Source organism: Salvelinus namaycush, chromosome 18 (genome assembly GCF_016432855.1).
Source record: "Salvelinus namaycush isolate Seneca chromosome 18, SaNama_1.0, whole genome shotgun sequence".
NCBI lineage: Eukaryota > Metazoa > Chordata > Actinopteri > Salmoniformes > Salmonidae > Salvelinus > Salvelinus namaycush.
The window spans coordinates 2,452,324-2,514,077 of record NC_052324.1 but is presented as its reverse complement, the minus strand read 5'-3'; the positions used below and the strand labels follow the sequence as shown (position 1 = coordinate 2,514,077).

Here is a 61,754-nt window from a genome sequence, read left to right as displayed (position 1 = left end):
TAATTTTGAAAAGAATAATGGGCAAATGTTGCACAATCCAGGTGTGGAAAGCTCTAAGAGACTTACCTAGAGAAACTCACAGCTGTAATGGCCGCCAAAGATGCTTCTACAAATATTGACTCACGGATGTGAATACTTATGTAAATGAGATATTTCTGTATTTCATTTTCAATAAATTTGCTAAAATGTCTAAAAACATGTTTTCACTTTGTCATTATGGGGTATTGTGTCACGCCCTGACCTTAGAGAGCCTTTTATGTCTCTATTTTGGTTTGGTCAGGGTGTGATTTGGGTGGGCATTCTATGTTCTTTATTTCTAGGTTTTGTATTTCTTTGTTTCTGGCCGAGATTGGTTCCCCCCAATCAGAGGCAGCTGTCTATCGTTGTCTCTGATTGGGGATCATACTTAGGCAGCCCTTTCCCTACTTCTGTGTGGGATCTTGTTCTTTGTTTGTGTGCAGATAATTTGCACATCGAAGCTGTTCGGTTGTTGTATTCTTTATTGTTTTGTCCTTTCAAAGTTTCACTTCGTTATTCAATTATGTGGAAATCAAAAAACGCTGCGCCTTGGTCTCTTCCTTCCAACGACACCCGTTACATATTGTGTGTAGATTGGCGAGGGAAAAAATATGTTTAATCAATTTTGAATTGAGGCAGTAACATAACAAGATGTGGAATAAGTCAAGGGGTATGAATACTTTCTGAAGGCACTGTATATCTCACTAACTTATGTTTGGTGCATTGATGATGTGTGTTACCTGTGGCAGGACCAGTGTCTGGTCCCAGTCCTGGGGCAAAGGGGCCCTGGCTGTGCCCAGCAGGGTGTGTATGCTGTGGGCCAGGAGGGACAGAGCCTTACTGGCCTCCTCTGCTGACACCACTCATCCTGCTGACAGGATGAGCATGGGCAGTCCTGCCGCCCGCCGGGTCATTGACGTACAGCGAGACTGCAGCACCTCTAGGCCTTGGAGAGAAAACCAGTTAGCAGTTTAGCACACACACGGTTTAACCATACTAGCTAAATAAGCACGCAACATGATTGTTGAAGGTAAAATTAGATATGAATTGGCAGAGAATGATGCTGTACATCCCCGGCCTGGACCTAAAACATACTCTACAGAAACCCCATGAGAGCCCTGTGTGAGGTGTAGGTGAGTCCCTGAGCAGTGTCTGGGTAAGATTATACCTGCTTTAACATGTGGGCTGGAATGTCCCTTAGCTCTGGGTCACTGCTACTCAGGAAGCAGGCACAGAACCTTGTGAAGCCCACACAGAGGCCCTCTACTGCCCACTGGGGGATAGAAACATGGATGCCAGGACTGAAGGTGAGACAAGAAACCAAGGGAGGCTTTGAGTTGTGGCCCATAGATGGATGTTGTATCCTTCTTACCCAGTGGCGACATTTGAGAAGAGAGGATTCTGTCTGCTTGGCCTAAGCAAGGATTCTCTCCACCAGGGAACCTAGAAAGATTCCCATTTCCTGAAATGCAAAACATTGCAATAGTTATTGAAGGCCAGAATGTATTTCTTAGTGGTGCTGAACATTTATTAGAATGTGCTGCCGGGTGGTCAGTGAGTGTAGATCGGTAAGATGTAGAGTACCTTGAGGTAGACCCAGCAGGATTAGACACTTGGTGGACAGGCACTTCAGATGATTGGGAAGAGTACTGCTCTAGCACCTGAGGGGTTAACAAAAAATGAATTAGAAAAATTTCCACAACTAAACATACACTTACATACTCAGAGGTTAAGATGACTTTGTATAATATACATGTATAATATAATAGTGAGCTCCAAGTATTGGGACAGTGACACATTTTTTGTTGTTTTGTCTCTGTACTCCAGCACTTTGGATTTTAAATGTTACAATGGCTATGAGGTGAGGGTATTATCATTTTTGCACATAGTCTTTTAGGGGACCAAAAGTATTGGAACAAATTCACTTATACAGTTGAAGTCTGAAGTTTACATACACTTAGGTTGGAGTCATTAAAACTAATTTTTCAACCACTCCACAAATTTCTTGTTAACAAACTATAGTTTTGGCAAGTCGGTTGGGACATCTACTTTGTGCATGACACAAGTAATTTTTCCAACAATTGTTTACAGACAGATTATTTCACTTATAATTCACTGTATCACACATCCAGTGGGTCAGAAGTTTACATACACTAAGTTGATGTAACGGTCCTGACCTGTTTTATGTTGTTTTTGTATGTGTTTATGGTCAGGGCGTGTGTTTTGGGTGGGCAGTCTATGTTATCTGTTTCTATGTTGGTTTTGGTTGCCTGGTATGGCTCTTAATTAGAGGCAGGTGTTTTGCGTTCTCCTCTAATTAAGAGTCATATTTAGGTAGGGTGTTCTCACTGTTTGTTTGTGGGTGATTGTCTCCTGTGTCGTCGAATGTATGTACCATACGGGACTGTTTGGCTGTTCGTTTATTTTGATGTCGTCTGTTTCCTGTCCGTGAGTTTACGTTTAGTTATGTAAGTTTATGTTCAGGTTTCGTCAACGTCGTTTTCTTGTTTTGTATATTTGAAAGTGTTTTGTTTTTTCGTGTTGCCATCGTCGTTATAAATAAAGAGATGGCTTATTTCCCAAATGCTGCGTTTTGGTCTACTGATCCTTCTCTCCTCTCCTCATCCGAGGAGGAGGAGAACGACAGCCCTTACAGAATCACCCACCCCGCTAGGACCAAGCGGCAAGGGAAAACTCAACGGAGTAAGGGACAGGAAAAGAAGGAGCAATGGACATGGGACGATATATTGGACGGAAAGGGTTGCTACACATGGGAGGAGATCCTGGCTGGTAGGGATCGCCTCCCATGGGAACAGCTGGAGGCACTGAGGAGAGCAGAGGCTACCGGAGATTATGAGGGAACGCGTCTGGCACGGAAGCCCAAAAAGCCCGTGAGTAACACCCAAACATTTCTTGGGGGGGGGCTAAGAGGTAGTGGGCCAAGGGCAGGTAGGAGACCTGCGCCCACTTCCCAGGCTTACCGTGGAGAGCGGGAGTACGGGCAGGCGCCGTGTTACGCAGTAGAGCGCACGGTGTCTCCTGTACGAGTGCATAGGTCAGTGCGGGTTATTCCACCTCCCCGCACTGGCAGGGCTAGATTGGGTATTGAGCCAGGTGTCATGAGGCCGGCTCAACGCGTCTGGTCTCCAGTGCGTCTCCTCGGGCCGGCATACATGGCACCTGCCTTACGCATGGTTTCCCCGGTTCGCCTACATAGGCCGGTGCGGGTTATTCCACCTCCCCGCACTGGTCGGGCGACCGGGAGTATTCAACCAGGTAAGGTTGGGCAGGCTCAATGCTCAAGAGTGCCAGTACGCCTCCACGGTCCGGTATTTCCGGCGCCACCTCCCCGCCCCAGCCTAGTACCTACAGTGCCTACACTACGCACTAGGCTACCAGTGCGTCTCCTGAGCCCTGTTCCTCCTCCACGCACTCTCCCTGTAGTGCGTGTATCCAGTTCGGTGCCTCCAGTTCCGGCACCACGCACTAAGCCTCCTGTGCGTCTCCAGAGCCCTGTACACACTGTATCTTCTCCCCCTACTAAGCCTGATGTGCTTGTCCTCAGCCCGGTGTCACCAGTGCCGGTACCTCGCATCAGTTATAGAGTGGGCTTTGAGAGTACAGTGTGCCCTGTCCCTGCTCCCCGCACTAGTAGGAGGGTGCTTATCCTTAGCCCGGTGCCTCCAGTTCCGGCACCACGCACCAGGTCTACAGTGCGCCTTATCCGGCCAGAGCCATCCGTCTCCTCAGCGTCATCTGAGCCATCCGTCTCCCCAGCGCCATCTGAGCCATCCGTCTCCCCAGCGCCATCTGAGCCATCCGTCTCCCCAGCGCCATCTGAGCCATCCGTCTCCCCAGCGCCATCTGAGCCATCCGTCTCCCCAGCGCCATCTGAGCCATCCGTCTCCCCAGCGCCGTCTGAGCCATCCGTCTGCCATGAGCCTGCAAAGCCGCCCGTCTGCCATGAGCCTGCAAAGCCGCCCGTCTGCCATGAGCCTACAGAGCCGTCCGCCAGACAGGAGCCGCTAGAGCCGCCCGCCAGACAGGAGCCGCTAGAGCCGCCCGCCAGACAGGATCTGCCAGAGCTGCCAACCAGACAGGATCTGCCAGAGCCGCCAACCAGACAGGATCTGCCAGAGCCGCCAACCAGACAGGATCTGCCAGAGCCGCCAACCAGACAGGATCTGCCAGAGCCGCCAACTAGACAGGATCTGCCAGAGCCGCCAACCAGACAGGATCTGCCAGAGCCGCCAACCAGACAGGATCTGCCAGAGCCGCCAACCAGACAGGATCTGCCAGAGCCGCCAACCAGACAGGATCTGCCAGAGCCGCCAGCGAGCCATGAGCAGCCAGAGCCGCCAGCGAGCCATGAGCGTCGAGAGCCGCCAGCGAGCCATGAGCGTCGAGAGCCGCCAGCCTGCCATGAGCGTCGAGAGCCGTCAGCCTGCCATGAGCGTCGAGAGCCGTCAGCCTGCCATGAGCGTCGAGAGCCGTCAGCCTGCCATGAGCGTCGAGAGCCGTCAGCCTGCCATGAGCGTCGAGAGCCGTCAGCCTGCCATGAGCGTCGAGAGCCGTCAGCCTGCCATGAGCGTCGAGAGCCGTCAGCCTGCCATGAGCGTCGAGAGCCGTCAGCCTGCCATGAGCGTCGAGAGCCGTCAGCCTGCCATGAGCGTCGAGAGCCGTCAGCCTGCCATGAGCGTCGAGAGCCGTCAGCCTGCCATGAGCGTCGAGAGCCGTCAGCCTGCCATGAGCGTCGAGAGCCGTCAGCCAGCCATGAGCGTCGAGAGCCGTCAGCCAGCCATGAGCGTCGAGAGCCGTCAGCCAGCCATGAGCGTCAAGAGCCGTTCAGTCAGGATCTGCCTGAGTATATCAGCCGGGACCTGCCCCTTGTCCCGGTGCTGCCCCTTGTCCCGGTGCTGCCCCCTGTCCCGGTGCTGCCCCTTGTCCCGGTGCTGCCCCTTGTCCCGGTGCTGCCCCTTGTCCCGGTGCTGCCCCTTATCCCGGTGCTGGTCCTTATCCCGGTGCTGGTCCTTATCCCGGTGCTGGTCCTTATCCTGGTGCTGCCCCTTATCCCGGTGCTGCCCCTTGTCCCGGTGCTGCCCCTTGTCCCGGTGCTGCCCCTTGTCCCGGTGCTGCCCCTTGTCCCGGTGCTGCCCCTTCTTCCGGTGCTGGCCGTTCTTTTAGGGGATGTTAGTTTTAGGGTGGTCATTGGGAGGGGAAGACAGAAGCGGGGAGTGACTATGGTGGTGTGGGGACAGCGTCCAGAGCCTGAACCACCACCGTGGTCAACTGCCCACCCAGACCCTCCCCTGGACTTTGTGCTGGTGCGCCCGGCGTTCGCACCTTGAGGGGGGGGTTCTGTAACGGTCCTGACCTGTTTTATGTTGTTTTTGTATGTGTTTATGGTCAGGGCGTGTGTTTTGGGTGGGCAGTCTATGTTATCTGTTTCTATGTTGGTTTTGGTTGCCTGGTATGGCTCTTAGAGGCAGGTGTTTTGCGTTCTCCTCTAATTAAGAGTCATATTTAGGTAGGGTGTTCTCACTGTTTGTTTGTGGGTGATTGTCTCCTGTGTCGTCGAATGTATGTACCATACGGGACTGTTTGGCTGTTCGTTTATTTTGATGTCGTCTGTTTCCTGTCCGTGAGTTTACGTTTAGTTATGTAAGTTTATGTTCAGGTTTCGTCAACGTCGTTTTCTTGTTTTGTATATTTGAAAGTGTTTTGTTTTTTCGTGTTGCCATCGTCGTTATAAATAAAGAGATGGCTTATTTCCCAAATGCTGCGTTTTGGTCTACTGATCCTTCTCTCCTCTCCTCATCCGAGGAGGAGGAGAACGACAGCCCTTACAGTTGACTGTGCCTTTAAACAGCTTGGAAAATTCCAGAAAATTATGTCATGGCTTTAGAAGCTTCTGATAGGCTAGTTGACATCATTTGAGTCAATTGGAGGTGTACCTGTGGATGTGTTTCAAGGCCTCCATCAGAATCAGTGCCTCTTTGCTTGACATCATGGGAAAATCAAAAGAATTCAGCTAAGACCACAGAAAAAAAATTGTAGACCTCCACAAGTCTGGTTCATCCTTGGGAGCAATTTCCAAACGCCTGAAGGTACCACGTTCATCTGTACAAACAATAGTACACAAGTATAAACACCATGGGACAACGCAGCCGTCATACCGCTCAGGAAGGAGACGGGTTCTGTCTCCTAGAGATTAACGTACTTTGCTGCGAAAAGTGCAAATCAATCCCAGAACAGCAAAGGACCTTGTAAAGATGCTGGGGGAAACAGGTACAAAAGTATCTATATCCACAGTAAAACGAGTCCTATATCAACATAACCTGAAAGGCCGCTCAGCAAGGAAGAAGCCACTGCTCCAAAACCACCATAAAAAAGCCAGACTACGGTTTGCAACTGCACATGGGGACAAAGGTCCTACTTTTTGGAGAAATGTCCTCTGGTCTGATGAAACAAAACATAGAACTGTTTGGCCATAATGACCATTGTTATGTTTGGAGGAAAAAGGGGGAAGCTTGCAAGCCGAAGAACACCATCCCAACCGTGAAGCACGGGGGTGGCAGCATCATGTTGTGGGGGTGCTTTGGTGCAGGAGGGACTGGTGCACTTCACAAAATAGATGGCATCATGAAAAACAAAAATGATGTGAATATATTCTAGATAATATATTGAATATATATATAATATATTGAAGCAACATCTCAAGACATCAGTCAGGAAGTTAAAGCTTGGTCGCAAATGGGTCTTCCAGATAGACAATGACCCCAAGCATACTTCCAAAGTTGTGGCAAAATGGCTATGTACATGTACAGTGGTCTGTGAGCTGCTCTTACAGCTGGTGCTTAAAGCTAGTCAGGGAGATATGAGTCTCCAGCTTCAGTGATTTTTTCAGTTCGTTCCAGTATTGCAGTACCACATACTGCCTGTGCCACAAAATCCCAGATCTTTTGGCAGAAGCAGTAGTAAATCATTCATATACAGGTGAGGCTACACATGCACTTCCCTACAACTGCCAGAGAAAACACATTAGGCACTTCCCAACCAGATTTACCTTGAGCACTCATCAAGGTTGTTTATGAAGAGCTTCAAAGTAGTGCTAATGTAACAGTATAGCTTCCGACCCTTTCCTCGCCCCAAGCTGGGCTCGAACCAGTGACCCTCTGCACACACCAACCACAGTCACTCACGAAGCATCGTTACCCATCGCGCCACAAAAGCCGCGCACCACCGCTAACTAGCTAGCCATTTCACATCGGCCACACTAACATCTGTGGGTATTTTATCCTCAGTGACCAGACAGTCTAGTACAGCTTTCATTTGATCTTCGACTGATCCAACAGGCACCATTGTTTTCTAATCCCTAAGGTTTTTGCCTTAAACTTATCCCTGGAAAAAAAGATGACATGCTTCCTTCCTCGTGTTTTTCCTTGTCATTTTAACTCTACTATTGGAGCTGAGTCGTTACAGAACCGTGTACGATGAATTGCCGCCAGTTAGTGTATAGGATTATACATTGGCTCAACAGATCATCTTTGCAAAATTATGCTTTTGTTTTCATGTCGTGTTGCAAATTAATTTGAATGCATGCAGAGATTATATATAATGTTAAATGTTGCAACATTGTTGGCTTCAAGAATTAACAGTTGCATGATTGTTTGTCTGGTTTTGTAGTACACACTCGGCTCCAAAAGCGTCGCTGTTGACTGTCTGAACAGTAGCATGTCCTCTATGGAGCACGAGAGAGCAAGTCATCGTATAAACTGTGATTGGTTGATATGTCGTTGCCATAGCTAGACATCTCAACAACACTTCGTAAAAATGGCGACTCCCTGGTGAACCGATATTTTCAGTGATGGCTAATATACTTTCTGCACGCGTTTTATGTCGATGTGCATACATTCTTCTGACTATTTTGATTACGGATGCAAAGAGCAATGTCGGTAAGTCATTCAACTCTCATACTTATTCCATGAATCAATCAACTAACATGATGTGTGGCCCTAAGGCTAGCTAACTTTAGCTAACGTTAGCTAGCTAACGTTACCTGGCTAACATCAAGCAATCCCTTTTCTAGTTTTTCAGCCGTCGTATCTCGTCACATCCGGACCTAGATTGTCTGCTTTCTTGCTTGGAAACACATCTGGCATATCCCTGACCCTAAGCTCTCTATCGCTCTCCAATCCCTCAGGTAAATAAGCTACTTGCATGGTGTTGTCAATATGCACTTGTCATTGTCCATGGCATGGGTTTTGTAAGCAATAACATGCATTTTGTCGTCGCCTTCCACCCCCATCATGCTCAGAAGATCTGACGCAGTGGGTTCTCACACAGGAGTTGGTGGGCAAGGTAAGTGTGTGACATACTGCTCTCACCAGGAGCTGTTTTTCAGCACGACAGAGTCCCTCCTGACCACTACTACCAAAAATGACTGCTACCTCTTCCTGGCCTTTTCATGGTTTAAGTAGACATAAAATATTTTGTTAGCAAACAAATAGTCTTGTCTACACACAAAGACACCAAACGATTGACACCATTCAGAACTTTCTTCATGGAAATTACTCTCGCCACTTAATTGTTGTCTCCCTGCAACCTCTCTCTTTCCCTGTGTGTCAGACTACAGTGCGAGTGCAGCTGAATCTGAACCGCAGCCTGCTCCTGTGTGGTAATAATAATGACACAGACTGCTGTCCTGAGCCACTGTGTGTGCTGGAGACTCTACATGTGTCTGCCTGTCTGGGGAACACACCTCAGGCCTCACTGCTAATCCAGGCTAGGATCTATGCCCAGGTGTTTCCCACTGAACCTGTGTCTGGTAAGTCTGGCTCTTTTTAAAGTAGGTATCTTTAAACAATCCAAGGGATATTTTGTTTGTCTGGTTTTCCCCCTTTTTAATAGTGCTTTTTCATTTTTGTCAGACAACAAAACAGTAATTCCCAACCAAGTGTACCGGCCCCTGGGCTCCTGTCCCTGCGACCTCACTGTGGGAGCCTGTGATGTGCGATGCTGCTGTGACAAGGTATTTACATCCATCGTTACACATACTAATCTGCTTGCTCTCTGGCTAGAGTAGACATTTTGATTCTGTCTATCTGTCCATCAGGTAATGGTGTTTCTGTCATGTGTCTCCCCCAGGACTGTTCCCCTGAAGCCCTGAAGCTGTTTCAGGGCCAGTGTCTTTCGGGGCCCTTTGGAGGGGAAATTTCTCCAGTTCCTGATTACCTGTGCATTGCACAGTCTGCTGAAAATGCCCCCGATTGGTTTCCATTTCTCTGTGTCATCTCCCTGCCTGAAAACAATCCCTTCCTTGGACTTTTTTATGAAGGGGACACAATGTGAGACACCGTCTATTTCCTCAAGACATTTTTGTCTCAAAATCCAGTTGTCATAAACATAGACTTCAATCTTAATTGATAGAGTTTTTATGTTTGCTATATCTCCTTTACTGCATCGACCTAATATGTGTTGTGCCTTCTATACATGCTCCAGCACACCAAAGCCCAGGCCATCTTTCCAAAGGCCAGTGCTGTCAGCTCCACTGCCCACCCATATCTACCAGCAGGGGGATCCCATTTTTACCATAAGTGATCACTATTTCACCATTCCTCAGGTTAGACTTGTGTGTCTGATTCTCTCTCTCTGTGTTTAAACTGTGTTTGTAAATGTACAGTCAGAAGTCTCTGTGGCTCAATGCAAAGTGTTTTGTCTTCTATGCCATCTGATATGTCTAATTTATGTCTTAATTCCTCAGAACTCCCTGGTTGGCCAGTGTGTAGATAATGCCCCTGTGGCATTTTTGAAAAACTTCCAAGCGCAGTGTGTGACCCGTCTCCTGTCCTGCCCAACTGGACCCCCCTTACAGACGACACCAACTGAGCTGAGGGTGCAAGTCAGGGATGGCCAAGGGGGTACGTCTCTCTCCCTATGATCAGAACAATTACTTACTTTTTCAACTTTTTCTGATTGATTTGATTTGCTTTGTGTGCTCATTGGGGAAACATTTCAGGTGTGGTCACAGTGGATGTCACAGATAAAATGGCTGTTGATCTGAGGCCCTTTGTCGCGAGTCCTGTGGCTGAAGATGGCATACTGCTGTGTGAAAATGTGACCTTGGCCTTAGATTACAAATTCTTCTGGAAAGGGAACGGTCTCACAAATATCACACTAACCCGCATACTTGGGAATGTCCTTTCTGCTAGTGGTAAGGGCCTCTTTGTTTTAGTTTTTACATGCTGAGCATTACTGGGTATTTGTAGTATCATTAATTATCCTTATCAACGCTGACGTTGTGTTTGTCAACGATTAACAGATAATTGTACTGCTTTTATGTGTTTGTATTTTCTCTTCCTCTCACAGTGGGTTTGACAGCCAGGTATTCAGTTGCGTTTCTGAATGGAGATGCTTTGGCTCAGCCCAACTCGGGGAACCCAGGTTTGTGCAACCTAATACACTTCTTCTAAGCGTTTCATAATGGGGATCTTAATGTGCAACATAAAAAGATGAGACTAGTTTCACTGATTTACAGACAAAGCCTTGTGTAATCTCTCAGGTTACCAGGTGGGCAGGCCTGTGATTGGTGGGATTGTGGACACCTTGGAGAATGGAACAGTCATACAGAGGACCCCAGTCAATCTTTGGAAGCCAGGTAACGGTCGTCTTTGTACCATGGATAGTGCACTGAAAAATCAACGGCTTTGAAAGGTCTCAATTATTTAACTCTACACATCAAAAATATATTACATCTTTTAGCTTAGGCACTTCGATTAGACTATTGTGAGAACCAGCAGTTACAGCTGTTGGATGGCTTGTGGCCTGTTAGTGTATGTGTATTCATGTTTTTCTATTTCTGTTTTCAGTAAGCAGTGGACTGTGTGCCTCTGAGGGGAAAATAGTTATATTTGGGGAGAACTCAACTGCAGGATGTCTGTTACCTGTGAGCCTACAGAACCTGACCCAATGTAGCCTGCTCAGGTGAGTCACTGGATACACAAAAAAACTATTTTCACGCCACTTCGATACTGAAGTGACTTTTTCATAGCAAGTTAGGAGAATTAACGTAGCAGGTTAGGAGACTGAGGTTAAGGTTAAGAAAAGGGTTAGGGTTAGCGAAAATGCTCTCCTAACCTGCTACGAAAATCTATTTGTATCGAAGTCGTGTAAAAAGAGTGTGTCTCGTAATGTTTTACACATACTGTATCCTGTGCATGTGACAATACAACTTAGAAACTTGAAACACACACACACAGATAAATAGCATTTCTGGAGTTGATCAAATTACAGCTGCATGTCTGCAAATGGAAAGGATCCATGTCTCCTGCAAAATGTTTGACCTCCTTTTTTTTACCTCTGCTAGTCAGAATGTGGCCTCTCTTCAGAGGGCACTGAGCACAGCAACACACATAGCGAGGAATGGAGACCCAGATGTTCTGAACCTGACTGACTGGTTGAACATTAGCTGTGAGTAGAAACCTTTCAAACTTTAACTGTTAAATTAATCTAAATATTAGCCAAAATATTCACCCTATTAATTCATTATTTTGGCTTTGTTGCTTGCTTCAATTCCACGTCTGTGTCCAACACACTGAATAACCAACAGTTGTAGAACTGAACTCCAACCAGCCTGTGGGTGGTGGTATTGGAATATGTTCTGGGATTCCCTCCCACCGGCACATCCACGTTAGGAGCATTGTGACAGAGGTGGTGGGGGGGTTGCCTCAGCGGGAGATACAAGCAGTGGAAGTCAGGTATGTGGTAACAGCCTACAACACTGTCCATTGCCATCACAAACATATTTCCTTTCTGTCTGTGCTGACCTTCTGTTCATACTCAGGAAGGGCCCATTACAATGCATTGATTGGATGTGTGATTGAATAAAGTCCTCCTTGTTTAATCCACTGTCTCTGATGTGAGTGTTGCCTCTCCACAGTGACCATGTGTCCACTTGGAAGTTTGAGTGTGGGGGGGGTGACCCCTGTCTGGAGCCGACTGGGATTCAGACTTTCCCTGTCACCTCCTCCATCACCTTCACTGATATCTCCATCAACACAGGACCACCCAAAACCAGGTGACCCCTGAAAGGCTAAAGCCCTGAGAATTTAAATATAGCCTCAGTATAAGGTTTCCTGACTATGTTGAACAGTTGGGAAGAGCAGTGAATAAAACTCTGATGTGGTTCTGCCCTGGTGTCCTTCAGGTTTCAGATTAACTTTACTGAGTATGACTGCGACAGGAACGATGTGTGCTGGCCCCAGCTTGCCTTCCCCCTCACCAGGTATTATACAGGTGAGACTCTCTGCTGTCCCAAAATGTGACTAATTAAATATGCTAAATGGATGATGACAGTAGGATTAACTCTTTCCCTCCACCCCTCTACCTCCAGGTGAGTCGTACTCTCTGTCTCTGGCCAAGGGCCTCATCTTGGTGTTTTTCTTCATCACTGCCTCCATTCTCGGGACTCCATGGAAACAGATCCGACAGGCATGGAGAAGTGCTTCTCTCTAAACCCATGAATTTGAGAAAAAGCGCAATAGTAGACATACTGACATGCCCTAGTTCTTGACGTGGGCTACCCACCTTGACCATGACTGTCTAATGGCTTAAATTTTCTTGATCCTGCTGAAAGATAATGGATGAACATATTGTTATTGAGCTAGTTATTAGCCAGTAAGTAAGTAATTTTCAGGTGGTAAGTTCGAACATGTTCAGCAGGTTTCTTTCATGGTTGGTAAGAATGTAAATGATCAAGTTGACTGTATTTTGATATTTTTGTTACCTTTTGGAAAATCATATTTGATTTAGGCTTGAAATGTGAATCTGGCCTGGGATAAATCAAATCACATTGTTATTTGTCACATGCGTCGACTACAATGGGTGTAGACTTTTCTGTGAAATGCTTGCTTACGAGCCCTTCCCAACGATGCAGAGTAAAAAATAAAATAATAGTTAAAAATGGTAACTCAGGGAGTAAAATACACAAGAATGGAGCGATATACAGGGAATACATGTACCAGATCAATGTGCAGGGGTATGAGGTACAGTATTTCAGGTAGATATGCAAATGAAGGCAGGGTAAAGTGACTAGGCATCAGGATAGATGATAAAGAGTAAAATAAAGACCAGAGTAGCAGCAGCATATGATGACTGCAGAAGTGTGTTTGTGTAGGTGCATATGTAGTGTACAGTGCATTTGGAAGTATTCAGACCCCTTCACTTTTTCCACATTTTGTTACAGCCTTATTCTAAAATTGATTAAATCGTTTTTTTCCTCCTCATCAATCTACACATAATACCTCAATGACAAAGCAAAAACAGGTTTTTGAAATATCAAATTTTCATAATTATTCAGACTCTTTTTACTCAGCACTTTGTTGAAGCACCTTTGGCAGCAATTACAGCCTCGAGTTTTCTTGGGTATGACGCTACAAGCTTGGCACACCTGTATTTGGGGAGTTTCTTCCATTCTTCTCTGCAGATCCTCTCAAGCTCTGTCAGGTTGGATGGTTGAGCGTCTTTGCACAGCTATTTTCAGGTCTCCAGAGATGTTCGATCGGGTTCAAGTCCAGACTCTGGCTGGGCCACTCAAGGACATTCAGAGACTTGTCCCGAAGCCACTCCTGTGTTGTCTTGGCTGTGTGCTTAGGGTCATTGTCCTGTTGGAAGATGAACCTTAGCCCCAGTCTGAGGTCCTGAGCGCTCTGCAGCAGGTTATCAAGGATCTCCCTGTACTTTGCTCCATTCACCTTTCCCTCGATCCTGACTAGTCTCCCAGTCCCTGCCACTGAAAAACATCCCCACAGTATGATGCTGCCACCATCATGCTTCACCGTAGGGATGGTTTTGGCCAGGTAATGAGCGGTGCCTGGTTTCCTCCAGATGTGACGCTTGGCATTCAGGCCAAAGTGTTCAATCTTGGTTTTCATGGTCTGAGAGTCCTTTAGGTGCCTTTTGGCAAACTCCAAGTGGGCTGTCATGTGCCTTTTACTGAGGAGTGGCTTCCGTCTGGCCACTCTACCATAAAGGCCTGATTGGTGGAATAAAGCAGAGATGGTTGTTCTTCTGGAAGGTTCTCCCATCTCCACAGAGGAACTCTGGAGCTCCGTCAGAGTGACCATCGGGTTCTTGGCCATCTCCCTGACCAAGGCCCTTCTCCCCCGATTGCTTGGTTTGGCCGGGCGGCCAGCTCTAGGAAAGGTCTTGGTGGTTCCAAATGTCTTCCATTTAAGAATGACGGAGGCCACTGTGTTCTTGGGGATCTTCAATGCTGCAGAAATGTTTTGGTACCCATCCCCAGATCTGTGCCTCGACACAATCCTGTCTCGGTGCTCTACGGACAATTCCTTCGACCTCATGGCTTGTTTTTTGCTCTGACATGCACTGTCAACTGTAGGACCTTATATAGACAGGTGTGTGCTTTTACAAATCATGTCCAATCAATTGAATTTACGACAGGTGGACTCCAAGTTGTAGAAACATCTCAAGGTTGATCAATGGAAACAGGATGCACCTGAGCTCAATTTTGATTCTCATAGCAAAGGTCTGAATACTTAGGTAAATATTTTTAATACATTTGCAAACATTTCTAAAAACCTGTTTTCACTTTGTCATTGTGGGTTATTGTGTGTAGATTGAGGAAATGTTTATTTAATACATTTTAGAATAAGGCTGTAATGTAATAAAATGTGGAAAAAGTGAAGGGGTGAGAATACTTTCCCGATTGCACTGTATGGGAATGTGTATAGGTTTTGTGTGAGAGTCAGAGGTGTGTATTTTTAAATAAACAAGCAAACACCCTCCAATAGAATTCATAGCAAGCAGTGCACTGGGTTAGTCAGATTTTATGAAATATATGATGATATTCCCTCTCACAGTGTAGATTGCCAAAAAGAACTAACTGAAAGCCACACCAGCAATAAGCCACGAATATGACAGCATTGAGGCAAATGTCCCTCCACAGCCTCATAGATGATCTAGACAACTATTCAAACCTTTCTGGATTATAACAAAATTCTGATAAGTGTACTATGTTACGTATTAGATCATAAAAAAATACAACTTTTACATTCCTGTGTAGTTTTAGTTTTCAAATAAAATGGTATGATGGTGAAGTGGACATACTCGGTATTCATATCCCGAAAGAAATGATCTCACTACAATACATTTTAATAGAAAGTTAACAAAAATAGATAAGCTCTTGCTACCACGGAAAGGAAAATATCTGTCTATTTGTGGAAAAATCACCCTGATTTAACATTTTAGTCCTATCCCAGTTTACCTATTTGCTTATGGCCTAGCTTACACCTAGCATCTTTTTTTATGTTATTATATGAGCAGCAAAAGATATTCAATTTGATTTGGAACGGCAAGCCACACAAAATGAAATGGGCCTATTTATATAATGATTATGAATTCGGAGGGCAGAAATGATTAAATATTAAAGCATTACATCTCTCACTAAAGGCTTTAGTCATACAAAAGTTATACTTAAATCTGAACTGGTTCTCTAGCAGATTAGTAAGAATTTCTCACCTCATGTTCAAGAATGGCCTTTTTCCCTTTCTTCAGATCACAACCTCTCACTTTTGGTTATTTGAAAATGAAATAATCTCCAGTCAAAAGTTTGGACACACCTACTCATTCAAGGGTTTTTCTTTATTTTTACTATTTTCTACATTGGAGAAGAATTATAAAAACATCAAAACTGTGAAACATCACATGGATTCATGTACTATACTTCATACTTCTTCAAAGTAGCCACCTTTTGCCTTGATGACAGCTTTGCACACTCTTGGCATTCTCTCAACCAGCTTCATGAGGTAGTCACCTCTGGAATGCATTTCAATTAACAGATGTGCCTTGTTAAATGTTAATTTGTGGAATTTCTTTCCTTCCTAATGCGTTTGAGCCAATAAGTTGTGTTGTGACAAGGTAGGGGTGGTATACAGAAGATAGCCCTATTTGGTAAAAGACCAAGTCCATATTATGGCAAGAACAGCTCAAATATAAGCAAGGAGAAATGACAGTCCATCATTACTTTAAGACATGAAGGTCAGTCAATCCAGAAACTTGAATGTTTCTTCAAGTGCAGTTGCAAAAACCATCAAGCGCTATGATGAAACTGGCTCTCATGAGGACCGCCACAGGAAAGGAAGACCCAGAGTTACCTCTGCTGCAGAGGATAAGTTCATTAGAGTCAACTGCACCTCAGATTGCAGCCCAAATAAATGCTTCACAGAGTTCTATTAACAGACACCTCTCAACATTAACTGTTCAGAGGAGACTGCGTGAATCAGGCTTTCGTGGTCAAATTGCTGCAAAGAAACCACTACTAAAGGACACCAATAAGAAGAGACTTGCTTGGGCCAAGAAACACAAGCAATGGACATTAGACCGGTGGAAATCTGTCCTTTGGTCTGATGAGTCCACATTTTTGGTTCTAACCGCCGTGTCTTTGTGAGACGCAGAGTAGGTGAACGGATGTTATCCGCATGTGTGGTTCCCACCGTGAAGCATGGAGGAGGAGGTGTTATGGTGTGAGGGTGCTTTGCTGGTGAGACTGTCAGTGATTTATTTAGAAGTCAAGGCACACTTAAACAGCATGGCTACCACAAGTTTGAGCTTAATAGACTATTGTTTTTCAACAGAAAAATTACCCAAAACACATCTCCAGGCTGTGTAAGGGCTATTTGACCAAGAAGGAGAGTGATGGAGTGCTGCATCAGATGACCTGGCCTCCACAATCACCCGACCTCAAACCAATTGAGATGGTTTGGGATGAGTTGGACCGCAGAGTGAAGGAAAAGCAGCCAACAAGTGCTCAGCATATGTGGGAACTCCTTCAGGACTGTTGGAAAAGCATTCCTCATGAAGCTGGTTGAGAGAATGCCAAGAGTGTGCAAGGCTGTCATCAAGGCAAAGGGTGGCTACTTTGAAGAATCTCATATATAAAATATTTTTATTTGTTTAGCACTTTGTTTACTACGTGATTCCACTTCAACTATGACAGACAAAATGAGAAAAAAAAATCCAGAAAATCACATTGTAGGATTTTTAATGAATTCCACCATAATTTGCAAATAAATTCATTAAAAATCCTACAATGTGATTTTCTGGATTTTTTTTTCTCGTTTTGTCTGTCATAGTTGAAGTGGTACCTATGATGAAAATTACAGGCCTCTGTCATCCTTTTAAGTGGGAGAACTTGCACAATTGGTGGCTGACTAAATACTTTTTTTGCCCCACTGTATATACTACCATTCAGAAGTTTGGGGTCACTTAGATATGTCCTTGTTTTTGAAAGAAAAGCTAATTTTTTTGTCCATTAAAATAACATCAAAGTTGATCAGAAATACAGTGTAGACATTGTTAATGTTGTAAATGACTATTGTAGCAGGAAACGGCTATTTAAAAATAAAAAATAAATAAAATGGCTGATCGGAATATCTACGGAATATCTACATAGGCGTACAGAGGCCCATTATCAGCAACCATCACTCCTGTGTTCTCTTTGGCATGTTGTGTTAGCTAATCCAAGTTTATCATTTAATAAGGCTAATTGATCATAAGAAAACCTTTTTGCAATTATGTTAGCACAGCTGAAAACTGTTGTCCTGATTAAAGAAGCAATAAAACTGGCCTTCTATAGACTAGTTGAGTATCTGGAGCATCAGCATTTGTGGGTTTGATTACAGGCTCAAAATGGCCAGAATCAATGAACTTTCTTCTGAAACTCATCAGTCTATTCTTGTTCTGAGAAATGAAGGCTATTCCATGCGAGAAATTGCCAAGAAACTGAAGATCTCATACAACGCTGTGTACTACTCCCTTCACAGAACAGCGCAAACTGGCTCTAACCAGAATAGAAAGAGGAGTGGGAGGCCCCGGTGCACAACTGAGCAAGAGGACAAGTACATTAGAGAGTCTAGTTTGAGAAACAGATGCCTCACAAGTCCTCAACTGGCAGCTTCATTAAAAAGTACCCGCAAAACACCAGTCTCAACGTCAACAGTGAAGCGGCGACTCCATGATGCTGGCCTTCTAGGCAGAGTTCCTCTGTCCAGTGTCTGTGTTATTTTGCCCTTTGCCTTTTATTTTTATTGGCCAGTCTGAGATATGGCTTTCTCTTTGCAACTCTGCCTAGAAAGCCAGCATCCCGGAGTTGCCTCTTCACTGTTGACGTTGAGACTGGTGTTTTGCAGGTGATGATCTCCATTTTAAAGTTCTAAACTCAGCAAAAAAAAGAAACGTCCCTTTTTCAGGACCCTGTCTTTCAAAGATAATTCGTAAAAATCCAAATAACTTCACAAATCTTCATTGTAAATTGTTTAAACACTGTTTCCCATGCTTGCTGTCTCTGCCTGGCCGGTTACCCTCTCTCCAGTGGGATTCTCTACCTTTAACCCTATTACAGGGGCTGAGTCACAGGCTTACTGGTGCTCTTTCATGCCATCCCTAGGAGGGGTGCGTCACTTGAGTGGGTTGAGTCACTGACGTGATCTTCCTGTCTGGGTTGGCGCCCCCCCTTGGGTTGTGCCGTGGCGGAGATCTTTGTGGGCTATACTCGGCCTTGTCTCAGAATGGTAAGTTGGTGGTTGAAGATATCCCTCTAGTGGTGTGGGGGCTGTGCTTTGGCAAAGTGGGTGGGGTTATATCCTTCCTGTTTGGCCCTCTCCGGGGGTATCATCGGATGGGGCCACAGTGTCTCCTGACCCCTCCTGTCTCAGTCTCCAGTATTTATGCTGCAGTAATTTATGTGTCGGGGGGCTAGGGTCAGTTTGTTATATCTGGAGTACTTCTCCTGTCTTATCCGGTGTCCTGTGTGAATTTAAGTATGCTCTCTCTAATTCTCTCTTTCTCTTTTTCTTTCTCTCTCTCGGAGGACCTGAGCCCTAGGACCATGCCTCAGGACGACCTGGCATGATGACTCCTTGCTGTCCCCAGTCCACCTGGCTGTGCTGCTGCCCCAGTTTCAACTGTTCTGCCTGCGGCTATGGAACCCTGACCTGTTCACCGGACGTGCTACCTGTCCCAGACCTGCTGTTTTCAACTCTCTAGAGACCGCAGGAGCGGTAGAGATACTCTTAATGATCGGCTATGAAAAGCCAACTGACATTTACTCCTGAGGTGCTGACTTGCTGCACCCTCGACAACTACTGTGATTATTATTATTTGACCATGCTGGTCATTTATGAACATTTGAACATCTTGGCCATGTTCTGTTATAATCTCCACCCGGCAGAGCCAGAAGAGGACTGGCCACCCCTCATAGCCTGGTTCCTCTCTAGGTTTCTTCCTAGGTTTTGGCCTTTCTAGGGAGTTTTTCCTAGCCACCGTGCTTCTACACCTGCATTGCTTGCTGTTTGGGGTTTTAGGCTGGGTTTCTGTACAGCACTTTGAGATATCAGCTGATGTACGAAGGGCTATATAAATAAATTTGATTTGATTTGGATTTGTTCAATGAACCATAAACAATTAATGAACATGCACCTGTGGAACGGTCGTTAAGACACTAACAGCTTGCAGACGGTAGGCAATTAAGGTCACAGTTATGAAAACTTAGGACACTAAAGAGGCCTTTCTACTGACTCTGAAAAACACCAAAAGAAAGATTCCCAGGGTCCCTGCTCATCTGCGTGAACGTGCCTTAGGCATGCTGCAAGGAGGCATGAGGACTGCAGCTGTGGCCAGGGCAATAAATTGCAATGTCCGTACTGTGAGACACCTAAGACAATGCTACAGGGAGACAGGACGGACAGCTGATCGTCCTCGCAGTGGCAGACCACGTGTAACAACACCTGCACAGGATCGGTACATCCGAACATCACACCTGCAGGACAGGTACATGATGTTAACAACAACTGCCCGAGTTACACAAGGAACGCACAATCCCTCCATCTGTGCTCAGACTGTCCGCAATAGGCTGAGAGAGGCTGGACTGAGGGCTTGTAGGCCTGTTGTAAGGCAGGTCCTCACCAGACATCACGGGCAACAACGTCACCAATGGGCACAAACCCACCGTCGCTGGACCAGACAGGAATGGCAAAAAGTGCTCTTCACTGACGAGTTGCGGTTTTGTCTCACCAGGGGTGATGGTCAGATTTGTGTTTATCGTCGAAGGAATGAGCGTTACACCGAGGCCTGCACTCTGGAGCGGGATCGATTTGGAGGTGGAGGGTCCGTCATGGTCTGGGGCGGTGTGTCACAGCATTATCGGACTGAGCTTGTTGTCATTGCAGGCAATCTCAACACTGTGTGTTACAGGGAAGCCATCCTCCTCCCTCATGTGGTACCCTTCCTGCAGGCTCATCCTGGCATGACAATGCCACCAGCCATACTGCTCGTTCTGTGCGTGATTTCCTGGAGACAGGAAAGTCAGTGTTCTGCCATGGCCAGCAAAGAGCCCGGATCTCAATCCCATTGAGCACGTCTGGGACCTGTTGGATTGGAGGGTGAAGGCTAGGGCCATTCCCCCCAGAAATGTCCAGGAACTTGCAGGTGCCTTGGTGGAAGAGTGGAGTAACATCTCACAGCAAGAACTGGCAAATATGGTGCAGTCCATGAGGAGATGCACTGCAGTACTTAATGCAGCTGGTGGCCACACCAGATACTGACTGTTACTTTTTATTTTGACTCCCCCTTTGTTCAGGGACACATTATTCCATTTCTGTTAGTCACATTTTTGTGGAACTTGTTCAGTTTATGTCTCAGTTGTTGAATCTTGTTATGTTCATAGAAATATTTACACATGTTAAGTTTGCTGAAAATAAATGCAGTTGACAGTGAGAGGACGTTTCTTTTTTTGCTGATTTTATATGTTCTTCGTCTTCTATAGCTGATTGCTCCCAACTAATAGGAATCCCCACCCAGTTGACTACTTTAAAATGGTGGAACCCTTCAATGGCAATGTCCATGCTAAAACAGGTTATATCCATGATGATGTTGTTCTCTAGAGCGCATAGAAACAAGTCTGATGATTAAAGCATATGTACTTTGGATGGTGTCCATATTGATCGTGTCCATGCTTACAAATATCTGGGCATCTGTTAGATGAAAAGCTGTCTTTTAAAAAGCATATGGATGAGTTAAAGAAGCTGAGAATGAAAATGGGCTTCTTTTATAGAAATAGGTCCTGCCTTTCGCTTAATAGTAGAAAGTAGATTATTCAGTCGATGTTCCTATCGGTCCTAGACTTTGTCGACATCATCTATATGAACGCAGCTGCCACTTGATTAAAACTGTTAAATGCAGTTTATCATTGCGCACTGTGCTTTATTACGGGCGACAATTTTTGTACAAATCACTGCATTCTCCACCAGATAGTTTGTTGGCCTTCTTTGATGTCATGTATGTTGATATATTGATATGTTTTCATTTATAAAGCCCTTTTACAAAAAGTCCTACTGTACCTAACATCATTACTAATCTTTGGACATAGGAGTTACCACACCCGGTCTCAAGGATTGCAAACTCTGGAAATTCCTGTGGTCTCTACTGACTTAGGTAAATCAGCTTTTAGCTTTCTTGCACCTTATTTGTGAAACAATCTTCAAAATGTTCTCACATTTTATGTTCTGGTGCCTCTAGGGCAATTCAGAAAGCTGATTGGGGACCTAATTACTGATTTTTAAAAATGTATCTTATTTAACCTTTATTTAACAAGGCAAGTCAGTTAAGAACAAATTCTTATTTACAATGACAGCCTACCAGGGAACAGTGGGTTAACTGCCTTATTCAATGGCTGAACGACATACTTTTAAGACATAGACATTTATGACCGTGTTTTACTTTCTGCATGTTGTATTTATATTTTGATGTGTGTATTTTATGTAATTCAGGGCTCATCTGTAAAAAATACCTTGGTCTCAGTATGACTCCCTGATAAAATAAAGGTTAAAACAATAATTAGGCTCAACTGAAATAAAGTATTTTTTCTTTCAAAGTTGCCGAAATGCCACATAGGTCTACTTATCCATAACTTATATCAGTGCACTCGTAACAACCTAACCATTACAAAACCTATAGTTTATCAAATAAGCCTTACGTAGCAAATTAGCAATTCTATTTTTTGTTGATCAAATTCGACACCCTCTCATTAACCTCCATCCAAAAATTAACCACTTCTGTGTCTTATTTTGTCGACAGATTTTGGGTGGAGTAAAACCTCTCGCTTCAGACGTCCGAGAAGGCAACAGTTGCAAAACTAAAACGAGAGTTTCTACTGGACAAATTGAGGTAGGTCCCGCCCCATTTCATTCTGTTAAAGAAACGTTTTGCAACATCATTTGCGTAATGAATACGCCCCAGAGCACGCACAAGAGTTGTATGAAATGACGTGGAATTTGTAACTTGCCTACAAGCGCTATATCAAAGTACGCATGATTTAGAGAGTATTTAATAAAACGAGCTACTGTAGTCTTTATTGAAGTTTTAAGTTTAAATGTGCTTATAGTCATAGTTTGCTATCAAACATGATTGTTTCTAGTGTTAGTTAGCTAACAGTAGCTTCTGCTAACTACGACAACTAAATTGAGAAGAGTTCACGGAAACAGAGCTAGCTAGCCTAAGTGACAGAGCTCCTACTAGCTAGGATCTTCTGGTTCTCTATCGATAGCTACGTTATATGGCTACAGCAAGATGACTTCAACAACCACTTCGACGGGAACGTCTTGAGATTGTACTCGAGACGTGTCACTGATTAGCCAATGATTGACACGGTGTTGAAGCGAATGCTCATCAGTAGTTTGTTAGCTAGCATGCTAGGTAGCTACTTCCAACGACGCCGGAGCCCGCATTTATAAGCCTACCCAGTTAAGTGGTTTGCGCTCGAGACTAACGTTAGTTAGCTGTAGTTGAAGCTAACTAGCCGGTTTTATTGTAAGGACAAGAGCAAGCTGTCAAGATGGGTTCGTTGTTCCGAAGTGAAGAGATGTGTTTGGCCCAGATGTTTCTGCAGTCTGGATCGGCATACGACTGCATTAGCGAACTGGGAGAAATGGGTCTGGTGGAATTCAGAGACGTAAGTAACTTACTGATTGCTTCCCAAATAAACAGTCTCATGTAACTAGCGCAGCTGTCAAAGTTAATCTCTCTTTGATGGTACAGTTGCATTGTGAGCTGTCAGACATGATCAGGTAGGTAGAATGTTGCCCGACCCTAGCCCTTGATCATGACTCTCAGTTCCAGGCATTACATTACACTAGTTATTGGACGAAGGCGTCTTTTGTAGTTTTTTTGTTTGTTAAGATCCCCGACGCTTAGTCTGAACATTAACATGCACATTTGCGTTACGGGTTTGGAAGCATAAGGAACTTATTTTATGTAAATATAAATAATTTTTAAAGATAACATTTATACACACCTTGATAGGGTTAATGTTCCCACATGGCCATATCTCCATGTTACAGCGCTTGTTTACCTGTGCTAATTAGCTATCTAGCATGCTCTGAACACCTGTGTGTAAGCGGTAACTTGGTTTAGTTTCGTCGGATGGAGGCACCCATAGTTTATGGATCTGTGCGAAGCTGCTACAGTAAGTGTATATTTTTTATTTTAAGGATTCCTTCTCGCCGATGAAAGATAAGGTGCATATATTTCGAAATTGGTATCGCAAGCGATGATTATTGACGTTTCTAAATGTTAAAACATAGCGTGGGGATTGTAGTTCACACGAGGCAGTCATGGGCGAAGCTAATGATGTCTGAGAACTGTAGGGAGAAGGCAGAATGCCGCTTAGAGTTTGAGAGAGAGAGCGTTCCTAACACAATACTTGATCAAATAGCTTAGATCAGTGTTTCCCAACTCTGGTCCTCGAGTACCCCCAACAGCACACATTTTTGTTATAGCCCTGGACAAAAACACCTGATTCAACTCATTGTTGTGGGTACTTGAGAACTGGAGTTTGGAAACACTGGCTTAGATAACACGTCTTGCCTAACCTAGTCTGATTAATCAGGCTGTAATACACAATTTATTGGTGTATATACAACCTAAAACATTTGTGTGCAAAATCGTGTAAATGCTCCTTACAAGCCAGAATGTTGAATACAATTAGATTTGAATTTACTCTACCGGTTGTCTGTGTGGTTTGTCCTTCAGCTGCTCAAAATTGTAGACAAATGTCCAGTGGAATGTATTGTTGACCAGACTTTTTAGAGAGCCAGTAGGTATATGGTTTTATATTGGATATTCAGTTTTCTCTTGGCAATAGCTATTGAACCAAACAATACATGAAAATTGTATATTCTGAATCGGGTGAGGATGGAGAATAATCCAACCCTTTTTTTGTACTTAAAAAAAAAAAAAAATTGAAAGACAAATACAAAAAAAAGAGTGAATTGTTCTCCAACGTCCCCTGATTCAGAATATACAATGTTCATTGTCATAGCATGCTTGGTTCAATGTTTGACGATAGAAAACCGAATATCCAACATAAAACTAAATTTACCTTGGTTCCAAACCGAACTACCAGCTTTCTAAAAAGTTGCCTAAGCAATACTTTCCTGTGGATATTTTGTCTCAAATTTCAAGCAGCTGAAGGACATACCGCATAGACAACCGGTGGAGTAAGTTCCAATGTTATTTCTTTCAACATTCTGGCTTGTAAGCAACATTTACACAATTTTGCACAAATGTTTGTCTGTAGATGCCAATTAATTGTTTATTACAGCCTGATTAATTAGACTATATCTAACCTTACCGAGTACAGTAGATTATGGATGTGCTTGTTTACTGACATTTTTAATAGGATCGTGAGAAGTCTGTGGACCAGTTTGATTTCATAGTGACATCTCAAAATATTGCAACTTGCCCTGTAGGGTTGTGCATCAGAGAGAATGTGGAATGTTGGCGATCATTTGCAAAGTCCATTCAATATCAGCTTAGACAGGTGTGTGTTCGTGGTGACAGTAACAATGTGGCTCTGCTCCTACTGTTTCAGCTCAACCCCAGCGTAAACCTATTCCAGCGGAAGTTTGTCACTGAGATAAAACGATGTGAGGAAATGGAGAGAATTCTAGGTAAGGATAAAACAGGTTGGTTTGTTCCTAACTTAAAGGCAGGAGAGAAAGTATATGTAATTTCTTACGGTACGGGACACCCTATGTGTGCGTGCACTTTAAAAAAAAAAAAGTTATAGCCTAGGTGTAATCATAGATTTGCATATAGAATCTCTAATCATTTCATATGATCTGTGGGCTTAGTAAAGTATTGTCATAGAACTTTTAACATGTGTTACCTATTAATGTGGCATGAACACAACCAGCCATGATGTGTTCATCTGGTTGTCAATCACTTCAAACAGGTGCTCCTGTAGGCTCCCCGCGTACGTTCTTCCACTCACAAAATAATTCCAGCTTCCAAACTGTGCACCCGCAATTTGATGAATGGAAAGACGTCTGTCCCAAAACCTACACGTGTATTGTAATCACATTCTGCCATTAGGCCTACACTTGTAGCCCAAATTGATGCGTCCACTGCTGTCCACACGTGTCTCGGTCTTGACCACTCATCTCTGCCTAGGCAAAACCACAACGCAATTTGGAGCTTATACAACCCGGTTTCAAGTCAATTCGCTAAATGTTCATGCGACTGACATACAGTAAGGTTAAATAATGGTGTGATAGCCTATAGCTTTCTTGCATTTTGTGTTAATTATTGTGATAGGCTCATGTTTTAACGGTACGGTGTACCCCCACTATTTATTTTGTTTGGATGCTGTACTGGACCGTATAGGTTTACTTTCACCCCTGTTTAAAAGTGATGGGCATTGATGCACTCCTGAATAACTCATTAACTTTCACACAGTTGCTGCACAAATCCCAGTCTCCATTACATGACCACTGTACAGTTCTGAGATACACTGTGCCCTGGCCAATGAGTCTCATTTAAAGGAATCTAAACTCAGGCTTAATTGGAGGCAGACGCTTGGAGATTAAATTTAGGCCCCCAAAAAAGGAAAGTACAAGGAGTGTTGGGGTAGGTTTCTCAGAGGAATGTGAGTTCCTGAGAGAAGAGCGAGAGAATTAGTGTGAGGCAGAATAGAGACTCTAAGATTCAATGAAAAACACTATAGTTTTTAAATGAAAACAGATTAAGCTTGTTGCTGAAGATGTAGTATTTTAAACAAATAGATTCAGTGACTGTTTGTGTGTTGTGTACTAAGACTTCACTGCGTCTTTGACACAGGGTACCTTCTAAGGGAAATCAAGAGAGCAGACATCCCACTTCCAGAGGGAGAAGTGAACCCGATTGCACCCCAGCCCAAGCATGTCCTGGTTATAATGGTTAGCACACTCTACCTGTCTCTCATTCTCTAAAATGTTATTAATCCTTTTTTTCATAAGAATTAAGTATTTTATTTGTCCCAAATGGCACCATATACACTGAACAAAAATATAAACAGAACATGTTAAATGTTGGTTCGCTGTTTACGTCCCTGTTAGTGAACATTTCTCCTTTGCCAAGATAATCCATCCACCTGACAGTTGTGGCATATCAAGAATAACCTTGTTCTGGGGACAATAAAAGGCCACTCTAAAATGTGCAGTTTTGTCACACATCACAATGCCACCGATGTCTCAAGTTTTGAGGGAGTGTGCAATTGGAATGTTGACTGCAGGAATCTCCACCAGAGCTGTTGCCAGATAATTGAATGTTAATTTCTCCAGCATAAGCTGATGAAACTGTGGGTTTGACCAACCAAAGAATTTCAGCAAAAACTGTCAGAAACCGTCTCAGGGTAGCACATCTGCGTGCTCGTTGTCTGCACCAGGGTCTTGACCTGACTGCAGTTGAGTGTCGTAACCGACTTCAGAGGGCAAATATTCACCTTGGATGGCCACTGGCAAGCTGGCCACTGGTGTGCCCTTCACGGATGAATCCCGGTTTCACCTGTACCGGGCAGACAGCGTGTGTAGGGTATCGTGTGGGCGAGTGGTTTGCTGATGTCAACATCATTGTAAGCCGAGTGCCCCATGGTGGCGGTGGGGTTATGGTATGGGCAGGCATAAGCTAATTTGGATGGCTGGCATGACAATTTGAATACACAGAGATACCGCAACGAGATCCTGAGGCCCATTGTCGTGCCAGCCAGCCATCTGCCGCCATCACATGTTTCAGCATGGTAATACACTGCTCCATGTCACAAGGATCTGTTCACAATTCCTGGAAAGTGAAAATGTCCCAGTTCTTCCATGGCCTGCATACTCTCCAAACATGTCACCCATTGAGCATGTTTGGGATGCTTTGGATCGACGTGTACGACAGCGTGTTCCATTTCCCGCCAATATCCAGCAACTTTGCACATCCATTTGGACAACATTCCACAGGCCAAAATGAACAGCCTGATCAACTCTATGTGAAGGAGATGTGTCTTGCTGCGTGAGGCAAATGGTGGTCACATCAGATACTGTTTTTTTGAAGTATGTGTGACCAACAGGATGCATATCTGTGAAATCCATAGATTAGGGCCTAATGAATTTATTTAAATTGACTGATTCCCTCATACAAACTAACTCAGTAAAATCCTTGAAATTGTTGCATGTTGTGTTTTATATTTTTGTTCAGTTTATTTACTATATGGAGAATAGGGTGCCATTTGGGACATCCCATATTATCATTGCTAATTGACACTATGTATGGCTCTCTCCAGGAGCAGTTGCAGAGGCTGGAGGTGGAGCTGAGCGAGGTGACCAGGAATAAGGAGAAACTACAGAAGAACCTCCTGGAGCTGACCGAGTACACACACATGCTGCGCATCACACGCAACTTTGTGCACCGCAGCGCAGAAGTAAGTCCAACAGCTCTTCCACAAAGCAAGATCCTACTACTGACCAAGTGCTCTGCCCCACTGTTTGACTCCAGAGCACTTGCTTTGGTATGCTTGAGGAGGAGACAATAAATAGTTTAAATCACATTATTTGGCTTGGCTGCTTCCATTGTCACAATTTCTTTGCTCTTTCCTCCCCTCTATATAGGAGGTTGTGGGGGATAAATCTTGGATTAGCCAAAACCTCATTCATGCAAGGGCAAAATGTAGCCTTTTTTCTAGCAATGTGTTTTTCTCTCCTGGTGTGAATTTGGGGTATGTATTTTGGTATGTGTGTCCTTACGCTGGGAAAATTGTATTTTTCCCAGCGTGAGCCCCTGCACGCCCAGCATGAGGAGTTCTCCTTCCTAGAGGACTCCATGATGGAGTACACTAGCATGCAGCGGCTAGGAGCCAAACTAGGGTAAGGGGCTATTAGCAGACATAGATTTATACCCACGTGTGTGTGCCTGGTTACTGTAGCGCCCTGTTTCTCTCCATTCCCCCTGCAGCTTTATATCAGGGCTGATTCAGAGGGTGAAGATAGAGGCCTTTGAGCGCATGCTGTGGAGAGTGTGTAAGGGCTACACCATTCTTAGCTACTCTGAAATTGACGAGTATTTGGAGGACCCTGACACGGTGGGTCAATCTTGTTCTGCGTGAAAGATATTGCTAACCATTTTCTACAGTAAGTGCTTGAGTGTGAATGTGAAATCAAAGATAAAAGAATAAGATGCTGTTTATCACATAGCTAAATATAACAGCACCTGTGTTGGGCCTAAGAGAAGTAGAACCTCTCACCTCTGCCTTACTGTGTGTCTATTCTAAACCACTTCCTGTTCTATGGTTATTGCAGGGTGAGCCAACTAAGAGTGTGGTGTTCCTCATCTCCTATTGGGGTGAGCAGATCGGACAGAAAGTCAAGAAGATCTGTGACTGGTAATTAAACCGCCTCTCCCAATGACCTCCTGTTCCACTTTCAGCCTCTGTCAAACCATTAGGCCTAATATGTTGCCCCCAACAAGCTCTGAAGACGGTGACTTTAACCTGTGCTATAATAACATCATCTCCTCTTTTTGCCCCTCAGCTACCACTGTCACGTGTATCCATACCCTAACAGCAATGAGGAGAGGAATGACGTTGTGGAGGGACTCAGAACTCGCATCCAGGACCTGCACACTGTAAGCTCTATAAAAGCCTTGTCAGCAACAAGAGTGGTTGATGCGTTATTTATTTATAATTTGTTTTTAAAGGGCAAGTCTGCAGTTGAAATGATAATGAAGAGCCCTCCCCGTCTCTGTTTTGGTAACAAGCTGAGGCAGGGCCTGGAGAAATGTAACCACTCTCAAATGTATATATGGAGCTGTGGATGCAAGGACTGACCATCCAAGATATAAAAATGATAGTTTTAAGCATGTTTTGAGGCTTTAGTGTTTGTTTACATTTACAATGTTTACAAATTGATGGGGTACGAGAGTTGAACTAAGCTCATGAGGCATTTATAAGTTAGTGTTTCCCCTAAATGTATTTAACAGCGGCAATTAGAATTGCAGGAAATTAGCTTTAAAACAGCAACATTTTGCTAGTTAAAATGTAAGCTATCAATGGCTTACAGCTTAAGGTGTTCCTGCTGCTGGATTTAACTGTTGAAATATATTGTGCTTGATGAGGCATTTTAACAAAGGAGGATGTTGCAAGACTTGTGACTTGGGCTGTTAGAGATAAAATACAAAAAGAAGCTTGGCTGATAGTAAAGAAGTGCTGGAGCTATCCCTCACAGAATGGGCCTTGTGCTTCTGGCTAGAGCGAGGCATGGACAGCGGGTGTTTAGAGTGATTTAGAACATTATAACTTTTTGGGAAGAAGCGGAATGGAGTGTGAGGGGTATATTTCTCAGGAGCGAGAGAGAGAGCTCTCACTCAGGCGCCAGAGCGCGTTTTCTGTCATGACCACTGTGGGGTCAAATGACTTAGCTTGTGCCTTGTTGTCTGGTAGACTGTTCAGATCAATCCTTTTCTTGAGGAAAAAAATAATTGCATTAACCTCTGGTCCCAGCATATGATCTCCATGAGGTCTTAGTTGAAGGCTCCCTCTTTGTTTTCGCTTTCTCGTTCATGCGAACATTAACACACACACACACACACACACTAAAACTACCAGCATACACACTCAAATTCCATCCCTAGCATGTGCATTGGAAGATTCTATCATGCAAAGAACATTCTTAAACAGTCATTCATCATTTGCCCACACCCTCTTGATATTCTAAATGGATGGGAAACCCTCCCATTGTTAAAATGTAATACTATTCCTCTCCCCATGCTGGCTGTCCCCAGGTTCTCCATAGGACAGAAGACTACCTGAGACAGGTGTTGAACAAGGCCTCTGAGTCTGTCTACACCTGGGTCATCCAGGTCAAGAAGATGAAGGCCATCTACTACATCCTCAACCTGTGCAGCTTTGACGTCACTAACAAGTGTCTGATAGCCGAGGTGTGGTGCCCTGTCAACGACCTGCCGACCCTGCGGCGGGCGCTAGAGGAAGGCTCGGTCAGTCAGCTCGTTGTTACCATGGCTACCTGTGTAATGTCATTGTTGGGCTTAACTCTTTACGTTTTGGATTGTAATGCATTGTTTGTGACCTCCCCCTTCTAAGTTCAGTATTTGGCTAAACCAACACAGTCACACACCTAGTCAGCATGACCTGCTTTAGTAATGGGGTCATGGTTGTTGTAGAAAGAGGGGAGTGGCATTGATCTTATCTTGACCACGTCTGATGGTTTAAGCCATATTGAATAAACTAGTCATGTTATAGGTCCTGTTGGGTCCCAATTGATGGCTACCAGGGCTTCTGTCCATTCATTAATTGCACTGGCTAATGTGCATAATTAAGGTCACAGTCAATTCAATGGCAATAGTTCATGTCAGGGTTCTGCCAGGGGTTTTAGTCCTTTAAACATGGCTTTAATGAGGCTTCCAAAAACGAGGCTTGAATGGTCAAAATGTATTTGACTTACTAGCTCTTAGGTTTCTGTCTTACCCTGTGGAAAATATATATTTTTATGTCTCAAGTTATTGGCTTGCCCTCAAAACATTTATGCAACTTTTAGACTAATAACATTTCAATAATCCTGGTCTGTCTAACATTATTGGCTTGCCTTCACAGAGGAAAAGTGGAGCCACAGTGCCTTCTTTTGTCAACCGTATCCCCAGCAACGACACTCCGCCCACCCTGATAAGGACCAACAAGTTCACCTCAGGCTTCCAGAGCATAGTGGAGGCCTATGGAGTGGGAAACTATAGAGAGGTTAACCCAGGTACAGTAAGACCTCGTCAGTCAATGACCACTGATTAGTATATTTAGGAAGCTGTCATTAGGCCTACGGTTTTTCTGTTTGTTTGCTATGTGTATGAGCTACATGCCTGTAGCCAAAGACAAATTTCCACTCCTAACAAGAATGGACAATGAACTTGAGGGATAGTTAAATGTGTTTATGGAATATGATGTCTTGTTTTGTCTGTTGTCTAACAGCTCCTTACACAGTCATCACCTTCCCCTTCCTGTTTGCTGTGATGTTTGGAGACCTGGGCCATGGTATGATCATGGCTCTGTTTGCTCTCTGGATGGTGCTGTATGAGGACAACCGCAAACTGAAGCGCACAAGAAACGAGGTGAGAGGGCCAGGGAGAGGCTCTTGGGGGTGCGTCTCAAATGGCACCCTAAAATGGCACCCTATATAGTGCACTAGGTTTGACCAGGGCCCATATGAATAAGTTAACAGGAAATATGGTTAGCTAGATTATTTCCCCTACATTGACATTGGTGTGTTTGTATGCTCAGATCTGGAACACGTTCTTCGAGGGCCGTTACATCATCCTGATGATGGGCTTGTTCTCGGTCTATACCGGCCTCATCTACAACGACTGCTTTTCCAAGTCTCTCAACATCTTTGACTCAGGCTGGAGCGTCAACGCCATGTTTAAATCTGGAAATTGGACTTGGTTAGTACTATACTATAATCTGTTCTGTAATGTACCCAGGGCTCTAGATTAACATTTTTCATTGGTCGAACTGGTGCTCCCAATTTTAAAAAGTTAGGAGCACCACATTAATTTAAGAGCACCAGAAAATACGATTTTTTTAAATGGATTGAGATACAGCCCGAATTCTATCTACTTTTGAAGCACATTAGGTCCTATAAAATAATATGTAACACTGTAAATACGTTTGTTTATTATAAAAGCGATACAAATACCTGTCATTGAAATTAAAGTCATTTGTGGAATATTAGGTATCTACATTGTGTAAAAGCACTGTTTTCCTATTGATATGGAGTACATAGAAAATTGTACACTGTCTCTTTAAAAATGTCAGGTTTATGATGATGACATGCAAGAGATTTGATATTCATTCATTGCTATGATCATTGATCTCCTGAAGAAGCTATCCCTTTTCCTTATTACTGATTGAACAGACTCTTTTTTTTCTCCAATTACATATGAATTAAATGTAAAATAAAGTATAAAAATATCAATAACAATGCATGTGACATTAAACATTAAATCACCTGATAGTTTGCTCTTTGTTATAATTGTTGACTTTGGTATTTTCTTTAAAAGGGATTCCACGCTCCGCACCAATGCCTTTCTGACCCTTGATCCCATTGTCCCTGGGGTTTTCAATGGACCCTACCCTTTGGGCATTGACCCGGTAAGTACATAGCTTTATGATCCATGGTCATAAACAGCATTGTCTTGTCTCTATGTTCACTACACACACACAAGTACACACAAGTTATTCCCTGTCCATAACCATACACTCTTGCCTCTCACCAACCAGAGCCAATAAAGTAAATCATGGATCATTACTCATTTTAATGTTCCTATAAAAATATTTGTTAACAATCCCATCAATCTGACTGTGATGTAGTCTGTCCATACCTCAACCTGACAGGGTTATCCTAATTTCTTCCACTATGTAGATTTGGAACCTGGCGTCAAATCGTCTGACCTTTCTGAACTCCTACAAGATGAAGATGTCTGTGATTGTGGGTATCATTCACATGAGCTTCGGGGTCATCCTAGGTGTCTTCAACCACCTGTGAGTTACAGCACACACATTCCCCACAATATCAGCACTGTTAAGAACTATATAAGATTATGGCAAATTTAAAGATACCGAATGTCCTGCTCTGAATCCTAAAAGCTCTGTTTATCCATGCAGGAACTTTAAAGCCCTGTTGTCTATGTCTGTCCAGGCACTTTAAAGCCCTGTTTGTGTCTGTGCAGACACTTTAAAGCCCTGTTTGTGTCTGTCCAGGCACTTTAAAGCCCTGTTTGTGTCTGTGCAGACACTTTAAAGCCCTGTTTGTGTCTGTGCAGGCACTTTAAAGCCCTGTTTGTGTCTGTGCAGGCACTTTAAAGCCCTGTTTGTGTCTGTGCAGGCACTTTAAAGCCCTGTTTGTGTCTGTGCAGACACTTTAAAGCCCTGTTTGTGTCTGTGCAGACACTTTAAAGCCCTGTTTGTGTCTGTGCAGACACTTTAAAGCCCTGTTTGTGTCTGTGCAGACACTTTAAAGCCCTGTTTGTGTCTGTGCAGACACTTTAAAGCCCTGTTTGTGTCTGTGCAGACACTTTAAAGCCCTGTTTGTGTCTGTGCAGACACTTCAGAAAGAAGTTCAACCTGTACTTAGTATTCCTCCCGGAGCTGCTGTTCCTGCTGTGTCTGTTTGGCTACCTGGTCTTCATGATCATCTACAAGTGGCTGGCCTTCTCTGCCCGTGACTCCCAGATGGCCCCCAGCATCCTCATCCACTTCATCAACATGTTCCTCATGCAGGGGGACGGGGTGCCGCCCCTCTTCCCAGGACAGGTACAAAGATGGGGATCGCACAGTGTTTGCGTCCTAAATGGCATCCTATTCCCTATATAGTGCACTACTATAGAGCCCTGGTCAAAAGTAGTGTACTATATAGGGAATAGTGTGGCATTTCGGACGCACCCACTGGGAAAAGGGAGTGGTTTTCCCAGTGGGTGTGAAGACATGTATACAAGCCCAACCCACTCCAAAGATACTTCAGTGAAACTAACAGACCTGTCTGTTGCGTCCCTCTGCTACGGTAGGTTGGGCTGCAGGTGTTCCTGGTGGTAATTGCTCTACTATCAGTGCCTGTCTTACTGCTGGGGAAACCAGTTTACCTCTACTTGCTGCACAACGGAGGAGCCAACCTCATGGGAATGTACAGGGTGAGGCTTTGTGTGTGTGTCGTCTGTTTCTGACCTCAAGAGTCATGGGCGTGTGTGTAGTTTGTCCATATACGAGTCTGTGTTCTGGTTGTAACACAGTATGGTGGTGTGTAGTCTGTTTATAGGAGCGTGTTCTGGTTGTAACACAGTATGGTGTTGTGTAGTCTGTTTATAGGAGTGTGTTCTGGTTGTAACACAGTATGGTGGTGTGTAGTCTGTTTATAGGAGTGTGTTCTGGTTGTAACACAGTATGGTGGTGTGTAGTCTGTTTTATAGGAGTGTTCTGGTTGTAACAGTATGGTGGTGTGTAGTCTGTTTATAGGAGTGTGTAGTCTGTTTATAGGAGTGTGTTCTGGTTGTAACAGTATGGTGGTGTGTAGTCTGTTTATAGGAGTGTGTTCTGGTTGTAACAGTATGGTGGTGTGTAGTCTGTTTATAGGAGCGTGTTCTGGTTGTAACACAGTATGGTGGTGTGTAGTCTGTTTATAGGAGTGTGTTCTGGTTGTAACAGTATGGTGGTGTGTAGTCTGTTTATAGGAGCGTGTTCTGGTTGTAACAGTATGGTTGTGTGTAGTCTGTTTATAGGAGTGTGTTCTGGTTGTAACACAGTATGGTGGTGTGTAGTCTGTTTATAGGAGTGTGTTCTGGTTGTAGCAGTATGGTGGTGTGTAGTCTGTTTATAGGAGTGTGTTCTGGTTGTAGCAGTATGGTGGTGTGTAGTCTGTTTATAGGAGTGTGTTCTGGTTGTAGCAGTATGGTGGTGTGTAGTCTGTTTATAGGAGTGTTCTGGTTGTAACAGTATGGTGGTGTGTAGTCTGTTTATAGGAGTGTGTAGTCTGTTTATAGGAGTGTGTTCTGGTTGTAACAGTATGGTGGTGTGTAGTCTGTTTATAGGAGTGTGTAGTCTGTTTATAGGAGTGTGTTCTGGTTGTAACAGTATGGTGGTGTGTAGTCTGTTTATAGGAGCGTGTTCTGGTTGTAACAGTATGGTGGTGTGTAGTCTGTTTATAGGAGCGTGTTCTGGTTGTAACAGTATGGTGGTGTGTAGTCTGTTTATAGGAGTGTGTAGTCTGTTTATAGGAGTGTGTTCTGGTTGTAACAGTATGGTGGTGTGTAGTCTGTTTATAGGAGCGTGTTCTGGTTGTAGCAGTATGGTGGTGTGTAGTCTGTTTATAGGAGCGTGTTCTGGTTGTAACACAGTATGGTGGTGTGTAGTCTGTTTATAGGAGCGTGTTCTGGTTGTAACAGTATGGTGGTGTGTAGTCTGTTTATAGGAGCGTGTTCTGGTTGTAACAGTATGGTGGTGTGTAGTCTGTTTATAGGAGCGTGTTCTGGTTGTAACAGTATGGTGGTGTGTAGTCTGTTTATAGGAGTGTGTAGTCTGTTTATAGGAGTGTGTTCTGGTTGTAACAGTATGGTGGTGTGTAGTCTGTTTATAGGAGCGTGTTCTGGTTGTAGCAGTATGGTGGTGTGTAGTCTGTTTATAGGAGCGTGTTCTGGTTGTAACACAGTATGGTGGTGTGTAGTCTGTTTATAGGAGCGTGTTCTGGTTGTAACAGTATGGTGGTGTGTAGTCTGTTTATAGGAGCGTGTTCTGGTTGTAACAGTATGGTGGTGTGTAGTCTGTTTATAGGAGTGTGTTCTGGTTGTACCAGTATGGTGGTGTGTAGTCTGTTTATAGGAGCGTGTTCTGGTTGTAACAGTATGGTGGTGTGTAGTCTGTTTATAGGAGTGTGTTCTGGTTGTACCAGTATGGTGGTGTGTAGTCTGTTTATAGGAGCGTGTTCTGGTTGTAACAGTATGGTGGTGTGTAGTCTGTTTATAGGAGCGTGTTCTGGTTGTAACAGTATGGTGGTGTGTAGTCTGTTTATAGGAGCGTGTTCTGGTTGTAACAGTATGGTGGTGTGTAGTCTGTTTATAGGAGTGTGTTCTGGTTGTAACAGTATGGTGGTGTGTAGTCTGTTTATAGGAGCGTGTTCTGGTTGTAACACAGTATGGTGGTGTGTAGTCTGTTTATAGGAGCGTGTTCTGGTTGTAACACAGTATGGTGGTGTGTAGTCTGTTTATAGGAGTGTGTAGTCTGTTTATAGGAGCGTGTTCTGGTTGTAACAGTATGGTGGTGTGTAGTCTGTTTATAGGAGCGTGTTCTGGTTGTAACAGTATGGTGGTGTGTAGTCTGTTTATAGGAGTGTGTTCTGGTTGTAACAGTATGGTGGTGTGTAGTCTGTTTATAGGAGTGTGTTCTGGTTGTAACAGTATGGTGGTGTGTAGTCTGTTTATAGGAGTGTGTTCTGGTTGTAACAGTATGGTGGTGTGTAGTCTGTTTATAGGAGCGTGTTCTGGTTGTAACAGTATGGTTGTGTGTAGTCTGTTTATAGGAGTGTGTTCTGGTTGTAACACAGTATGGTGGTGTGTAGTCTGTTTATAGGAGTGTGTTCTGGTTGTAGCAGTATGGTGGTGTGTAGTCTGTTTATAGGAGTGTGTAGTCTGTTTATAGGAGTGTGTTCTGGTTGTAACAGTATGGTGGTGTGTAGTCTGTTTATAGGAGTGTGTTCTGGTTGTAGCAGTATGGTGGTGTGTAGTCTGTTTATAGGAGTGTGTTCTGGTTGTAACAGTATGGTGGTGTGTAGTCTGTTTATAGGAGCGTGTTCTGGTTGTAACACAGTATGGTGGTGTGTAGTCTGTTTATAGGAGCGTGTTCTGGTTGTAACACAGTATGGTGGTGTGTAGTCTGTTTATAGGAGCGTGTTCTGGTTGTAACAGTATGGTGGTGTGTAGTCTGTTTATAGGAGCGTGTTCTGGTTGTAACAGTATGGTGGTGTGTAGTCTGTTTATAGGAGCGTGTTCTGGTTGTAACAGTATGGTGGTGTGTAGTCTGTTTATAGGAGCGTGTTCTGGTTGTAACAGTATGGTGGTGTGTAGTCTGTTTATAGGAGCGTGTTCTGGTTGTAACACAGTATGGTGGTGTGTAGTCTGTTTATAGGAGTGTGTAGTCTGTTTATAGGAGCGTGTTCTGGTTGTAACAGTATGGTGGTGTGTAGTCTGTTTATAGGAGTGTGTTCTGGTTGTAACAGTATGGTGGTGTGTAGTCTGTTTATAGGAGTGTGTTCTGATTGTAACAGTATGGTGGTGTGTAGTCTGTTTATAGGAGTGTGTTCTGGTTGTAACAGTATGGTGGTGTGTAGTCTGTTTATAGGAGTGTGTTCTGGTTGTAACAGTATGGTGGTGTGTAGTCTGTTTATAGGAGTGTGTTCTGGTTGTAACAGTATGGTGGTGTGTAGTCTGTTTATAGGAGTGTGTAGTCTGTTTATGGGAGCGTGTTCTGGTTGTAACAGTATGGTGGTGTGTAGTCTGTTTTATAGGAGTGTGTTCTGGTTGTAACACAGTATGGTGGTGTGTAGTCTGTTTATAGGAGTGTGTAGTCTGTTTATAGGAGCGTGTTCTGATTGTAACAGTATGGTGGTGTGTAGTCTGTTTATAGGAGTGTGTTCTGGTTGTAACACAGTATGGTGGTGTGTAGTCTGTTTATAGGAGTGTGTTCTGGTTGTAACACAGTATGGTGGTGTGTAGTCTGTTTATAGGAGTGTGTTCTGGTTGTAACACAGTATGGTAGTGTGTAGTCTGTTTATAGGAGTGTGTTCTGGTTGTAACAGTATGGTGGTGTGTAGTCTGTTTATAGGAGTGTGTTCTGGTTGTAACAGTATGGTGGTGTGTAGTCTGTTTATAGGAGTGTGTAGTCTGTTTATAGGAGCGTGTTCTGGTTGTAACACAGTATGGTGGTGTGTAGTCTGTTTATAGGAGTGTGTTCTGGTTGTAACACAGTATGGTGGTGTGTAGTCTGTTTTATAGGAGTGTGTTCTGGTTGTAACACAGTATGGTGGTGTGTAGTCTGTTTATAGGAGTGTGTAGTCTGTTTATAGGAGCGTGTTCTGATTGTAACAGTATGGTGGTGTGTAGTCTGTTTATAGGAGTGTGTTCTGGTTGTAACACAGTATGGTGGTGTGTAGTCTGTTTATAGGAGTGTGTTCTGGTTGTAACACAGTATGGTGGTGTGTAGTCTGTTTATAGGAGTGTGTTCTGGTTGTAACACAGTATGGTGGTGTGTAGTCTGTTTATAGGAGTGTGTTCTGGTTGTAACAGTATGGTGGTGTGTAGTCTGTTTATAGGAGTGTGTTCTGGTTGTAACAGTATGGTGGTGTGTAGTCTGTTTATAGGAGTGTGTTCTGATTGTAACAGTATGGTGGTGTGTAGTCTGTTTATAGGAGTGTGTTCTGGTTGTAACAGTATGGTGGTGTGTAGTCTGTTTATAGGAGTGTGTTCTGGTTGTAACAGTATGGTGGTGTGTAGTCTGTTTATAGGAGCGTGTTCTGGTTGTAACAGTATGGTGGTGTGTAGTCTGTTTATAGGAGCGTGTTCTGGTTGTAACAGTATGGTGGTGTGTAGTCTGTTTATAGGAGTGTGTTCTGGTTGTAACAGTATGGTGGTGTGTAGTCTGTTTATAGGAGTGTGTTCTGGTTGTACCAGTATGGTGGTGTGTAGTCTGTTTATAGGAGTGTGTAGTCTGTTTATAGGAGCGTGTTCTGGTTGTAACAGTATGGTGGTGTGTAGTCTGTTTATAGGAGTGTGTAGTCTGTTTATAGGAGCGTGTTCTGGTTGTAACAGTATGGTGGTGTGTAGTCTGTTTATAGGAGCGTGTTCTGGTTGTAACAGTATGGTGGTGTGTAGTCTGTTTATAGGAGTGTGTTCTGATTGTAACAGTATGGTGGTGTGTAGTCTGTTTATAGGAGTGTGTAGTCTGTTTATAGGAGTGTGTTCTGGTTGTAACAGTATGGTGGTGTGTAGTCTGTTTATAGGAGCGTGTTCTGGTTGTAACACAGTATGGTGGTGTGTAGTCTGTTTATAGGAGTGTGTTCTGGTTGTAGCAGTATGGTGGTGTGTAGTCTGTTTTATAGGAGTGTGTTCTGGTTGTAGCAGTATGGTTGTGTGTAGTCTGTTTATAGGAGCGTGTTCTGGTTGTAACAGTATGGTGGTGTGTAGTCTGTTTATAGGAGTGTGTAGTCTGTTTATAGGAGCGTGTTCTGGTTGTAACACAGTATGGTGGTGTGTAGTCTGTTTATAGGAGTGTGTTCTGATTGTAACAGTATGGTGGTGTGTAGTCTGTTTATAGGAGTGTGTTCTGGTTGTAACAGTATGGTGGTGTGTAGTCTGTTTATAGGAGTGTGTTCTGATTGTAACAGTATGGTGGTGTGTAGTCTGTTTATAGGAGTGTGTTCTGGTTGTAACAGTATGGTGGTGTGTAGTCTGTTTATAGGAGTGTGTTCTGGTTGTAACAGTATGGTGGTGTGTAGTCTGTTTATAGGAGCGTGTTCTGGTTGTAACAGTATGGTGGTGTGTAGTCTGTTTATAGGAGCGTGTTCTGGTTGTAACACAGTATGGTGGTGTGTAGTCTGTTTATAGGAGTGTGTTCTGGTTGTAACAGTATGGTGGTGTGTAGTCTGTTTATAGGAGTGTGTTCTGGTTGTAACAGTATGGTGGTGTGTAGTCTGTTTATAGGAGTGTGTAGTCTGTTTATAGGAGTGTGTTCTGGTTGTAACAGTATGGTGGTGTGTAGTCTGTTTATAGGAGCGTGTTCTGGTTGTAACACAGTATGGTGGTGTGTAGTCTGTTTATAGGAGCGTGTTCTGGTTGTAACAGTATGGTGGTGTGTAGTCTGTTTATAGGAGCGTGTTCTGGTTGTAACAGTATGGTGGTGTGTAGTCTGTTTATAGGAGTGTGTTCTGGTTGTAACAGTATGGTGGTGTGTAGTCTGTTTATAGGAGTGTGTAGTCTGTTTATAGGAGTGTGTTCTGGTTGTAACAGTATGGTGGTGTGTAGTCTGTTTATAGGAGCGTGTTCTGGTTGTAACAGTATGGTGGTGTGTAGTCTGTTTATAGGAGTGTGTTCTGGTTGTAACAGTATGGTGGTGTGTAGTCTGTTTATAGGAGCGTGTTCTGGTTGTAACAGTATGGTGGTGTGTAGTCTGTTTATAGGAGTGTGTTCTGGTTGTACCAGTATGGTGGTGTGTAGTCTGTTTATAGGAGTGTGTAGTCTGTTTATAGGAGCGTGTTCTGGTTGTAACAGTATGGTGGTGTGTAGTCTGTTTATAGGAGCGTGTTCTGGTTGTAACAGTATGGTGGTGTGTAGTCTGTTTATAGGAGTGTGTTCTGGTTGTAACAGTATGGTGGTGTGTAGTCTGTTTATAGGAGTGTGTTCTGGTTGTAGCAGTATGGTGGTGTGTAGTCTGTTTTATAGGAGTGTGTTCTGGTTGTAGCAGTATGGTTGTGTGTAGTCTGTTTATAGGAGTGTGTTCTGGTTGTAACACAGTATGGTGGTGTGTAGTCTGTTTATAGGAGCGTGTTCTGGTTGTAACACAGTATGGTGGTGTGTAGTCTGTTTATAGGAGTGTGTTCTGGTTGTAACAGTATGGTGGTGTGTAGTCTGTTTATAGGAGCGTGTTCTGGTTGTAACAGTATGGTGGTGTGTAGTCTGTTTATAGGAGTGTGTAGTCTGTTTATAGGAGCGTGTTCTGGTTGTAACACAGTATGGTGGTGTGTAGTCTGTTTATAGGAGTGTGTTCTGATTGTAACAGTATGGTGGTGTGTAGTCTGTTTATAGGAGTGTGTTCTGGTTGTAACAGTATGGTGGTGTGTAGTCTGTTTATAGGAGTGTTCTGGTTGTAACACAGTATGGTGGTGTGTAGTCTGTTTATAGGAGTGTGTTCTGGTTGTAACAGTATGGTGGTGTGTAGTCTGTTTATAGGAGTGTGTTCTGGTTGTAACAGTATGGTGGTGTGTAGTCTGTTTATAGGAGTGTGTAGTCTGTTTATAGGAGCGTGTTCTGGTTGTAACACAGTATGGTGGTGTGTAGTCTGTTTATAGGAGTGTGTTCTGGTTGTAACAGTATGGTGGTGTGTAGTCTGTTTATAGGAGTGTGTTCTGGTTGTACCAGTATGGTGGTGTGTAGTCTGTTTATAGGAGCGTGTTCTGGTTGTAACAGTATGGTGGTGTGTAGTCTGTTTATAGGAGTGTGTTCTGGTTGTACCAGTATGGTGGTGTGTAGTCTGTTTATAGGAGCGTGTTCTGGTTGTAACACAGTATGGTGGTGTGTAGTCTGTTTATAGGAGTGTGTTCTGGTTGTACCAGTATGGTGGTGTGTAGTCTGTTTATAGGAGCGTGTTCTGGTTGTAACAGTATGGTGGTGTGTAGTCTGTTTATAGGAGCGTGTTCTGGTTGTAACAGTATGGTGGTGTGTAGTCTGTTTATAGGAGTGTGTTCTGGTTGTAACAGTATGGTGGTGTGTAGTCTGTTTATAGGAGCGTGTTCTGGTTGTAACACAGTATGGTGGTGTGTAGTCTGTTTATAGGAGCGTGTTCTGGTTGTAACACAGTATGGTGGTGTGTAGTCTGTTTATAGGAGTGTGTAGTCTGTTTATAGGAGCGTGTTCTGGTTGTAACAGTATGGTGGTGTGTAGTCTGTTTATAGGAGTGTGTTCTGGTTGTAACAGTATGGTGGTGTGTAGTCTGTTTATAGGAGTGTGTTCTGGTTGTAACAGTATGGTGGTGTGTAGTCTGTTTATAGGAGTGTGTTCTGGTTGTAACAGTATGGTGGTGTGTAGTCTGTTTATAGGAGTGTGTTCTGGTTGTAACAGTATGGTGGTGTGTAGTCTGTTTATAGGAGCGTGTTCTGGTTGTAACAGTATGGTTGTGTGTAGTCTGTTTATAGGAGTGTGTTCTGGTTGTAACACAGTATGGTGGTGTGTAGTCTGTTTATAGGAGTGTGTTCTGGTTGTAGCAGTATGGTGGTGTGTAGTCTGTTTATAGGAGTGTGTAGTCTGTTTATAGGAGTGTGTTCTGGTTGTAACAGTATGGTGGTGTGTAGTCTGTTTATAGGAGTGTGTTCTGGTTGTTGCAGTATGGTGGTGTGTAGTCTGTTTATAGGAGTGTGTTCTGGTTGTAACAGTATGGTGGTGTGTAGTCTGTTTATAGGAGCGTGTTCTGGTTGTAACACAGTATGGTGGTGTGTAGTCTGTTTATAGGAGCGTGTTCTGGTTGTAACACAGTATGGTGGTGTGTAGTCTGTTTATAGGAGCGTGTTCTGGTTGTAACAGTATGGTGGTGTGTAGTCTGTTTATAGGAGCGTGTTCTGGTTGTAACAGTATGGTGGTGTGTAGTCTGTTTATAGGAGCGTGTTCTGGTTGTAACAGTATGGTGGTGTGTAGTCTGTTTATAGGAGCGTGTTCTGGTTGTAACAGTATGGTGGTGTGTAGTCTGTTTATAGGAGCGTGTTCTGGTTGTAACACAGTATGGTGGTGTGTAGTCTGTTTATAGGAGTGTGTAGTCTGTTTATAGGAGCGTGTTCTGGTTGTAACAGTATGGTGGTGTGTAGTCTGTTTATAGGAGTGTGTTCTGGTTGTAACAGTATGGTGGTGTGTAGTCTGTTTATAGGAGTGTGTTCTGATTGTAACAGTATGGTGGTGTGTAGTCTGTTTATAGGAGTGTGTTCTGGTTGTAACAGTATGGTGGTGTGTAGTCTGTTTATAGGAGTGTGTTCTGGTTGTAACAGTATGGTGGTGTGTAGTCTGTTTATAGGAGTGTGTTCTGGTTGTAACAGTATGGTGGTGTGTAGTCTGTTTATAGGAGTGTGTAGTCTGTTTATAGGAGCGTGTTCTGGTTGTAACAGTATGGTGGTGTGTAGTCTGTTTTATAGGAGTGTGTTCTGGTTGTAACACAGTATGGTGGTGTGTAGTCTGTTTATAGGAGTGTGTAGTCTGTTTATAGGAGCGTGTTCTGATTGTAACAGTATGGTGGTGTGTAGTCTGTTTATAGGAGTGTGTAGTCTGTTTATAGGAGCGTGTTCTGGTTGTAACAGTATGGTGGTGTGTAGTCTGTTTATAGGAGTGTGTTCTGGTTGTAACACAGTATGGTGGTGTGTAGTCTGTTTATAGGAGCGTGTTCTGGTTGTAACACAGTATGGTGGTGTGTAGTCTGTTTATAGGAGTGTGTTCTGGTTGTAACAGTATGGTGGTGTGTAGTCTGTTTATAGGAGCGTGTTCTGGTTGTAACAGTATGGTGGTGTGTAGTCTGTTTATAGGAGTGTGTAGTCTGTTTATAGGAGCGTGTTCTGGTTGTAACACAGTATGGTGGTGTGTAGTCTGTTTATAGGAGTGTGTTCTGATTGTAACAGTATGGTGGTGTGTAGTCTGTTTATAGGAGTGTGTTCTGGTTGTAACAGTATGGTGGTGTGTAGTCTGTTTATAGGAGTGTTCTGGTTGTAACACAGTATGGTGGTGTGTAGTCTGTTTATAGGAGTGTGTTCTGGTTGTAACAGTATGGTGGTGTGTAGTCTGTTTATAGGAGTGTGTTCTGGTTGTAACAGTATGGTGGTGTGTAGTCTGTTTATAGGAGTGTGTAGTCTGTTTATAGGAGCGTGTTCTGGTTGTAACACAGTATGGTGGTGTGTAGTCTGTTTATAGGAGTGTGTTCTGGTTGTAACAGTATGGTGGTGTGTAGTCTGTTTATAGGAGTGTGTTCTGGTTGTACCAGTATGGTGGTGTGTAGTCTGTTTATAGGAGCGTGTTCTGGTTGTAACAGTATGGTGGTGTGTAGTCTGTTTATAGGAGTGTGTTCTGGTTGTACCAGTATGGTGGTGTGTAGTCTGTTTATAGGAGCGTGTTCTGGTTGTAACACAGTATGGTGGTGTGTAGTCTGTTTATAGGAGTGTGTTCTGGTTGTACCAGTATGGTGGTGTGTAGTCTGTTTATAGGAGCGTGTTCTGGTTGTAACAGTATGGTGGTGTGTAGTCTGTTTATAGGAGCGTGTTCTGGTTGTAACAGTATGGTGGTGTGTAGTCTGTTTATAGGAGTGTGTTCTGGTTGTAACAGTATGGTGGTGTGTAGTCTGTTTATAGGAGCGTGTTCTGGTTGTAACACAGTATGGTGGTGTGTAGTCTGTTTATAGGAGCGTGTTCTGGTTGTAACACAGTATGGTGGTGTGTAGTCTGTTTATAGGAGTGTGTAGTCTGTTTATAGGAGCGTGTTCTGGTTGTAACAGTATGGTGGTGTGTAGTCTGTTTATAGGAGTGTGTTCTGGTTGTAACAGTATGGTGGTGTGTAGTCTGTTTATAGGAGTGTGTTCTGGTTGTAACAGTATGGTGGTGTGTAGTCTGTTTATAGGAGTGTGTTCTGGTTGTAACAGTATGGTGGTGTGTAGTCTGTTTATAGGAGTGTGTTCTGGTTGTAACAGTATGGTGGTGTGTAGTCTGTTTATAGGAGCGTGTTCTGGTTGTAACAGTATGGTTGTGTGTAGTCTGTTTATAGGAGTGTGTTCTGGTTGTAACACAGTATGGTGGTGTGTAGTCTGTTTATAGGAGTGTGTTCTGGTTGTAGCAGTATGGTGGTGTGTAGTCTGTTTATAGGAGTGTGTAGTCTGTTTATAGGAGTGTGTTCTGGTTGTAACAGTATGGTGGTGTGTAGTCTGTTTATAGGAGTGTGTTCTGGTTGTTGCAGTATGGTGGTGTGTAGTCTGTTTATAGGAGTGTGTTCTGGTTGTAACAGTATGGTGGTGTGTAGTCTGTTTATAGGAGCGTGTTCTGGTTGTAACACAGTATGGTGGTGTGTAGTCTGTTTATAGGAGCGTGTTCTGGTTGTAACACAGTATGGTGGTGTGTAGTCTGTTTATAGGAGCGTGTTCTGGTTGTAACAGTATGGTGGTGTGTAGTCTGTTTATAGGAGCGTGTTCTGGTTGTAACAGTATGGTGGTGTGTAGTCTGTTTATAGGAGCGTGTTCTGGTTGTAACAGTATGGTGGTGTGTAGTCTGTTTATAGGAGCGTGTTCTGGTTGTAACAGTATGGTGGTGTGTAGTCTGTTTATAGGAGCGTGTTCTGGTTGTAACACAGTATGGTGGTGTGTAGTCTGTTTATAGGAGTGTGTAGTCTGTTTATAGGAGCGTGTTCTGGTTGTAACAGTATGGTGGTGTGTAGTCTGTTTATAGGAGTGTGTTCTGGTTGTAACAGTATGGTGGTGTGTAGTCTGTTTATAGGAGTGTGTTCTGATTGTAACAGTATGGTGGTGTGTAGTCTGTTTATAGGAGTGTGTTCTGGTTGTAACAGTATGGTGGTGTGTAGTCTGTTTATAGGAGTGTGTTCTGGTTGTAACAGTATGGTGGTGTGTAGTCTGTTTATAGGAGTGTGTTCTGGTTGTAACAGTATGGTGGTGTGTAGTCTGTTTATAGGAGTGTGTAGTCTGTTTATAGGAGCGTGTTCTGGTTGTAACAGTATGGTGGTGTGTAGTCTGTTTTATAGGAGTGTGTTCTGGTTGTAACACAGTATGGTGGTGTGTAGTCTGTTTATAGGAGTGTGTAGTCTGTTTATAGGAGCGTGTTCTGATTGTAACAGTATGGTGGTGTGTAGTCTGTTTATAGGAGTGTGTAGTCTGTTTATAGGAGCGTGTTCTGGTTGTAACAGTATGGTGGTGTGTAGTCTGTTTTATAGGAGTGTGTTCTGGTTGTAACACAGTATGGTGGTGTGTAGTCTGTTTATAGGAGCGTGTTCTGGTTGTAACACAGTATGGTGGTGTGTAGTCTGTTTATAGGAGTGTGTTCTGGTTGTAACACAGTATGGTGGTGTGTAGTCTGTTTTATAGGAGTGTGTTCTGGTTGTAACACAGTATGGTGGTGTGTAGTCTGTTTATAGGAGTGTGTAGTCTGTTTATAGGAGCGTGTTCTGATTGTAACAGTATGGTGGTGTGTAGTCTGTTTATAGGAGTGTGTTCTGGTTGTAACACAGTATGGTGGTGTGTAGTCTGTTTATAGGAGTGTGTTCTGGTTGTAACACAGTATGGTGGTGTGTAGTCTGTTTATAGGAGTGTGTTCTGGTTGTAACACAGTATGGTGGTGTGTAGTCTGTTTATAGGAGTGTGTTCTGGTTGTAACAGTATGGTGGTGTGTAGTCTGTTTATAGGAGTGTGTTCTGGTTGTAACAGTATGGTGGTGTGTAGTCTGTTTATAGGAGTGTGTTCTGATTGTAACAGTATGGTGGTGTGTAGTCTGTTTATAGGAGTGTGTTCTGGTTGTAACAGTATGGTGGTGTGTAGTCTGTTTATAGGAGTGTGTTCTGGTTGTAACAGTATGGTGGTGTGTAGTCTGTTTATAGGAGCGTGTTCTGGTTGTAACAGTATGGTGGTGTGTAGTCTGTTTATAGGAGCGTGTTCTGGTTGTAACAGTATGGTGGTGTGTAGTCTGTTTATAGGAGTGTGTTCTGGTTGTAACAGTATGGTGGTGTGTAGTCTGTTTATAGGAGTGTGTTCTGGTTGTACCAGTATGGTGGTGTGTAGTCTGTTTATAGGAGTGTGTAGTCTGTTTATAGGAGCGTGTTCTGGTTGTAACAGTATGGTGGTGTGTAGTCTGTTTATAGGAGTGTGTAGTCTGTTTATAGGAGCGTGTTCTGGTTGTAACAGTATGGTGGTGTGTAGTCTGTTTATAGGAGCGTGTTCTGGTTGTAACAGTATGGTGGTGTGTAGTCTGTTTATAGGAGTGTGTTCTGGTTGTAGCAGTATGGTGGTGTGTAGTCTGTTTTATAGGAGTGTGTTCTGGTTGTAGCAGTATGGTTGTGTGTAGTCTGTTTATAGGAGCGTGTTCTGGTTGTAACAGTATGGTGGTGTGTAGTCTGTTTATAGGAGTGTGTAGTCTGTTTATAGGAGCGTGTTCTGGTTGTAACACAGTATGGTGGTGTGTAGTCTGTTTATAGGAGTGTGTTCTGATTGTAACAGTATGGTGGTGTGTAGTCTGTTTATAGGAGTGTGTTCTGGTTGTAACAGTATGGTGGTGTGTAGTCTGTTTATAGGAGTGTGTTCTGATTGTAACAGTATGGTGGTGTGTAGTCTGTTTATAGGAGTGTGTTCTGGTTGTAACAGTATGGTGGTGTGTAGTCTGTTTATAGGAGTGTGTAGTCTGTTTATAGGAGTGTGTTCTGGTTGTAACAGTATGGTGGTGTGTAGTCTGTTTATAGGAGCGTGTTCTGGTTGTAACAGTATGGTGGTGTGTAGTCTGTTTATAGGAGTGTGTTCTGGTTGTAACAGTATGGTGGTGTGTAGTCTGTTTATAGGAGCGTGTTCTGGTTGTAACAGTATGGTGGTGTGTAGTCTGTTTATAGGAGTGTGTTCTGGTTGTACCAGTATGGTGGTGTGTAGTCTGTTTATAGGAGTGTGTAGTCTGTTTATAGGAGTGTGTTCTGGTTGTAACAGTATGGTGGTGTGTAGTCTGTTTATAGGAGCGTGTTCTGGTTGTAACACAGTATGGTGGTGTGTAGTCTGTTTATAGGAGCGTGTTCTGGTTGTAACAGTATGGTGGTGTGTAGTCTGTTTATAGGAGTGTGTTCTGGTTGTAACAGTATGGTGGTGTGTAGTCTGTTTATAGGAGCGTGTTCTGGTTGTAACAGTATGGTGGTGTGTAGTCTGTTTATAGGAGCGTGTTCTGGTTGTAACAGTATGGTGGTGTGTAGTCTGTTTATAGGAGTGTGTTCTGGTTGTAACAGTATGGTGGTGTGTAGTCTGTTTATAGGAGTGTGTTCTGGTTGTAGCAGTATGGTGGTGTGTAGTCTGTTTTATAGGAGTGTGTTCTGGTTGTAGCAGTATGGTTGTGTGTAGTCTGTTTATAGGAGTGTGTTCTGGTTGTAACACAGTATGGTGGTGTGTAGTCTGTTTATAGGAGCGTGTTCTGGTTGTAACACAGTATGGTGGTGTGTAGTCTGTTTATAGGAGTGTGTTCTGGTTGTAACAGTATGGTGGTGTGTAGTCTGTTTATAGGAGCGTGTTCTGGTTGTAACAGTATGGTGGTGTGTAGTCTGTTTATAGGAGTGTTCTGGTTGTAACACAGTATGGTGGTGTGTAGTCTGTTTATAGGAGTGTGTTCTGGTTGTAACAGTATGGTGGTGTGTAGTCTGTTTATAGGAGTGTGTTCTGGTTGTAACAGTATGGTGGTGTGTAGTCTGTTTATAGGAGTGTGTTCTGGTTGTAACAGTATGGTGGTGTGTAGTCTGTTTATAGGAGTGTGTTCTGGTTGTAACAGTATGGTGGTGTGTAGTCTGTTTATAGGAGTGTGTAGTCTGTTTATAGGAGCGTGTTCTGGTTGTAACACAGTATGGTGGTGTGTAGTCTGTTTATAGGAGTGTGTTCTGGTTGTAACAGTATGGTGGTGTGTAGTCTGTTTATAGGAGCGTGTTCTGATTGTAACAGTATGGTGGTGTGTAGTCTGTTTATAGGAGTGTGTTCTGGTTGTAACAGTATGGTGGTGTGTAGTCTGTTTATAGGAGTGTGTTCTGATTGTAACAGTATGGTGGTGTGTAGTCTGTTTATAGGAGTGTGTTCTGGTTGTAGCAGTATGGTGGTGTGTAGTCTGTTTATAGGAGTGTGTTCTGGTTGTAACACAGTATGGTGGTGTGTAGTCTGTTTATAGGAGTGTTCTGGTTGTAACACAGTATGGTGGTGTGTAGTCTGTTTATAGGAGTGTGTTCTGGTTGTAACAGTATGGTGGTGTGTAGTCTGTTTATAGGAGTGTGTTCTGGTTGTAACAGTATGGTGGTGTGTAGTCTGTTTATAGGAGTGTGTAGTCTGTTTATAGGAGCGTGTTCTGGTTGTAACAGTATGGTGGTGTGTAGTCTGTTTATAGGAGTGTGTAGTCTGTTTATAGGAGCGTGTTCTGGTTGTAACACAGTATGGTGGTGTGTAGTCTGTTTATAGGAGTGTGTTCTGGTTGTAACAGTATGGTGGTGTGTAGTCTGTTTATAGGAGTGTGTTCTGGTTGTAACAGTATGGTGGTGTGTAGTCTGTTTATAGGAGTGTGTAGTCTGTTTATAGGAGTGTGTTCTGGTTGTAACAGTATGGTGGTGTGTAGTCTGTTTATAGGAGCGTGTTCTGGTTGTAACACAGTATGGTGGTGTGTAGTCTGTTTATAGGAGCGTGTTCTGGTTGTAACAGTATGGTGGTGTGTAGTCTGTTTATAGGAGCGTGTTCTGGTTGTAACAGTATGGTGGTGTGTAGTCTGTTTATAGGAGTGTGTTCTGGTTGTAACAGTATGGTGGTGTGTAGTCTGTTTATAGGAGCGTGTTCTGGTTGTAACAGTATGGTGGTGTGTAGTCTGTTTATAGGAGCGTGTTCTGGTTGTAACAGTATGGTGGTGTGTAGTCTGTTTATAGGAGCGTGTTCTGGTTGTAACAGTATGGTGGTGTGTAGTCTGTTTATAGGAGTGTGTTCTGGTTGTAACACAGTATGGTGGTGTGTAGTCTGTTTATAGGAGTGTGTTCTGGTTGTAACACAGTATGGTGGTGTGTAGTCTTTTTATAGGAGTGTGTAGTCTGTTTATAGGAGCGTGTTCTGGTTGTAACACAGTATGGTTGTGTGTAGTCTGTTTATAGGAGTGTGTTCTGGTTGTAACAGTATGGTGGTGTGTAGTCTGTTTATAGGAGTGTGTTCTGGTTGTAACAGTATGGTGGTGTGTAGTCTGTTTATAGGAGTGTGTTCTGGTTGTAACAGTATGGTGGTGTGTAGTCTGTTTATAGGAGTGTGTAGTCTGTTTATAGGAGTGTGTTTTGGTTGTAACAGTATGGTGGTGTGTAGTCTGTTTATAGGAGTGTGTTCTGGTTGTAACACAGTATGGTGGTGTGTAGTCTGTTTATAGGAGTGTGTAGTCTGTTTATAGGAGTGTGTAGTCTGTTTATAGGAGCGTGTTCTGGTTGTAACACAGTATGGTGGTGTGTAGTCTGTTTATAGGAGTGTTCTGGTTGTAACACAGTATGGTGGTGTGTAGTCTGTTTATAGGAGTGTGTTCTGGTTGTAACAGTATGGTGGTGTGTAGTCTGTTTATAGGAGTGTGTTCTGGTTGTAACAGTATGGTGGTGTGTAGTCTGTTTATAGGAGTGTGTTCTGGTTGTAGCAGTATGGTGGTGTGTAGTCTGTTTATAGGAGTGTGTTCTGGTTGTAGCAGTATGGTGGTGTGTAGTCTGTTTATAGGAGCGTGTTCTGGTTGTAACAGTATGGTGGTGTGTAGTCTGTTTATAGGAGTGTGTTCTGGTTGTAACACAGTATGGTGGTGTGTAGTCTGTTTATAGGAGTGTGTTCTGGTTGTAACACAGTATGGTGGTGTGTAGTCTGTTTATAGGAGTGTGTAGTCTGTTTATAGGAGCGTGTTCTGGTTGTAACACAGTATGGTTGTGTGTAGTCTGTTTATAGGAGTGTGTTCTGGTTGTAACAGTATGGTGGTGTGTAGTCTGTTTATAGGAGTGTGTAGTCTGTTTATAGGAGTGTGTTCTGGTTGTAACAGTATGGTGGTGTGTAGTCTGTTTATAGGAGTGTGTAGTCTGTTTATAGGAGTGTGTAGTCTGTTTATAGGAGCGTGTTCTGGTTGTAACACAGTATGGTGGTGTGTAGTCTGTTTATAGGAGCGTGTTCTGGTTGTAACAGTATGGTGGTGTGTAGTCTGTTTATAGGAGTGTGTTCTGGTTGTAACAGTATGGTGGTGTGTAGTCTGTTTATAGGAGTGTGTAGTCTGTTTATAGGAGTGTGTTCTGGTTGTAACAGTATGGTGGTGTGTAGTCTGTTTATAGGAGTGTGTTCTGGTTGTAACACAGTATGGTGGTGTGTAGTCTGTTTATAGGAGTGTGTAGTCTGTTTATAGGAGTGTGTAGTCTGTTTATAGGAGCGTGTTCTGGTTGTAACACAGTATGGTGGTGTGTAGTCTGTTTATAGGAGTGTGTTCTGGTTGTAACAGTATGGTGGTGTGTAGTCTGTTTATAGGAGCGTGTTCTGGTTGTAACACAGTATGGTGGTGTGTAGTCTGTTTATAGGAGTGTGTTCTGGTTGTAACACAGTATGGTTGTGTGTAGTCTGTTTATAGGAGTGTGTTCTGGTTGTAACACAGTATGGTGGTGTGTAGTCTGTTTATAGGAGTGTGTTCTGGTTGTAACAGTATGGTGGTGTGTAGTCTGTTTATAGGAGCGTGTTCTGGTTGTAACACAGTATGGTGGTGTGTAGTCTGTTTATAGGAGTGTGTTCTGGTTGTAACACAGTATGGTTGTGTGTAGTCTGTTTATAGGAGTGTGTTCTGGTTGTAACACAGTATGGTTGTGTGTAGTCTGTTTATAGGAGTGTGTTCTGGTTGTAACACAGTATGGTTGTGTGTAGTCTGTTTATAGGAGTGTGTTCTGGTTGTAACACAGTATGGTGGTGTGTAGTCTGTTTATAGGAGTGTGTTCTGGTTGTAGCAGTATGGTGGTGTGTAGTCTGTTTATAGGAGTGTGTTCTGGTTGTAGCAGTATGGTGGTGTGTAGTCTGTTTATAGGAGTGTGTTCTGGTTGTAGCAGTATGGTGGTGTGTAGTCTGTTTATAGGAGTGTGTTCTGGTTGTAACAGTATGGTGGTGTGTAGTCTGTTTATAGGAGTGTGTTCTGGTTGTAACACAGTATGGTGGTGTGTAGTCTGTTTATAGGAGTGTGTTCTGGTTGTAGCAGTATGGTGGTGTGTAGTCTGTTTATAGGAGCGTGTTCTGGTTGTAACAGTATGGTGGTGTGTAGTCTGTTTATAGGAGTGTGTTCTGGTTGTAACAGTATGGTGGTGTGTAGTCTGTTTATAGGAGCGTGTTCTGGTTGTAACAGTATGGTGGTGTGTAGTCTGTTTATAGGAGTGTGTTCTGGTTGTAACACAGTATGGTGGTGTGTAGTCTGTTTATAGGAGCGTGTTCTGGTTGTAACACAGTATGGTGGTGTGTAGTCTGTTTATAGGAGTGTGTTCTGGTTGTAGCAGTATGGTGGTGTGTAGTCTGTTTATAGGAGCGTGTTCTGGTTGTAACACAGTATGGTGGTGTGTAGTCTGTTTATAGGAGCGTGTTCTGGTTGTAACACAGTATGGTGGTGTGTAGTCTGTTTATAGGAGTGTGTAGTCTGTTTATAGGAGCGTGTTCTGGTTGTAACAGTATGGTTGTGTGTAGTCTGTTTATAGGAGTGTGTTCTGGTTGTAACAGTATGGTGGTGTGTAGTCTGTTTATAGGAGCGTGTTCTGGTTGTAACAGTATGGTGGTGTGTAGTCTGTTTATAGGAGTGTGTTCTGGTTGTAACACAGTATGGTAGTGTGTAGTCTGTTTATAGGAGCGTGTTCTGGTTGTAACAGTATGGTGGTGTGTAGTCTGTTTATAGGAGTGTGTTCTGGTTGTAACAGTATGGTTGTGTGTAGTCTGTTTATAGGAGTGTGTTCTGGTTGTAACAGTATGGTGTTGTGTAGTCTGTTTATAGGAGCGTGTTCTGGTTGTAACAGTATGGTGGTGTGTAGTCTGTTTATAGGAGTGTGTTCTGGTTGTAACACAGTATGGTGGTGTGTAGTCTGTTTATAGGAGTGTGTTCTGGTTGTAACACAGTATGGTGGTGTGTAGTCTGTTTATAGGAGCGTGTTCTGGTTGTAACAGTATGGTGGTGTGTAGTCTGTTTATAGGAGTGTGTTCTGGTTGTAACACAGTATGGTGGTGTGTAGTCTGTTTATAGGAGCGTGTTCTGGTTGTAACAGTATGGTGGTGTGTAGTCTGTTTATAGGAGTGTGTTCTGGTTGTAACACAGTATGGTGGTGTGTAGTCTGTTTATAGGAGTTCTGGTTGTAACACAGTATGGTGGTGTGTAGTCTGTTTATAGGAGTTCTGGTTGTAACACAGTATGGTGGTGTGTAGTCTGTTTATAGGAGTGTGTTCTGGTTGTAACAGTATGGTTGTGTGTGTGTCCCTCCCCAGGGTTATGAGCGTGTGCGGCGGCACAGTGAGGAAGAGCTTTCCCTGATGAGAGCTCATGACATGGAGGAGGGCAGTGTCCACAATGACCTCTCCACCAGCAGAGAGCAGCAGAAAGAGGAGGTTAGCTGATGACCATCACCACCTCCCACTAGCCTCTCATTCAGGCATCAGTACACTACAGTATGGGTACTAGGGTTGAATGGCAGGAACCCAGTTACTGCCCAAAACCACTCCCTTTTCCCGGGATAAATAACTGAGAAACCGGTAAATTATATGCAATGTCTAAATGTCTTTTCTACGGCCTCATGATGAATCAACGCTCAGGGTGGGAACAGACAGCCCATCTCAATATGTGTAGTGTAGTTCACAATGCATGTAGACCTACTTGAAGTATAATCTCAACATGGTGAGACATAGACACGTAGACCTACATTTGCTGCAGCATATGCTACAGTAATATAGAGACTTAATGCGTGTCTAATTTACCCATCTCTATCTGGCTTTTGCGGGTCATCTTTTTTTTAATCGAAGATTTTTTTTAAATAAAAAAATAATTGTTTTGTTTTAAAACCGCTTATCACTCGAATATCGTTTCTTTATATCCATGCACCCATGAGCACTCTGTCTTTCTCTCTCGCCATCAACTCCATTCAAATTGCATCCACAATGGATCATCCTGTTCTAGATTGATATATAGATGTCCTAGCCTACCCCTTTCAGGTAATCAATGCAATATTAACATTGTATTTAGCTAATTAATAATGGGTTATGCATAATAAGCTTAACTTATAGCCTCTCTCTCTTGCGTAATATGTAACCACCTGTGCTCCGTTGGCCTTTCTCTTGGAGTTCCATGCAGGAAAATCTAGACTAGAATAGTGTAACCGATGTGAAATGGCTAGCTAGTTAGCGGGGTGCGCGCTAATAGCGTTTCAATCGGTGACATCACTCGCTCTGAGACCTTGAAGTAGTTGTTCCCCTTGCTCTGTAAGGGCTGCGGCTTTTGTGGAGTGATGGGTAACGATGCTTCGAGGGTGGCTGTTGTCGATGTGTGCAGAGGGTCCCTGGTACGAGCCCAGGTAGGGGCGAGGAGAGGGACGGAAGCTATACTGTTACAATAGCTTGCTGGACATTCCTTTTGCACTTCTTATACCGAAGAGGAATGCAAGCTCTTTTTTGCTGAATGTTAAATACAGCCAATAGAACACACGGGTAGTTTGAAATAAGAGCGAACGCGGAATGGCGGTAGGCTATAGCAGTTATTTATTCAGACCCATTTTTTTTTTTTTTTCAGCTTTATTTAACCAGGTAGGCTAGTTGAGGAGAAGTTCTCAGTTACAACTGCAACCTGGCCAAGATAAAGCAAAGCAGTACAACACAGAGTTACACATGGAATAAACAAACATACAGTCAATAATACAGTACAGAAAGTCTATAAACAGTGTGTGCAAATGAGGTAAGATAAGGGAGGTAAGGCAATAAATAGGCCATAGTGGCAAAATAATTACAATTTAGCAATTAAACACTGGAGTGGTAGATGTGTAGAAGTAGAGATACTGGGGTGCAAAGGACCAAAAATAAATAAAATGGATAACAGTATGGGGATGAGGTAGTTGGATGGGCTATTTACAGATAGGCTATGTGCAGTGATCTGTGAGCTGCTCTGACAGCTGGTGCTTAAAGCTAGTGAGGGAGATATGAGTCTCCAGCTTCAGTGATTTTTGCAGATTGATCCAGTAATTGGCAGCAGAGAACTGGAAGGAAAGTCGGCCGAAGCAGGAATTGGCTTTGGGGGTGACCAGTGAAACATACCTGCTGGAGTGCGTGCTACGGGTGGCTGCTGCTATGGTGACCAGTGAGCTGAGATAAGGCGGGGCTTTACCTATCAAAGACTTGTAGATGACCTGGAGCCAGTGGGTTTGGCGACCAATATGAAGCGAGGGCCAGCCAACGAGAGCATACAGGTCGCAGTGGTGGGTAGTATATGGGGCTTTGGTGACAAAACGGATGGCACTGTGATAGCAAATTGGATGCATTCTGATTAGAGTGTTGGAGGCTATTTTGTAAATGACATCGCCGAAGGATAGTCAGTTTTACAAGGGTATGTTTGACAGCATGAGTAAAGGATGCTTTGTTGCGAAATAGGAAGCTTGGATTCGTGATGCTTAATGTGAGTCTGGAAGGAGAGTTTACAATCTAACCAGACACCTAGGTATTTGTAGTTGTCCACATATTCTAATACAGAACCGTCCAGAGTAGTGGTGCTGGGCGGGCGGGCAGGTGTGGACAGCAATCGGTGGAAGAGCATGCATTTAGTTTTACTTGCATTTAAGAGCAGTTGGAGGCCACGGAAGGAGAGTTGTATGGCATTGAAGCTCGTCTGGAGGTTAGTTAACACCGTGTCCAAAGAAGGGCCAGAAGTATACAGAATGGTGTCGTCTGCATAGAGGTGGATCAGAGAATCACCAGCAGCAAGAGCGACATCATTGATGTATACAGAGAAAAGAGTCGGCCCGAGGATTGCACCCTGTGGCACCCCCATAGACTGCCAGAGGTCTGGACAACAGGCCCTCCGATTTGACACACTGAACTCTGTCAGAGCAGTAGTTGGTGAACCAGTCGAGGCAGTCATTTGAGAAACCAAGGCTATTGAGTCTGCCGATAAGAATGTGGTGATTGACAGACTTGAACGCTTTGGCCAGGTCGATGAATACAGCTGCACAGTATTGTCTCTTATCGATGGCAGTTATATCGTTTAGGACCTTGAGCGTGGCTGAGGTGCACCAATGACCAGCTCTGAAACCAGATTGCATACTGGAGAAGGAACAGTGGAATTCGAAATGGTCGGTGATCTGTTTGTTAACTTCGCTTTCGAAGACCTTAGAAAGGCAGGGTAGGATAGATATAGGTCTGTAGCAGTTTGGGTCTAAAGTGTCTCCCCCTTTGAAGAGGGGGATGACCGTGACAGCTTTCCAATCTTTAGGGATCTCAGACGATACGAAAGAGAGGTTGAACAGGCTAGTATAGGGGTTGCAACAATTTCGGCGGATAATTTTAGAAAGAGAGGGTCCAGATTGTCTAGCCCGGCTGATTTGTAGGGGTCCAGATTCTGCCGCTCTTTCAGATCTTCAGCTATCTGGATTTGGGTGAAGGAGAAATGGTGGAGGCTTGGGAAAGTTGCTGTGGGGGGTGCAGGGCTGTTGACCGGGGTAGGGGTAGCCAGGTGGAAAGCATGGCCAGCCGTAGAAAAATGCTTATTGAAATTCTCAATTATTGCGGGTTTATCGGTGGTGACAGTGTTTGCTAGCCTCAGTGCAGTGGGCAGCTGGAAGGAGGTGCTCTTATTCTCAATGGACTTTAGTGTCCCAGAACTTTTTGGAGTTTGTGCTACAGGAAGCAAATTTCCCATAACCATTCAATCTTCATGAAGAGAAGAAAGCCTTTTGCATATAATTCTAGTCCTATATTATTCAAGTATGTCATTAGAATGATGAAGTTGAGGACAACAAAACTGATTTCATTTAACTGTTGAAAGCGACGAAGGAATGAAGCAACAATAGAGAGAGAAAGAGGGATGCTAATAACATTAGGGGAAATATTATGAAATGTATAGCCTATTAATTATACAAATAGCCCCTATTATTTTAAATCTAATTCTAGCCTATAATTGTAACTTTGTAGGCCGCATGTGCTCCACCAAATTTGCATGTTCTCTTTATCATGGTTTGAATGATGTCCGTAATTCCAGTCCATATACAGTACTGTAAAACGGTACAGTTCACACTCAAAAATATTAGCCTACTCGAGCTAGTTTCATTTATTTACCCAAGAGAGTGTCGTGACTTTCATTAATCTAATGCCTGTTATTTATTTAATCTGCTATGTTTAATTGGTACCTGATTTTAAATTAATCATGTAACATTTAACTCATTAGGATTTGGGGCACCACGGAGAAGTTGTTTAGAGTTACCATCTCCCGAATTAAACTCTGTAAGGTCTTTACCTATAACATCGATAAACAGTCATCTTAGTATTTGATAAGGGGTAATTATTAATATTTCTGAACGATCGTAACCTTCTTGGATCTGCAAAAAACCCAGTCTTGCTCATTATTCAGTACTACACAAATTGGTTTAATTATTTATGTACAAGCTAACTAAATAAATAATAACACAGAATACACACCTACATGAGACTAAGGTCCCTAGTGGACTGACAAGATATGACTGCTTGTTCCAACATATGGAAAGGGGGGAGGACACTTATCGTGTATACACTCTAGGACTGTCCTCACATTAATCCTATACCTTGCACATGAACCGCCGGCAGTTTGGAATTAGAAATAATTTATGTATTTACGTGTTGAATGCCGTTGATCTCGCTCGGAACCAATCCTTCTCGGAAAGTTGTTGACCTTCCAGCTGTATGGCTCTGATTTGTCTGAAAGAGGTCTCCCCTTACCCATCTTCTACAGTTGTTCACTCTGGAAGATAACCAGCCATATCATCGGTTCCCATTGGTGATGAGCATAGTAGGAAAGTCTCACTTATATTCGCTTTTCTCTATATCTGACTTAAGACAGCTGATCAGCTGTCCCAGTGACTATATGAGGTGAGCTTCTCGCCTCTTCCTCCTCGTGTTGGTATTCAGGATTCGGACCACGATGGACATGAGCTGCAGCTCTTCGTCTCTGGTCTAAAGTAAGGTGAGTTTTTTTTCTTCACCTCGTCTTGATGTTCAACGTTTCAACCATTTCCAACATGTAGCTAACGCTCCACGCTTTTCTGGTCTGATATGTTAATTCTTAGCCAGTCCTTTTAAGCACTCTGGGGGTGGTTCCATCACACTGACACGCTCTTCTGACCTCACTCGGGGCGTGGCTAGTTACTGTGCAAGGTATTCTCAAAAACAATTATTTTATTAGAAAACTAAAATCACATTCCTATCTTAACAAAAACAATTCATATTGGATGAAAACTTGATAGATATAGGGGGCATCCATTCCAAGTTACAGTATTGGTCCATACAGTTTTTAATAACATCACACAATGAAAAACAATATTACATTCGTTTTCTACATCTTCCCACTGACCATTCCCCAAATTCTTTGTTAGAATTGTTCCATTCTCCACTTTTTGGACATCAGCGTTTTGGACGGGCAAAGTCCCTGGAGACTAAAGTACATTCCTTTAGTTCAGTGGTTGCCAACCGGTCGATCGTGATCTTCAAGGCATTCCTAGTTGATCACCAAATATTTCTGTAGAAAAGCCAACGAACGATAAAGGTTTGCGCTCCTTTTTTTAAATCGTGTTGAGCAGTTGCCGGTAGGTGCACTTGATTCAAAAGTCTTGCGCACCGGGTAAACAAAGTGTTCCCATAAGACAAACTCTGCCTACCCGGTGGACCGGAAAATCTGTGACTAAATCGAGTGCCCCTGCTGTGCTGCCCAATCGGCTAGCTCAAATCACCGTGGCTACAGAGCTTCCATGACCCTGGCCACAGCCAAGTTTAATAGGCTACTAGCCTACGTAAGATTTTATCACTTTTAAAACCATGACCACCGAGAGACTGTCAACGATTCCAGCAAAGCACTGCTGTTTTTCTGCTTGAGTTTAAGTTTATATTCAGCACTGTCACTGTTTTTATTCAACACTATTACAAACGCGCTTCTCCGTACTTCCGCTCTGGCTGTAGCTGCAATGAATGAGTTGCCAAGTATCGAGAGCCCTGCTTTTTATTATTAGCAGTTCGTCGTGTCGATTTGTAATATTAAGGAATATTTAACTTTCTCTGGTCATAGGAACAACATGAATTTGTGCATGAGGCAGATGCGGTGCGACTCGAGTTTTGCCGTCAGGTGGAAGACGCTGTCCCCTCTCGCTGGTCAGTCTCACCGGAGGAAAGGAAGGAGAGAGGAGGGACCGTGAGAGGAGGTTGGGGAAAAATTGTTTTGAACGGTCATCCAACTCGGGCATCTTTCTAGAGCTCTGACTTTTCGACCTGAAGATCATTGAGGTCTTGAGTTTTGAAATATAACATGGTCTGACTAACAATATTGGCAGGCCAATCATATAGCCAATATGCTGTGATAATGTATTAGTCCTACTGCCCAAACCTCATTCTTACAAAACTGTTTGTAGATCTCAGCTTGCTTTTTGAATGCGAAAGTTTTCTAGACTCAGAAAAGTTTGGTGACCACTGCTTTAGTTGATACTAAAGGGTAAAGAGTTTCCTCCTGCTTAATTTCCAACCGTGTGAACGGTCGTCCATCCAGCAGCTCCCCATCTCCCCTCTTTGGGAGAGAGAAAGAGGCCTGGTTACTGTCACCCCCCCCCCCCCCCCCCCACACCAGTCTGATGTGACCCATTCACAGTCATGACAAGAGCATATAGCTAGCTACATCTATGGACTTTTGTTTTTCAATTGTGTGTAATGTGCAATAGCAATAGCCCATATGTATTGGATAACGGCACAATCATTTGGGCTTCGGCTCATTAAATGTCGTTAATGTAGGGCTCATAAAATGTGTCTAATATATGTCTCATCAGGCTCCGGTAGCATCAGGTTTGAATTTTCATGCTGAACTAAGTTCTAATCAAATCTAGACACATTTATATGATTTTGAATGACACTTCCGGTTTTGGCGGGAAATGCCAGGTTACCTGGGAGAATTAAAAAAAAAAAAAAAAAATCTCGGGATGGAACATTCTCTAAAATACTGGATAATTATTCAACCCTAAAGAGGACCCAATACTTTCAGTACCCATGTCTTTTCTTTTTTTTTTTTACAGTTTGACTTTGGGGATGTGTTCCTGCACCAGTCTATTCACACCATAGAGTACTGCCTGGGCTGCATCTCCAACACAGCCTCCTACCTGCGCCTCTGGGCTCTGAGTCTGGCACATGCCCGTGAGTATCACCGCACCTAAACAGTTTGGTAAATTCATCTTTCTGATGGATGAGCATTTAAAGTTTATTTTATTGTGAGAGAGGAACACATTGGAAATAAGCCTTTAGGTTTAATTGTGTTAACTTCAAAACATTTTTCGGTGTGTTTGTAATGTCTCTGACATGAAGCCTTCTTTTTACTTAACTAATACATTTAATTAAATCAGAGACTGTGATGTGACGTTTATTTGTCCTTGCTCCCCCAGAGCTGTCGGAGGTGCTGTGGTCCATGGTGATGCGGGTGGGCCTGCGGATGAACACCAGTCTGGGCATCATGTTTCTGGTGCCAGTGTTTGGGATATTCGCTGTGCTAACTGTGTCTATCCTCCTGGTTATGGAGGGACTGTCTGCCTTCCTCCATGCTCTCAGGCTGCACTGGTTGGTTACTTACTAAACTTGCAGAATTGACAGTGTAGGACAGGAAGTCTGTGTAAAAATGCAACACATCACGCCTTTATAATGCTTTGATTAATGCTTACTCTATATTCAGTGATCTCTGTTCTCTCTCCATAGGGTGGAGTTCCAAAATAAGTTCTACAGTGGGACTGGAATCAAGTTTGTTCCCTTTGCCTTCTCCCTCCTGCCCTCTAGCTTTGAGCATGATGACTTGCTGTGAATGGGACACAATGCTCCCGCCCTCCGAGGCAAACTGCCACAATGTACCAGCAGGATCCAGTGCTATTGAGCTAGCCTGCGTACCAGTCTCTTTGTGCCATCATGCCACTCCTTTTCATGCCAAACATGATCATCTACAAGTGGCTGGCCTTCTCTGCCCGTGACATATGATGGCACAAAAAGATTTGTACTCTGACTACTATTGAGCCTCATCGATGTACAGTTCAGTTTCATAGTGTTTTTTTAAATACTATTTGTTGTACTGACTGACTGCCTTACATATGTACAAACAAATGTCAACATATCATGCTCTATTTTCAATTGAATGATATTCTGGTTCTGTTACCAAAACTTTGCAAAGAAAAGCCTCATTCAGTCTTGGTTGAAAATGAAAAGTATTTTTGGATGAATGTAGGAGCGAGATGTACATTTTATTTTATAGAAATAAAGTTGGAATGAGAGAATAGCATTTGAATGACTACGACAGGCTTAAAAACTATAGTGGTGCATACATTCAAGAGAAAATGTATGATTACTGTTGTGCTGAATGTTAACAAAATGTCCTAACACATGTTGCCTATGCCTCCATCGCTTTGTGGGAGACTACTCTTAAAACTGTACATTCCATCGATGGAAATTTAACGTATTGCTCAAGACATCCTTTCACAGAGATAGTTCTGCTGGTCAAGAGCCAATTTAATGACACCAACAATCCCTGATTAGGAATAAGGCCAGAAAAGCAGGTACTGGACCAGTGCAGCGATCAATTCTTGCTGAAGCCTTTTCCTATATTCCCATCCTGTAGCACCATAGCAGGAGAATGTCGTTTTTGCTGTTGGGTAATGGCATTGTACCTTCAAGATGAAAAGAAAAGGGGTATAATTTATTTTATTGGATTTTTAAAATATATATATATACAGTACCAGTCAAAAGTTTGGGTTTTTCATTATTTTTACTATTTTTTACATTGTAGAATAATAGTGAAGACATCGCAACTATGAAATAACACATGGAATCATGTAGTAACCAAAAAAGTGTTTAAAAAAATCTAAATATATTTTATATTTGAGATTCTTCAAAGTAGCCACCCTTTGTGGTCAAATAGCCCTTACACAACGTGGTGTTTTTTGGGATCATTGTCCTGTAAAAAAAAAAAAAAAAAAAAGATAGTCCCACTAAGCGTCAACCAGATGGCATGGTGTATCGCTGCAGAATGCTGTGGTAGCCATGCTGGTTGTGTGCCTTGAATTCTAAATATATCACTGACAGTGTCACCAGCAAAGCACCATCACACCATCTCAGTGCTTCATGGTGGGAACCA

The 61,754-nt window shown here is 43.4% G+C and overlaps 2 protein-coding genes across 4 annotated transcripts; both read left to right on the top strand.

Moving 5' to 3' along the window:
- The first annotated feature begins 7,843 nt into the window (after window positions 1-7,843).
- tctn2 (tectonic family member 2) lies at window positions 7,844-13,057 on the top strand. The gene is made up of 17 exons (XM_039012705.1): window positions 7,844-7,973; window positions 8,108-8,221; window positions 8,336-8,379; window positions 8,647-8,845; window positions 8,949-9,049; window positions 9,166-9,365; window positions 9,520-9,640; window positions 9,782-9,938; window positions 10,037-10,231; window positions 10,387-10,461; window positions 10,580-10,675; window positions 10,887-11,001; window positions 11,384-11,487; window positions 11,627-11,774; window positions 11,957-12,094; window positions 12,224-12,312; window positions 12,410-13,057. The coding sequence occupies exons 1-17, from the start codon at window positions 7,886-7,888 to the stop codon at window positions 12,529-12,531; spliced, it is 2,106 nt and encodes a 701-aa protein (XP_038868633.1). The 5' UTR covers window positions 7,844-7,885; the 3' UTR covers window positions 12,532-13,057.
- Window positions 13,058-22,339: 9,282 nt separating this feature from the next.
- Window positions 22,340-61,419, top strand: LOC120063012 (V-type proton ATPase 116 kDa subunit a2-like). Of its 3 annotated transcripts, XM_039013094.1 has the most exons (20): window positions 22,925-23,041; window positions 24,962-25,040; window positions 26,209-26,306; window positions 27,674-27,811; window positions 28,159-28,253; window positions 28,342-28,468; window positions 28,686-28,768; window positions 28,917-29,010; window positions 30,166-30,378; window positions 30,995-31,145; window positions 31,361-31,500; window positions 31,670-31,830; window positions 32,449-32,539; window positions 32,811-32,929; window positions 33,490-33,700; window positions 33,952-34,074; window positions 52,871-52,990; window positions 59,662-59,779; window positions 60,025-60,196; window positions 60,332-61,419. In XM_039013094.1, exons 1-20 carry the CDS (start codon window positions 22,925-22,927, stop codon window positions 60,432-60,434), a joined length of 2,553 nt encoding a protein of 850 aa, XP_038869022.1. In that variant the 3' UTR covers window positions 60,435-61,419. The 3 variants fall into 3 exon arrangements, 2 of the variants coding, with proteins under 2 accessions (XP_038869023.1, XP_038869022.1); XR_005478453.1 differs by lacking the exons at window positions 60,025-60,196; window positions 60,332-61,419 and adding an exon at window positions 57,449-57,575 and having other exon boundaries at window positions 22,340-23,041; window positions 59,662-59,771; XM_039013095.1 differs by lacking the exons at window positions 28,159-28,253; window positions 28,342-28,468 and having other exon boundaries at window positions 22,342-23,041.
- The last annotated feature ends 335 nt before the right edge of the window (window positions 61,420-61,754 follow it).

Bases quoted from the DNA above. Each gene is read 5' to 3' on its own strand.
- tctn2 (XM_039012705.1), top strand. From the start codon at position 7,886: ATGGCTAATATACTTTCTGCACGCGTTTTATGTCGATGTGCATACATT. The intron at 9,939-10,036 runs GTACGTCTCTCT...GAAACATTTCAG, and splicing joins AGTCAGGGATGGCCAAGGGG to GTGTGGTCACAGTGGATGTC. The intron at 12,095-12,223 runs GTGACCCCTGAA...GGTGTCCTTCAG, and splicing joins ACAGGACCACCCAAAACCAG to GTTTCAGATTAACTTTACTG.
- LOC120063012 (XM_039013094.1), top strand. From the start codon at position 22,925: ATGGGTTCGTTGTTCCGAAGTGAAGAGATGTGTTTGGCCCAGATGTTT. The intron at 28,254-28,341 runs GTAAGGGGCTAT...TTCCCCCTGCAG, and splicing joins CGGCTAGGAGCCAAACTAGG to CTTTATATCAGGGCTGATTC. The intron at 28,769-28,916 runs GTAATTAAACCG...TTTGCCCCTCAG, and splicing joins GTCAAGAAGATCTGTGACTG to CTACCACTGTCACGTGTATC.